This window comes from Copidosoma floridanum, unplaced genomic scaffold (genome assembly GCF_036245765.1).
Source record: "Copidosoma floridanum isolate Cflo_tuat_1 unplaced genomic scaffold, Cflo_Japanese_pri ptg000019l, whole genome shotgun sequence".
NCBI classification, from domain to species: Eukaryota; Metazoa; Arthropoda; class Insecta; order Hymenoptera; family Encyrtidae; genus Copidosoma; species Copidosoma floridanum.
Genome location: NW_028321896.1, coordinates 11,568,373 through 11,638,121, shown reverse-complemented (window position 1 = coordinate 11,638,121; position 69,749 = coordinate 11,568,373). Strand labels below are relative to the sequence as shown.

General features: G+C 42.3%; 6 protein-coding genes across 11 annotated transcripts; 3 read left to right on the top strand and 3 right to left on the bottom strand.

The window, feature by feature from the left end:
• Positions 1-43,887: 43,887 nt before the first annotated feature.
• LOC149374543 (uncharacterized) lies at positions 43,888-44,667 on the bottom strand. Its single transcript, XM_089593288.1, has 2 exons — positions 44,507-44,667; positions 43,888-44,442 (listed from the first exon to the last, which is right to left on the bottom strand). Exons 1-2 carry the CDS (start codon positions 44,546-44,548, stop codon positions 43,912-43,914), a joined length of 573 nt encoding a protein of 190 aa, XP_089449414.1. The 5' UTR covers positions 44,549-44,667; the 3' UTR covers positions 43,888-43,911.
• Positions 44,668-49,323: 4,656 nt separating this feature from the next.
• mRpL3 (mitochondrial ribosomal protein L3) lies at positions 49,324-51,815 on the top strand. 3 transcript variants are annotated; one of them, XM_089592735.1, is made up of 9 exons: positions 49,324-49,445; positions 49,882-49,961; positions 50,044-50,109; positions 50,186-50,282; positions 50,362-50,595; positions 50,748-50,879; positions 50,950-51,110; positions 51,188-51,377; positions 51,460-51,815. In XM_089592735.1, exons 3-9 carry the CDS (start codon positions 50,048-50,050, stop codon positions 51,703-51,705), a joined length of 1,122 nt encoding a protein of 373 aa, XP_089448861.1. In that variant the 5' UTR covers positions 49,324-49,445; positions 49,882-49,961; positions 50,044-50,047; the 3' UTR covers positions 51,706-51,815. The 3 variants fall into 3 exon arrangements, with proteins under 3 accessions (XP_089448861.1, XP_014213140.2, XP_023246224.2); XM_014357654.2 differs by lacking the exon at positions 49,324-49,445 and having other exon boundaries at positions 49,738-49,961; positions 50,047-50,109; XM_023390456.2 differs by lacking the exon at positions 49,324-49,445 and having other exon boundaries at positions 49,738-49,961.
• Positions 51,816-52,123: 308 nt separating this feature from the next.
• Positions 52,124-57,554, bottom strand: Kap-alpha3 (karyopherin alpha3). Of its 2 annotated transcripts, none has more exons than XM_089592733.1 (8): positions 56,984-57,554; positions 54,695-54,797; positions 54,420-54,624; positions 54,171-54,331; positions 53,858-54,084; positions 53,407-53,772; positions 52,996-53,322; positions 52,124-52,915 (listed from the first exon to the last, which is right to left on the bottom strand). In XM_089592733.1, the coding sequence occupies exons 1-8, from the start codon at positions 57,047-57,049 to the stop codon at positions 52,823-52,825; spliced, it is 1,548 nt and encodes a 515-aa protein (XP_089448859.1). In that variant the 5' UTR covers positions 57,050-57,554; the 3' UTR covers positions 52,124-52,822. The 2 variants fall into 2 exon arrangements, with proteins under 2 accessions (XP_089448859.1, XP_089448860.1); XM_089592734.1 differs by lacking the exon at positions 56,984-57,554 and adding an exon at positions 55,346-55,398.
• Positions 57,555-59,427: 1,873 nt separating this feature from the next.
• On the top strand, positions 59,428-61,555 carry Amacr (Alpha-methylacyl-CoA racemase). Of its 3 annotated transcripts, XM_014359037.2 has the most exons (6): positions 59,428-59,714; positions 59,800-60,054; positions 60,119-60,254; positions 60,322-60,465; positions 60,538-60,784; positions 60,908-61,552. In XM_014359037.2, the coding sequence occupies exons 2-6, from the start codon at positions 59,947-59,949 to the stop codon at positions 61,413-61,415; spliced, it is 1,143 nt and encodes a 380-aa protein (XP_014214523.2). In that variant the 5' UTR covers positions 59,428-59,714; positions 59,800-59,946; the 3' UTR covers positions 61,416-61,552. The 3 variants fall into 3 exon arrangements, with proteins under 3 accessions (XP_014214523.2, XP_089449059.1, XP_089449057.1); XM_089592933.1 differs by lacking the exon at positions 59,428-59,714 and having other exon boundaries at positions 59,730-60,058; positions 60,129-60,254; positions 60,908-61,555; XM_089592931.1 differs by lacking the exon at positions 59,428-59,714 and having other exon boundaries at positions 59,730-60,054.
• A 136-nt stretch (positions 61,556-61,691) lies between these two features.
• On the top strand, positions 61,692-63,407 carry JMJD4 (jumonji domain containing 4). The gene is made up of 5 exons (XM_014356812.2): positions 61,692-61,817; positions 61,889-62,124; positions 62,198-62,495; positions 62,553-62,808; positions 62,958-63,407. Coding segments are annotated over exons 1-5 (1,242 nt in total). The 5' UTR covers positions 61,692-61,815.
• Positions 63,408-63,553: 146 nt separating this feature from the next.
• On the bottom strand, positions 63,554-68,710 carry Pcif1 (Phosphorylated CTD-interacting factor 1). Its single transcript, XM_014358494.3, has 7 exons — positions 68,539-68,710; positions 67,726-68,040; positions 67,485-67,640; positions 67,247-67,395; positions 66,432-67,173; positions 65,734-66,356; positions 63,554-65,639 (listed from the first exon to the last, which is right to left on the bottom strand). Exons 2-7 carry the CDS (start codon positions 67,993-67,995, stop codon positions 65,252-65,254), a joined length of 2,328 nt encoding a protein of 775 aa, XP_014213980.2. The 5' UTR covers positions 67,996-68,040; positions 68,539-68,710; the 3' UTR covers positions 63,554-65,251.
• Between the last annotated feature and the right edge of the window lie 1,039 nt (positions 68,711-69,749).

Genomic DNA, 69,749 nt, shown 5'->3' with positions numbered 1-69,749 from the left:
CACGGAACACTCGGACTTGACGAGAGAGAGAGAGGAAAAAAACAACAACTCGCGCGGGGGGGATGAACGTTGCATTTATATTTTATGAAATATATATGTACATCAAAAAGATAATTTATACGCATCATGTTTTCGATTGTTCGGATTATTTCACTTGCGTCAGAGATCGCGGAAATCACAAGCGATGATGGCGAGTCTCGTTATACGCTGGTGGTGGAAAAAAAAAAAAAAAAAAAAAAAAAAAACAAAGAAAAATTGAAAACAAACGTTTTTACATGATAATATACAGCCACGTTATCGCTCCTACCAATTATTTATGGTCACGCGAGTAAGTACATACAGTGAGAACTCGGCCCTTCATTTGCGCTTGTACCGTTGCACGAGTGCGCCAGTAGAGCGTGGCGACTTGTCACATCGTATACATATTATATACGAGGGTCAACTATATTCTGTTGTTATTGTGTATACGTCTATTGTAATTTTAGTTGGAGTTTCGTAGTACCGACGATGATGGATTCAATGGTGATGAGACAATAAGGTGGACTAGCATTTTCGGTAATAACCATATACTTTTGTTTTATTCAAAACATAAGTGAGAATCGTAGACTCGTGATGTATATAGCCCATTTGATCACAAAGTATGACGGGTGAATAAACGATTGAGCAAACTTCCTGATCGAGCCTGACCGGGAAGCGTAAAGATACCAGCAACACCACCCTACGGGGAGTAACTTGAGCCTTTTTTTCTTCTACCGAGACCCAAAGTGTATAGGTACGTACACCTTGCGGATCGCGAACCGCTCAATTGACCAACCTGCAGGCTCGTATACGGTCCAACAGCACCATCTCGTCTCGTCAAAGGCAGACATCCTCGGCGATGCCTCTCATAATTAAATCAGAGTAGCAAGATACCCAAGGGGGAGGGAAAAAAAGAGCACGCTCGAGACATTAGAAGGGAAGAGTCTTTAACGGATCGGACGAGCCAGCGAGAGAGGAGTGGAGCCTCTGCAACCGAGCGGAATAAAAGGGAAATCTCTCTCTCTCTGTTGGCACGTGACCGCTGTTCCGAATCGGCCCTCGCGGTCGGCAACGGGAGGCGCGAAGCGCACAACCACCCGTGAGGGGAGGAAAAACGCGGAGCAGAAGAAGAAGAAAACTCGAGCTCGGACAGCCGAGACGTATATAGTAGACATAGGGGAGTGGAGAGAGAGAGAGAGAGAGAGAGAGAAGGGAGGAGAAACGCGAGAATGTATATAAGGTGGCCCGTTCTCCTCGGGGGAGGGATCGGTAAAGATGGCGCCGTACCCTCGGGAAGAGGGAGGGAAACCGCGCGTCGGTTATGATAAGGCGATGCTTTAATGACAGTGGCAGCGCGGCGTGGCCATGGCAACGACGGCCGCTCTCGGAAGGGGGGGGGGGGGGACCGGCGTTGGCGTCGCGGCGGCGGTCAGCGGAGGGTGGCCCGGACCAAGACAACCAGAGTTGTACCTACTGTACACACGCGGGGTTATAGAAAAGGGGAAGCGCTGCCACCATGCCAGTGGACACAGGCCGAGGGATGAATTCCTCCGGCTCCCCTTCTCCGCCGCCGGTCCACCCACCCGAGGGGGCTTCCTCCACTGCTGCATCGTACATACAGGATGTAGCCGGGGCTCGAGCGTCCAAGAAATATTATGGGCATCCTATGGGTTTGGTGATGGCATGTGTGCGAGTCGCCGACACGGAGCTTTACAACAATATGGGGTAAAACGTTAGGTCCGGCCGTCCTTCTGATATGTTCGGGGCTGTGTATCTGTATTCTCTCTGCGGAGGAGGATATATACTCTTCCACGCGCTGATACCTATATACGCATGTGTTGTATATAGGTGCGAGGGAGGGCGCACATCAGAGAGCGACGACGCGAGGCTATGTGTGTTTATGAGATTAAAATGTGCGCGCGCGTTACGTTTTATGGGGCTTCGCTGGGTTTTTTCCTTTTTTTTTTTTTTTTTTTTTTTTTCGTATTCGTTTTTACGGCGGGCCATATAAAAACGACGTGTAACGACGGTGCGACTGCTCCCTTGTACAAAAAAAAAAAAGAAAAGTGGACCCCGTCTCTTTTTTTGTACCCCCTGTCTGCATTTATGTTGCAGGTGTTCAAAGTTACAACGAGGTTTTTTTTATTATACATGTCTTATGGAAGTACGGTTATTCGAATGGATGGCAAAGTGAGAAAGAAAGTATTCAAGTGGATTTATATTAAACTACAGACTATTTTGATCCTTAATATAGCCTCCACAGTATTATTAATAATTATTATAGTTATCTTGAAACTAACAACTAATTTTCTTGTTCCTACAAATACCTGCCTAATTTCTATTTGGTCAACCTAAAGATTTTCTTAAGAAGATGCATCTTTAGAGTGCCGTTTTTTAGGCTTTTCCAACAATTAGAATTTTTTTAAACATTTAGATGATTCTTTTTTCCCAATTCATCTTGAGGCACGTCAATTTAAGATCACAAAAAGGTCACCTTACTCTATTTTACATCAAAAACAAATTGGAAGCAAGGTTTCCGTGATTCTAAGGATTAACAATGACTCACTAGTATATAAAAATAAATGCAAGAGCAAATCATTGAATCTATGACACGGGGGAAATGTTACTCCCGCCATCTCTGGTCGAGGCGTCGGCAACTCGGACGCATATCCAGTTGCCTGGTCCAGGGGCTCTTTACTCGATTATATTAGTTTATGCGAATTCATATTAAAATTTATAAGCGCAATGAATCATAAATAAGTTATAGGTATTGCTAATTTTGTAAATAATATAAATAAAACATGAGTAATGCTCGATAAGATCATTTAAACATAAATAAATTACTCACTCGTTAGATGGCAAACTGTCTCGAATTTGTGATTAGATTCTTGTTCCTTTCACGAATCGTTTCTAATCTGCAACAAATGTGTGTTTTTCTCGATGAGTTGACAATATTATTTAAATAATTTGATCATACCAATCAATCGTTACCAAAAATGTACGTGTAATAAAACTATCGTCTTATTTTTATGCATTTTATGTTTAAAATTTTTAACCACTTTGTAATATTAATTCCTCCCCTCATCACGATGTTGATAAGCAAATGTTTAATTTCTACAATAATAGACCTGGTGCAAAAAGCAAGTACCGTCAGTACTACCCAAGAGAAAAACTGGTGTCATCCGGGCAAGGAAATCGCGAAATTTGCCACTTTACCATTAAAAATACAAAACCCTTGGCGAAAAAAACAATGCAAAAGGATGAGCGACCGAGTACACGCACATATATATAAAAGAAGGGGGGGGGGTGAGAGGAGCAAAAGGGAAAAGCAACGTAGAAGGAGGTTCCGAATTCAAGGCGCGTTTGAAACAACACGGGCGCAAAGTCGCGGCAATCTCCTTTCGTGCGCAAAGATGAAAAAAGGCACGCCAGGAGCCTAGGCCGGGCCGTGAGTGTGGGTGTATGTACGGCACAGGTAGAAGCAAGCTTGAAAAAGAATGTAAGAAGACGAGCACAAGGGAAAAGGAGGAGCCGGTGGGCAACACACAATCTACGTCGATAAATAAAGGATTGGGGGTGGGTTGGGGAGGTAGTGCTGCTCCTCGGTCAATATTGATTTTTAAATTGACCGCCTAGCGTATTCGCGAGGAGCCCCCTTCTCTCGCCCTCTTTTCAGTCAGACAGTGGAAAAGCTCGGAAAGTAGTCCCGGAGACGAGAAATTGCCAGTGGAGCGAGAATCGCAGACACCCCCAACCGTTCTCCCACACACGCGCAAACAAACAACGAAATCTTGTTATAAATGAATGCGCGAGTAGAGGCTCCATGCCCGTAAAGTCCGGTGCGTTGTTGCATCCGTAATGCAACGCTATATATATACACAGCCAGCCAGCCTGGGATAAACAACGTTACACATATAGCACAGAGGAAGGATTTTCGTGTAGGTAGGTGTACGTGTACATATGTATACATACGTATGTAAAAGCGCTAATGCAGACCAGCCAACACTGATCGTTTCCGTTTGTGCAGGGGGTGTAAACACGGGGCCCTGTCTGTATGTGCATGCATAGGTTATATACGGGGATGCTCCTCAAAGGGGACCGAGGATTGTGTCTCTCTGCGCGCCGTACTCCAACGACCGAATGCACCCGCTTGCCCGCGCTTTGCGTACGTATATACATATATAGGGAGAGATGCTGTACGCTCTGTATGCTCTCGTTGTAGCGTTCAACAAAGGCTGGTACGTTCTGCTACGCTCATTTTTGCGATCGCCCTTACGTGTATATATTTTAATTAGAAGCACCTGCATCAGGTGGTTGAAAAAACAGAGTCATATATTATTATGTATACATGGATCCCTACAAGACAATATACGAAACTAGTGTGCCACGTGAAGGAGAGAAAAAAAAATCTCTCGTCTTCGCAGCCATCTTTTTATTTGTCCTTTGCTTCCTCTGGCCTCCCATAATCTCGCCATAATACATATATCCCTCGGACGCGGAGCACGTACGCTCTTTCCCGATCCAGAGCTGTGTAGAGCAGCTTGGTACAGGGGCAGGAGGGGGTTATTGGGGTAAGGGAAGCAACCGACCACTATCACCAGTACGCCATCGCACGCAGACTTTCGCAGAGCGGCGCCTCGGCACCCATTCGTCGAGGAGTCATCTCTGCCGCACCCTCTTATTCTTCCTTCCTCCTCGGTCCACTCCTTTTCTATCCAGCAATATCATTTTTCTTGATCGTCGTGCTAGCCATGGGGGGGGGGGGGGGCGAAGGAAGGAAAAAAGGAGACACGTTCGTTGGGAGTTACACGCGCCGCCTTTTGGGGGGGCCCTGCGACGACGACCTTCCCCCCCTCCTACAAGTGCTGACTCTCGCATCTTCCTCCGCTATCTCGTGGGAGGAGGTCCCCGTGTACGCGTTGCCTGCGATGCTCCGCTTGGCTGACCATCGTATGTATATAGGGACAGAGAGATCAGACCGGCAAAGACGACACGGAGGGCTATTATGAACAATCAATCCAAAATATTGACTGGTGGTGCTGTACCGCCACGAGTCGGTTATTTGTGTTTGTTGTACGCACGCTCGTCTTCTCGAATTTCTTGACGTGGGGTCGCTTGTTCTCCTTAAATATATTGGGGGAGGACCGAGGAGTTTTCCTTTTTTTTTTTTTTTTTTTTTTTTTTTTCTCTCTCTTTTACTCGTGAACAACGATCGAAAATATATACCTTTCCAATTTTTTTTTTTTTTTTTCTTTTTTGCCTTTTGTTTATTTTAAAGTAAATTTCATTATTTACATTTCATCCCTACGTTTCCTGAATCCATGCCCATCGTGTACTTAATGAAATTTGTATTACTCCAATGCTGTATGACTAATGTAATCTATAGTATTCAGTTAGAATGACACACACCTTTAATTGGACTTTTCCTAGCTTTCCTAGGCTGTAATTCCACGCGACAGGCTCTTGAAGCCAAGGACCACCGATGGTGGACAAAATGTTGAAATATTCTGATGCGTCTCAATCAAATACACATCGCATTAGAACCAGCACACATGGGACAGAGAAAATGATTAGTCACTCTGGTAAACAACGGCTCGTCCGGATCCATTATAAGTATACATATAAACAAGAATGTATATATAGCAGACGGGGAAAACTTTCTCATCAATCATAAACACGAGTAATGACAAGCTCATTTTCCGGCTCGTATACGCTCCTAGATCGGAATCTCGACACAATATATCTGGGAAAAACTCCAAGGGCTAACATAAACGTACGCTCGCACGGTACATTATATTTTGTTATCTCCCGGGAAGCTTGGCGGGGGAGGGGATACGAGAGAAGCATCACTCGAGCCACTCCTTTCCGTATAGCGCGTATAGTGCCAAAGTTCGTGTTTACCAAAGAGCTCCGGGTGCGGAGGATATAACTTCCCAAAGGTCCAGCGTGTGTTATTATTTGACGAAGGGGTGTCGGGTTGTCGAACCCTTTCGTCCACTCCGACGCGACTGGCCAAATATTTCGATGAGAATACACACATATATACACGCCCGCTGGGGTGTATAGCTCATGTCGTGTAAACGCGCGAGGTATTGATTGGTCGGGGCGGTGTGCTGCTGTGTCTATACTCGTTACATTCCCTCTGGCTCGCGCGTCTCCCGCTGCTTTCGGTTAATGCAATATAACGGTGGCCCCCACAGCTCTAATTTGCCAATTATCGTCGGAGCGGCGTATATGGTGTATACATATATAAATGGACGGATGGAGAAAGAGGAACGAGATTCACATTAGTTTTGACTCCCCCGCGCGGCCAGAGTCCATACATGCAAGCGAGCGCGTGTACATCCTCCCTCTCACCGTCCCTCATCCCGTCATTCTTGCAAATGAGCTGCGTGCGGTGGCTGGCTCGCTCATTACGCTCGCTACTGCAGCCCGATCGATCATATACACGCCAATCTGATTATTTCCACGGATGAAAGCCAGGGCTGATTGGATCGAATATTCTTTGCTATTTTTTTCGTCCCCTTTGTTCGTCCAAATTTATACTCGTTTGATGCGACACGAAATTAGGAGACGATTATAACTACGAAACGATGGTTTTTTTTTTTTTGTTTTTGTTTTTTTATTTGTACCGCTTTCGCTACAACAAATAGATCTGCCATCCCAACAAAAGTCCCTGATACCTTTACACGATCGCAAATACATATATTACCACGCAGCTTGCAATAAAAAAACAAAGCGTCGCGAAAAAGGAAAAAAAGCTCTCTACGGTATCAGCATCGCCAGAGAAGCTCAGCCATGGCGTATAGTATATGCAACAGGGCACAATATCGCGGCAACATAACTCTTGTACCCTATCGTTCGTTCTCTTTCCTCCAACTGGAGGCTATTTCGCAGTATCGCCGATATGGATGAGAATACACAACGTCCCCTCTTTCTCGCATCTTGGGTGTGTCCTACAACTCCTACAGAGTCAACGCAATGACTTCTATTTTTTTTTATTTTTTTTTTATTTTGACGAAAACCTCGAGAATCGGATGAATTAATTGTATGGCCGATCGATCGCGAGTGTAACTATCATGGATGGATTTTCAATTTCCTTGCTTCGACGTGAAATGAGAAAACTGTGTACTCTAATTCTCATGCACCCCAAACAACGAGAGCAAAACCCCCCTTTCCAACAACGAAAGGTATATTTATATAAATAAAAGTTCGAAAGGCTCAAAATCATACGCGCATAAAGGCAATGTATAGGTCTCGACGTATAAATATGTACACCTTCTCCGGTATGCCAGTACACAGTCCCCCGCTTTGTTTCAATAATACTGTTTATATTGGAACGCGGAGCATTGATCTGTTTGCGCGGCCTCGCCCCCACGCTCCCTCGCTTTCCATCACTTTCTTCGTCCCTTTCTCTCCATCGGCTCCATCGGCGTGCATCCTCCCGGTCTCGCGCTTCGCATACCGGCACCCCCCCCCCTCGTCTGTCCGTCCATCCGACTGTCTGACTATCGCTCGGTCGGTCCACCACTGACCAAAACTCCCCCCCCCCCACCGGCCCCCCTCGAAGATGGACATATTTGCTTTTGCCAGTATGGAGTTTGGACAAAGAGACGGACAGAGAGCTGTACGAGCGAGCGATATACGCGCCGCGTTTCATGATTTCCATGTTCCGCGTGCTATATAACTTTACGACAGGGTACACACGGACAAAAGCCACCCATCCAGCCGGTGCATCTCCTGCACCCCGCAACTTTGATCTATATCCGAATACGGGGTACGAGTGCAGGTTACGCCCATGCGCCGGCTATACATCAGTGCTCGACTATCTTGCCACTCTCGGGCGCTATACCTATACGCTACACGTATACATGTGGTGCCTATATACACCCCGGAAAGTGATTTAATATCGCTACTCGTGAGCTTGGCCACCGTACACAGCTGCGACCTCGCGCTCTGCTCCTCTTTTCCGTCCGCAGTGTATGCCTCGAATCGAAATCGAGTATCGTTTTGGGGGGGCTATTTTTTTTTTTTCTTCTCTATCTCTCGCTTCGATTCTGCCCCCTCCCTTTCGTCGACGCGGTCCGAAACTCACGTCATTCGGTCACGGGTATTTTTGCGTGTGGTGGGTATATTTTTTCGTCGCCGATTTATCGCGCTGCAATAAAGGGAGTTGGGAGAAAAAGCTCCTCTCATCGCAGTTCCGAGTAAACGATAGATCATTGCGCTGTTATTTACACGCTTCGTCGGATTCGATACTTCCCGCAGGTGAGCTACCGAAAAAAAAAGGGTACGGATTCACTGGATGGACAAAAAAAAACAGAACCACCCCTAAACAATTATCCATTTTTTGAGAGCTAAAGGAGGAGAGATCCAGAAGCGAGTGAAATAAATGTATCTGTACAGCAGTGGCAACAGCAACCCCTTGCCATACGAGGTACATGTATAAAATATAGACAAGGCAATGATAAAAAGACTGGTACGGACGAAGCACGAAAGGAACAAAAAAAAAAACCACGCAGGCACGGTTTACAGGGTGTGCGGGTGGTGGTGGATAGACACACCAGAACTGCACGCACCGTATATATTATGTGTCCAACATGTGTATGTGCCTATTGTAGCCCCGTACATGTATAACTATGTACATCGTCTCGTTCCGTCTCTGTCGCGCAGTCAGCTCGGTGTGAAATTAGCGCAGATGTCGCGGTGACGGCTCCTCTGTTCATTTTCCAGGAGATTGGCTCGCAGCCGGGGAAAGGGAGGAAAACGAGTAGGCGACCGAGCGGAGGGACACGGCTATACAACAGAGTTCGGTGTATACCTACGCTGTACCGGAGGATTTTCGGATCTCGGTGCATTAAGCGCCCCCCCCCTTCTCCTTCGGTGTCCTGCAATTAATCCGATTCGTCATCTGAAAAGTGATAGCAGCCCCCTCCCCGTAGTTGTAGCAGCGCCAGATGAACATCGGTGAGTTTCGCTTTCTTCTCCAACTTCTTCTGCCCTCGGAGTCACCCTCGTTTTCACACTTAAGTTGCGCTCTAAGCTGCTACACTTGCTTTTGCAGGGGGATGGATGTTTTCGATTTTAGCATTACCGATGCCATTGCTCATGATCAAGCCATTCGAGCCAGGATGTTTTTCACGATTATTCTGACTTTTCACATGTATACGTATCTTCCCCCCTCTTGTTGCTTATAGACTCGTATACATGTAGCTTTCTCATTTATCCAAGATTAGATACTTTAATTACTGGTTTCCTTTTTTTTTTTTTTTTTTTTTTTTTTCATTCTGTCGTGTAGTTCTTACATAGATGACTGTTCAATAACAATTTAGACGTGCTTTATCATTGCTTCTTGTATTCGTCCTTATGCTGTGATAACTTTCGAAAAATTCACCCCCCCCAAACTATGCTTCTTCTTTCGCTTTGTTCTATTTTCTATTTTTAATTTTTACTAAAACAAGTGGTATAGAGAAATACAGAATAAATACAGGAGTTGTAGGGATATATGGTAAAAGGTAAGAGGTGAAAAATGTTTTTCAACGTTCTCGAGCTGCAACCAATTCTTCGATGAAACACAAATAAACGTAAGAAAGTTGGGGGTCTTGTATTATTTGGAAATGGAGTTTGGTTCAAGCCTTTTGTCGAACAAAAAAGATAGAGCTCGAGAGAGAAAAAGGGATAGGATGGAGGGGGGAAAAAAAAGCAGAAGAAGCACGAAGCGATGATATGGATTTCAGCTTGCAGGTACGTGCAGAGGAGAGGCAGCGAACCAACTCGTAACACGTTGCATGTACATCTATACACAGAGAGAGAGAGAGCGAGTAGGGATTTTTCATTAGAAGCCGAGAGCAGTACACCGAGCGAGAGAGCAACAGAGAATCGGAAGTTTCCGGGCTCTGATAAAGGATTAATAGAAGTTATAAAGTAGAAGCTCCACGCGGAGGTCGGAGGAGGAGGAACATTACGTGACCTGACTCCGATCGCAGGCCTTTCTTCGGGTTATATTGCAGCTTGTGTGCCGTCGTTTCTCATCCGCCCTCCCCCATCTTTTTTTTTTTTTTTTTTCCACCCACTACCAGTTCACGCGCATACCCTATCTGACCAATCGAACACCCAAGTCCATCTTTTTTTTTTTTTTTTTTTCTCTCTTGTGTACACGTGCGCAAGACTTGACCAGCCTTTCCTGCAGACTCGTGCACCTCTTCCTCGCAAAAGAGAGAAAATCTATGTACACGTATATAGCTTGTATCAAGTATGTGCGGAGGGGAAAAAAAAGTCGGGGAAAGGGGGGGAGGAATCCTGAGTTCGTACACGGCTAACTGAACGAGTAAAAATGTTATTAGATCCTAAATAAAAGAGTATGGTCCTTTTGGTCCGGTAATTAAGGGTCCGAAGAAATGTCTCGAATCAATACAGGTTCGGGCGATTTTTGTGGCTCAGACACGTAAGTATAGGTGTGTGGGCACGTACGTGCTTAGGAATCTCTCGAGTCAAGACCCAGTAGTATTATTATTTCAACCACAGCTCCATACAATTGAAGGAGTTGAACGACTGAGATAAAAACTAAATCTTTCGTTGTTTAGATTTCGTAAATATACATTTCCGTGCAATTATATAGATGCATCGTATATTTGAAAAATATATTCGTAGTAGTATACATTTGTTTGTTCAATTGTAAACGTAACACACATTCCTAAATACACGTGACCCCAAAAGCTACAATAAACAAATTCATCAAATTTTACTCAAAACGCGTATTCGATATTTTCGTAAAAACAATATTGGACAGGATTTGTGTGTACGGTAAGACAAGTACCATCGATGCTGCATACAAGAGAATCGATTGTTTAAGATTGTATGACTTGATAAGATTTTTTCACTATATAATTAGGTGGCTGTCAGGTAGGACTTTTATAATTCACATCCATCCATTTAATGTATATACTTTGCCATCTAGAGATTTGTAGACACCAGTGGAATTTGCTTAAATTGTCCATATACATTTTTGAACAATGTAGTACGGGAAGAGAATGGAATCGAGGCGAGAGGGCGATAAATATAACTAATTATAGGGACAAACAGAGGAGAGTAAGTAGTTTCTTTGTCATTATTTCCAAACGGGCACCTTCGCCGTGGAGTTCGGGGGAGTTGACGGAAGGAAAAAGCAGGCGATAAATAAGCGGTAACGAATTGTACTTACTTACTTACTTTTTCGCCGAGTTGGCGAAACTTTGAGTTTGCCATAGTGTCGCGCGCGCTCACGCCCACCGACACGTGGACTGGGTCGGTAATACGAGAGTATACGAGCAAAAGAGAGAAAGAAAAAGAAAAAAAGAGGGACAGCGTGGGCCGTGGAAATATATGTATATAGTTGGTAAGAAAGAGAGAGAGAGAGATATATAAAACAGAGTAGCTGCCGACGAGGATTAGCCGGGTGGAATGTGTAATCAGGTGGGATTGCATTAGCGCGGCAAATTAGCCGGGCACAATGCTCTGATAATATTACAACCCCTCGCACCCCATGGCTCCTCCACCACGATTTTCATACCCCTCGGCCCGTGATCCTGAGCGGCAAAAAGACGCGGAAAATCGTGCCTGTCTACCTAACCCGTAGACAATACCAAGAGAGGGCCCCCCCCCACCGCTCGAAAAGTTAGGAGGCCAGGGGAGGGATATGTATATCCTGCTGCTCGGTTATTCACGTCGCAACCACCGGCATCTATGCTGTCGCGCCCGACGTAAGCAGGAGTCCTCCTCGTTGTTTTCCGTTCTATTCATCCAAACTAGTTCGCCGTCTCTTTTCGGGCAAATTTACTCCTCAAACGATGAAATTATGGAAAGTTTCGGCACGTGCGCGCGCGACGCGAATACGAACGAAACGAGCTTCCTTGGGCTCCGACTGATTGTGGCCTGATTACTCGGATGAAGTTTTGCCGCTGTTTGGCCTTTCATTCGACTGATGTGTGGCCTTTATCGATTCAAGGGTGGGAAAAAATCAATGATCGCCTAGTCGAGTCGTTTATGAATTTCCATCGAAATAGCCTGCGCACGAGTGATTCTCTAAATAAACTCTGCGATAGAAAAAAAAAAAAAAAAAAAAGAAAGAAAAAACAATTTATCTCCCGGCAAATACAGACGTCACCCTCCTCCCCGGTTGTCGTTCATCATGTATTTATCAAGTGAAATTTCACGCTCGTCATTAAAGTTGACACAAAAAACAGGTCGAGGGACGTAGAAAAAGAAGCTCCATCAATGACTCGCAAAAACACACATTATATAGGCGCACGGTCCATGTCCCTGTGCTGGAAAATTCTTGAAAAATCATTTATCGCCCCGGAGAGAAACGTGAAGCAAGGGTCCCCGCGTCCCGAAGGTCCCTCGAATAATAACAGCCAACTTTACAGAGCGCGACGAATCGATTCGCTCCCCGTGCGCTGGTACATCATCGCCTGTGTATCATCTTTCGTCGCGCGACTACGGCGAGTTATGTTTGCACAGCGTATAACGCACGAGAGCTATACGGTGCTCGAATATCGCTCTCCCCGTCCACATTAAAACTACCGATGCCCCCCAACCCCCCCTAATACTCGCGTGTGCCGTGCGTGTAACTGCAAGGGGGAGTAGAGATACGACACCACCGCTGCTATTACTACTATTACCATTGCCTGGTGCACACAGGAGGGTGGGGTGGGGAGCAATTTATCTATATTATACCCGCAGTTGGTCCTATACACCCGCGTGAGCACGCGCGCGCTCGACGCGTGTGTTTTGACAGGAACAGTATTATTAAATGCCCCGGATATCTGATCTACGCGACACCCTCAATTTACATATTATAAGCTTGCTGTGTAGGAGCGGAGGCTATGGTATAGAGCACGGGGATGCTCGGGGATCCCTCCCCCGAGACCTCGATTGAGGAGGTATGAGCCATAGATCGAGGACCTAGTTTTTTTTTTTTTTTGTTTGTTCTGCATCTTTATCGAATAATTTTGTTTCAATTATTTTTAAACTTTCAACCAATTTACTGTTTGACACGTATGGGTTTTTTTTTCGCAAAAAGCGGCTAAAAGCCGTGAGAATAATACTTTTAAAGAGTATCATTCTTTTCAAGGTCTCAAAAATAGCCCATTCAAGTGGGGTGTATTGAATTTTGCAGTTTTGGTAAACGGTATGAAATTTAACGAAAGCTCTTGCAATAGATAAAACTTAATATTGGTGAAAAAAAAGAGAAACAAAGGCACAAGAGACAAAGATAACAAGGTAATAGCTCGGCACCGATTCGTAAAGCGTCCGCATCGTCCACGCGATAAATCATTGGGTCGAATCGTCTTTTCGAGTGATCAAAAGGAAGAGAGAAAGAAAAAAGAAAAAAAAAAGATGGAAGGGGGGGGGCGAGACATTAGCCTCCTACAAGCCGGCTATACGCACCGAGCGGCAATCACAATAGAAATGACGATTGTCACGCGACTCATCCTATCTGTATACGTGTATTACCCTACCCAGAAATCGTGCGCTTCCTTCTTCCACGTCTAGTACAGGGTGGTGTACGTATACCTATACCCTCGTTAGGAAGACAGAGAGAGAAAGGGAGCTCCATTCAAAAGACTGCCAAAGGCGACACGCGACCACCGGCGCGACGCGCGAGAAACGTCGCTCTTCTTCCATATCCCACCCCCCTTGGACGTTGTCATAATACAGCCTTAATGATCTATCGCACGCACATCGTCGTCGCACTCGAGTATACCCTGTAATATTGCGTCCACCCTCACTCCCCCAGACCCTATGATCCCGTAATTCCCGGCACGCTTGCTCGACCAGTCTACGCGAGCTAGAATACGATTATGGTCTTTTTTTTTTCCAATGTGGCACACACGCGGGACTAATTTTTCTCATACCATATATTATGGTAAACACTGTAGTAGTGGTGATCATCCCCCGCTGTGGGTGTCATCGCGCATGGAATTACGACGTATGCTTTTGCCGATCAACGGGATTAGGCGTGTGAACACGACACAGCGCAAATCAGATCCGAGGAGTGCGTGTTTATATTGCGGCGATGGTACGTTTACAACAGAATCTTTGGAGGATTACACGTCACGTTTCGTGTCTCTTATACAGTGTACAGGATAAACATGATTTATCGCGCATGTATTTGCACCGAAAGGATGATCGAGCCTATATATATATTGTGCAACGTGATCCGATAACTGGCGAGTGGCCATACGAATTGTACCTACCGTCGGGGAAGAAGGTGGAATAATAATGATAATAATCGCAGTGCGCCCCTGGCTTGTTATTGCAATAAGTGGGAGGCCCGAGTCGAGTTGAATTTCAACAATGCCAAAGCGAGAAGGGTAGGTATATTATAATTAAGTAGCGCTTCCGAGGTAATGGCGGGCGTCACGTGACGATGGGGGAGAGAAAAAGAGGAGCTCCCCCCCCCTCATATCGCAGCGTCACGCGATCGACGCACCTCGTGCAATCACTTATTTACGCCGCTATACGCTCAACTTTTGCAGATGTGTATGTATATGGGCGAGTCTTGTCTCTGTAGCCGTTGAGTTGGTGGGGGGGGCAAAAGCTCGGCTAAAAATCCAATCGTCCCGCGAGCGGGGCGCCGACGTGTTTAATGGGATTTATTTGGAAAATTAGCCGGGAATCGAGGGCCGGTCGCTAACTTTCGCCCCGGCGCAGCCGAAAAGCGGAGGCGCCAAATTAATTTTGCGCCTCGCTCTCCGCGTGCAAAATTATTGGCTAAACTTTTGGAGCTTAACTTGAGTTTCCTCATTTTTTTTACCCCTCCCCCCCCCTCCTTTTGGGTAAGCGACGCGACGAGCCTCAAATGGCGTTTGAGGATTATCCGCGGGCCCGCGAGTAAATACCGTTAATTGAGAAAAGTCGTTGGAAATAACTCTATCGACGCGTATCGATTATCCATGGCTTTCTATTTTATTTCTTGTTACACCGATGCCCCTCGAATTGAATAAATTTCGCGCGAAATATCTCGAGCATCGGTCAAGTAGGATAACCAACAGCGCTACATGGTATAGGCATATATATACACTATACTTTAGCCCTCAACGCCAACAGGTCGGGGGGTGGGGGGGGGAGGGGCCAATGTACAAGCCGCAACCGGAAATTGGCTGCTAAGTTATCAAAGTTTTGCGGCTTGCGTGTCTGACGATTCGCGCTCGCAGCTCTCAATTTGGAATATCCATTAATACGCGAGTAAGAGGAAGCGTGCAAGTAAGTGCAGGGGCGGAAGAGTGGGTAAATATTAATTTGCCGCGGCGGTGCAGCCCGTCACGATCCGGTTAAAGGCTGGCGCTCCCGCCACCCGAAGGGAAGGGGGGGAGAAGGGGGTAGTACAGGCAACGCGTTTAAATAGGAAACGCGAGGCGCAACTCTCTCTCATCGCGCACCCGCCACCCACTGGTATATACGTAGTTGGCTCGTCGACCCCGCAGCCGCAAGTTTACACTAGCCTCCCGACGTTTCTGGAAAACAAATTTCAAACCCTTTCTGAAATTCAATTTGAGTGGGTAAATGTCAACTCGCTCGCGTGCTCGAGCCCCCCCCCCCCCTAGCCTTCCCTCACTGCGTGTGGGGGTGTGTTGGGCAAGGGCGGTAGTGGCATGCTCGAAATACGAATTTTTACCTCGCTTTTCTCTCAGTCTCTTTTTAAAGCATTTTCCCGTGAATCAAAAGATTTTTTCACTACATCATCATGGTGTTGGCGCAAAAAAAAAAAAAAAAAGTTTTTTAGTTGGCGTACAAACCCACTTGTACATATAAAATATCGCCAGGTAAGGTCGCATCATCAGCAACAGAGTCAGCCGATGCAGATAAACAAAAGCCCTACGCGCGTCTATGAAATAAAATTCAATTCGGATACTTTGCCAGGGGGTGGGTGAGAGCAACGTTTCAATTCGCGAACAAGAAAGTTTCTTTGAACTTTTGGGAGCGGCTCGGCGATTCGTATGCATCGGTTATATTCGCGGGGGTGTGTGTATACCAGCCTATAACAGCACAGTAGGAGAATCCCTTTTGGATTTCCAATAAAAGCCTTTTCCTCCAATCGACTTTCATCAACGCGAAACGATTATTCTCGTCAGAGGTATATGTATATATGTGTGTGTGTGTGTGCAAAGTAATATCAATTCAAAGTGCAGCCAGCCAGCGGCGCATCTCTTCGCCCCTTTTCTCCCGCGTCTCTCGAGCACCGCTACCCGGGCCCGGCGAGTTGAATAATAAACGACGCTGTTAGTTGAAACAATTAATTAATAATTCATGATAGGAGCAAGAAGAGCGAGAGGAAGGGGATAGGGCGCATTTGCCAGGTGGGCGGAGTCGCCCACCCTCCCCCCCTCTCCCTGCCCGGGGTCTACGGATGCTGCTCGCGAAAAGAGAGTATATAAGCGCAAAGACAGCAAAACCCGGCTACTGTAATTTGCGTTGCGACCAATGTTCCGTCATCTCCCCGCACCCACACTCCCCCCTCCCTCTTCCCGCCATCCTGAATATAATTTACTCGAACAAACTAAAACCCACCCCTTTTCCCCATCTATATACACATGTACATAGCCGTCTCTCTGGTGAGATATTCACGGCTCGTGTTCTGTTTGCCCGCTTCTCCCTGATGTTTGGTTCTTGTTTCTTGGGGCGACGGTGAGAGAAAACTTGGAAAACACGGGCTATACACTACTACATCCCAAGAGCCCTTTTGGCAGGCTACCGGTGTACATCAATATTTTGAAGGGTTGCTTCGCTTCTGCGACCGCGCTTTCCCAGCCCGTTGTGTTTTGGTTCCCACCCCACGACTCTTTGCTTGGGTTTTTTTTTGGGTTTTTCTGCAAACGCTGTTTACGAAAATACCGACGCGACGAGGGGGCCGTGATGTAACAACTTTACTACTGGAGAACAAATACTACAGGGTACAGCTTCGCGGGGAAAAATGGTCCCTCGACGATAATGTATATATAACAAACAAGCAAAAAATCCTCTCATCTCGATGGGCGAGAGAATCATCCAGTAGCTTCGTTTTTGCAGATAAGGCGGTGTCACATCGCGAGCTCGGAGAAATACACGGCAGAGAGAGGTGGGGGGGGGGAACAGATATAGTGCGAACAGTGGCGGCAACCGGTACACCGCGAGACTCGAAGAAAAAGATGGGCGACAAATCGAGACGAAGAGGATGAGGAGAGCGGCTCTCTGCTAAAGGGAGTCGGTGCTCATAAATCTCGGTGGATTGCTAAATCCCAGGTTTGACGGAAGCTAATACGTATAGAACCACTGTACTCACGCACACGTGAAACGCTCGTATACGTGGCTAGGTGTGTGTGTGTATGTGTGTGTACGCACACGTGTCCGAGCTCGTGTGGGTGTATCAGGCTAGCTCATCGAAAGCCGTAGCGCTGATAACATTATCATAAAACGGCAATATCGCGTGTTGGGTATGTTACGTACGTATATATTGCAAGACTCACACATATACACAAGTCGCAGGGTATACCTACTCCTGCATGTACGTGTTGCAGAGCTACTGAATTTACTGTAGGTTATATAATACAGGCGACGCTGATGTATGCTATACCCGCCGTACATAGTCATGTATTATATTCTCGGGTACGGGTTAGCTGCTCGCATGCGTAAATAAGCGAGCTTTCATATGCTAATGGGCAGGGAGCCTATGCGTGTGTATGCCATTATATATCTGCAAAGTGCTTGTACAGACACGCGCGCAAAGTCACTTTGAGAACCGCACCTGAGGCGAGAATTTTCCAGTGCCCGATGGCACCTCTTTTTTTGTCCCCCATTATCTTTGGTTCCTGCATGTCCGAAGGCATAAGCGTCCATATACATGTACACGCACTTGGGTCCGTATCTTTCCTTCGCCCGCGCTCTCTCTCTCTCTCTGTACACACAAGTGCTCATAGTCGTTGGAAAAATGTCCTCGCTCGAGGGCAGCTCCGGATCGAAGGCATCTGGAGAACTTCTCGATACAGCTCGGACAAATGAAAGGTATAGGGAGGGGCGAGCCTTAGCATCGAAAGTCCATTTGAGATTCGGGATCGGTATACAGTGTGAGTGGAAAAAAAAAAAGAGAACATTGTCTCTAGGAGACTCGATTCCCTTATTTAATTTCTTTTTTTTTCTTCTTCTTATTCTGACGCGGCCAATGCAGCTATGGCGAGATATCGAATCATTTTTGGATACACCAGTGGAAGAAGCTGCTTGAATTTAACTTAAAAGTGCTACAAACGATGTAGCGAATGCTCCGTTGGTCGAACCGAAGGATCCGCCAATTATTTATTTGTACGACCAAATGGTAAAAAACAATCGACTACAATCAGCAGTCGAGCCACGTCAAACTTTCCAGCGCTACTGTACTCAACAGCACCGTAATCGGATATCACAGGGCCACGAGGGCCGAAAGAGAGAGAGAGAGAGAAGGAGAAATGCCTGATTACGAAATTCATAGCAGAGTAAGAGTCCCCCATCCCGTTCTCCCGGGGAGGAGGGAAATAGGCTGATACCTAATACGAGGTATATATAGTATGGAGCAACGGGAGGAAGGATCGAGGCCTAGAGATGACGACGGGGACTACTTGGCCCCGCCTCGGTTCGGTTCGGCTCAGGTATTAGATTATGAATATTCATGGCAGCGCGTCTGCGAGCGGAGCCAGCCTCGGTGCTTCATTACAGCGCGGCCCTCTCTGCCCCTCCTGCACCCTCACTGTGTTATACATATATACCAACTCGCGGGAGAGGAGGCTCCGTCTCAGTTAACCGAGTGTCACACGAACCTCCATTCGTTTCTCCCTCTGCTCCGTACGTAGCACACACACACACACGGTATAATTCAACGTTTCTCCCTTTATCGCGCGCACGGATAGTGCTGTGTACTCGTATAGCAGCGGAAAACCGTCAATCGATATGCAACACACCGAGGCTCTGTCTACATCTTCTTCTTGTGCAGTTTGACATCAAGACCTTTGAGACATTGTACGTCGCGGAATGTAACGAAAAAAAAAGGCACCAAAGTGTAACAACAAACGTTTACTTTTTACTTTTTTTTTAATCGTCAAGTTCACCAGCTTTGCCGGGGTCCATTTACATGAAACTCGTCTCAGACATCAAGACTTGATGACGAGGCTTTCAGTTCACCAACTTGGCAACTCGTGAGCCTACGAACGAGGATGGTGTCGAACGCACAAGTTTCCAATTTATATACGTCGTTGAATGATATGCGTAAAAAATAAAAATCATTCAGTTAACTGAATGTACCGAAACACTGTTTCTAATCAACTCAATCTGAAATGCGTGTACTGCATGAATTCCGAGCTCGTAAGCTTCGAATGTTTGCCGAGAGCCATCAATCATCCCTCCCCTGCGATAAATTTCCATAATTTTCCGAAGAAAATAAAAGCCCGTACATTATCGATACACACCCCAACGACGGCCACCAGCATCATCCGCTGATTGTCCCACTCATATCCCTCATCGAACATTTGGCGCCCGACTCCTCCTACTCTTTGGCACGAGCAGGAAAAAAAAAAGACATCGCCGCCGGAACACAATATATATTATAGATAGCGCCCAACACGACGAGATTGCTACTTCAACGAGAAAAAAAAAAAAAAAAAAAATAGAGGAGGACAACGAGGACGACGACGACGACGATGATGATGATCAATAAGGTCGGGGGGTGAGAGAGATTTGCCAGGGGTCGGCAGCTCCCTCGAGATGGAATTAATAAAGCGCGCTCGATCGAACGAACAAGTGAGCGACGACGCAAAGGAGGAGCAATCTGCCACCGTACACCGACGACACAATGGCCCCAGAAGTTCATCCTCGCACACGAACAAAAAAAAAAAAAAAAAAGAAAGGACACAGCTATACAGGACGTCCCGCGGCGCTCTCGTACACTGGCGCGTGATTTGATTAGCCTCAGATTGACCCCGTGTATACACACATACGTGTTGGTGCAGCCATGCGGCGGCTAATCGCGCTAGCTCGTGCTCAATTTTTCCAAACACCTCCGCACCATTAGCCTCGGCGCTCGTCGGCTGCACTTTGCCATCTTTCCATTTAATAAATTGACGGGGACTCGTTGGAATACATTACACGGAGAGAAGAGCTGTTGGGGGGAGGGGGGAGGCGAAATCATGCAGGTGCATAACAAATTTTGTTCCGGCCTGCGCGCGCGTACCGCGTCACAATGGAAGGAGAGTTGAAAATGAAAACAACAAAGAAGAGGGGGGGGGAGATGGGATCGGAGCTGGAATTTATGTACATTTTTAACATTGGGGACGCAAAAGAGACAGAGGGAAGAAAAGTGTACGGTCTGAAATGCGCGGAGATGATTGAATCTGCGGATTAGCGCGAGGAGAGAGCTTCATTTTAATTTAACGAAGCAAAGTGTCGCCACGCAGTGGGAGGGGGTTAAAACAGTCGATCGAACGAGCTGCGCATAATTGGGAGCGACTGTTAATGTTGAACTCTGTTTGATAGGGTGATAAAAAGTGAGCGATGCCAGCATGTGCGGATGTATATATACAAATAAGCCTGCGCACACGCTTATGATACGCGTATATAATACTTCCACGCACTTATGGCGTCCCTAACGGTCGAGAGAGAGAGAGAGAGAGAGTTGTGTGCCATACGGCCTTCGACATTTCGCGCTCGCATTGTGATGGTAATGGGCAGTGGCACGCAGTTCATATTATATATTACCCGCCATCCCGAGGATATATATACCAGAGTGCGGTGCTCGGCCACCCTCGAGCTATGCGACCAACCAGCCATGCGTGTAACTCAATGTGTGTGTGTGTGTGTATAGAGTGTAGCATCGGGGCAGCAAAAGTCACGGGGTTAATTCGAGACGGCGCGAATAAATGTAGTTAATATCAAGGGGAGGATACGCACTAAGCACGCGATGGGGTCGTATTGTATGGGCGAAGAAGGGAACGCGTGTGTCGGTGGGTCCACCCCCGCGCGGACCTGCATCTGTCCCATGAGCGTGGCGATGCTCGCGCTTATTAGCCGGCTGGTAGCCGTTGAGCTTTACGAGATTCCGGCCATTAGCCGCTGCTGGACTGCTGGCCGGATATGACCTGCGTCCAATTGGATATGATTTGCGGGGAAAAAGACGGTTTTAGATTTCACGAGGATTTCGGGGTACCTCGTATTGTTATTATTATAAGTGGCACGTTGGGTTATTTTGGTAGGGGTGTTTTTTCACAATTGGTACAATTAGTGCAACATTAAATTAATAAATTAAGAATCGTCTTTTCTGATAATCGTAATAACAAAAAGAAAAACAGTCGAAGTATATAGTAACTATAAAAGATGTAAGGGAGTGACTGTCTGTGAGGTACTATTTGATTACATAGACTTTGGTGGAGCTGTGTAGCCAATGTATTTGGACAGAGAAAAAAAAAAGCAAAAATAACTTGTACGCAGGAAAGAGTAAAAAACAGTTCCTCGTCAAGCTTTATTATGCACAAACGAGCCAGTTATGATCATCCCGAATCAGAAGATGCAGAAATGCTGCTTAATATATGCCTCGTAAAAAATACCCCCTGAGCTATAGTAATTAAAAGCAATACAGTACGAGTTGACAGGCCTGAAAGCCAAGTAAGTCCGAAAGGCGCATTATTTTCCTCAACTGCGAAGAAAATATTTATGGCACAAGCGCTAACTTTTAGTTTTTGGCCGCGCTATCTCTCCCATTCCTCCCTCGCGCGTTTCCTTGATAAAAAGTTGCGCAAATGGCTTACTTTATTTTTCCAACTCCGACAGCCGGTAATGCTTACGAGTTAATTTTCTCGTTGCTAAAAATAAATTTAGATTTTTTTTCCTTATGAAATATATCCCAAGTTTTGGAATTTCGGACCTCCAAGGGCCATTGAGCAAATGCGTTACTCAAAAGAGCAATACAAAAGGTCATTAAAAGAGAGATGAAAATCAGTAATTGGAGAGGAGTCCGAATCTTAGCGTCGGATGCGGCATTAAACCCAGCCAGCCGGGGCTGCTTGCAAGAAGGAAAGGGAGCAGACGAGAGGGATGGAAAAAGAAGGACGAGCAAAGACGAGGACGGCCGCGCGAGAGCACAAAGGCAATTACACTGTATTGGGTTAATTGCTCCCCCAGACCTTTCTCCCTCTCCCCCGGCAAAAGCTCTCTGCTTGGCCTTGCTCCCCGCCTGTGCGCGTATAATATTGTATTCCTTTTTACGAGCATTAAATTTCAAAATTGTTTCGAGCGCTTTGCTCCCGACGCTCCTCTGCCTAGGGAAAAATCGCCTCCGCCTCCACATCGTAAATTACACTTTCAAGAAGCCGTGTGTACGTATACATAAGAGTATAGGTATACGCGGGGCGGTATGTATATACGGTACTTTCGAAAATACGGCTGTATGTAGGGAGGTAAAAGCAAACAAGAAATACACGGTATGGTAGACGCCGCCACTTGCTCCCTTTCTATACTCTTTCGGCGCTGGAATCGTGAAATTTATTTACGCCCGGGAGAAAGAGCTCGTGCCGCTGTTTCTGCTATTGCTCTCTCTCTCTCTCTCTGGCTCGCTCGGCTGAGTGCCTTCTTTTATGAAACCTTAACAAAAGAAGTGGAACGAAGAACAAAAAAATTTAATACAACTTTACGGCCTGAGCGCGAGATCAATTGTTTTGGCGTTGGGAGAGGCGCGTTTAATATTGAAAACGGTCGTTCGTAACGCTTGATTGGATCTGTACAAATAAGCCGATTTAACCAAGGTGCGGCAATTATTGCGAGCTTGGATTCTCTTTGTTCGCATTTCTTCGTATATACCAAAATCTCCAAAGAGAGCTGTGAAAAAACATATACATGTAAAATATTGCTAAGGGACTGTGAAACAATGTTTTTGGTGACTTTCGTCTTATCCCAAGAGTTCCCGTGGTACCGTAACAATTCTGGCGTTGGGCGAGTCATTAATTTCCCTGCTATGTGATTTTCAGTGATACAACCACCCGTTTAGTCAGACGAACGGCTCTCAAGTCAAAGCCACACGAGAGCCGTCCGACCTCAACGTCACGGAGCAATATATGATTTCTACAGCAAAAAGGGCACTCGCATACAGGGAGATCCTGAAAAAAAAAAAAAAATGTAAATATTCGGCCAACTAAGGCAGCAAGTGGTAAAACGCGACGATACGACACCCAGCAGAGAGATAGAGAGAGAGAGAGGAGTCAAAGCCACCGTCAGATGATTTGTCGAGTGATACGTATAGAGGGGTAGGGAGGGGGGAGTACATCAGAGGCGAGAGCGCCTGCGCAACCCCCTTTTCCGGCCAGCCACCCTCGTCGTGTATTGACGCGCGAGCGCTGGTCACCGGCGGACCACCAAGCTCTGGCTGACCGGGGAAGGGGGGGGCCCTCTGTTGCCCTCTCCCTTTCGCGAGAGGAGCGGCAGGAGAAGGCTATAAGTCTTAGGGAATGTCCGATGCCTTCCTTCGTGGCTGCCTCTCTCTGCCCCCTCCCCCCCCCCACTACATTCTCCTCCGGCTGTTCCTCTCCTCTGTGTAGCTCGCAAAAGCACTGACCCCTCGTGAACCTCGAGACTCTCGCGTGTACGTGGATTTATGTGATGGTGTATATATACGTGGCGATCGAGCGAGCGAGCGCGTACGTGTGGGCTGAGCTATGAAATTATTCGGGCCTTCGCTAAGCGCGGCAACGCTTTGCACTACATACTATGCCAAAGAGGCGGTTTCATCGGTGCTCTACCATTAAAATAAAATAACACGCAACGCGCAATTTATCCGAAAATGTAAAAAATTGACGAGCTCGGCAATCTTTTTTTTTTTTTTTTTTTTTCATAAATTACATAGATATCAATTATAGGATGCACAGTCCGTCCGAGCGAGATACTTGGAAGGACTCGAAGAGCCGAGGCAGTCATCCAATAACCCGCACCCGCCACCACTCGTTCGGTTAACTTACCTCCTCCTCTCTACCCTCGTCGCTTCTAGAGATGGTGGAAAAGGACAAGGCCGTTCTTCTTTATGGGTGTACAGTTTGGCCGTCTTTGCCTTTGGAAGGCAGTGTCCGATGGGTACAGGGAACACCCATACGAGCCTCAGACTGGTGATATTTTACCACAAGAGCTTCCTCGGGATACCTATATACTGTACGATATGGCATTCGTTGTGGACAATTTGTTCGGGATAAAGAGACGAAGGAAGTAACGCCAAGCAGGTGCAAGAGAGCATGCCCCAAGAGTTAATCTTGAGATAAGGGCTGTAGGTGCACGCGGGAGCGGTAGAGCGAATTATGTGCTCGAGGCATTGTTTCTCGAGTGATTGCTCGGATCTTGGAGAGGCGCGAGGGAAGGGCACAATAGAGACTCCCCGGACTCGGAGCTGCTGCGTTTTCAAGGTCGTAAATTAGATTACTTCCGAAAGTTCGTATCCGCTCGTATAGGTGCAAGAGGTAGGTATATATACGGGTGATTCGTTGCGTCGGAACTATAAAGACTCCGAACGCCCGGGCGGGCGGTAATTATATATATGCGCTCGGCTGCTGCGTTTGCCTTAGTTTATGGCTCCGGTCCAAGGTAAGAGGAGAATATTATGTCATTGGAAATCGCGGATACGCACAAGTCTTTGTCAAGATGTTTTCTCGAAACCTGTATCCATACGATGGATATACACGTGGAGAAATGACGCACACGCGCAACAAAAGCCACGTATCATCCATAGACTCTGCCCCTCACGTATATGCAGGGATGCGAAAAGCGGAGGGATGGAATACAGTATACCGTGCGATCGTGTGCCGGGCGAGGATGGTCCGAGTAGCGGTCGGTCCAGTGGCCGCAGCTGCGGGGATGGCCCGTCGATCGCCGGGGAAGAACGAGAGAGACGGAGCCAGACACGTGTAAAGCTATATACACATAGGTAGAGAGAGGAGGGTGGCGAGGCGTTGATCAATACGCGAAGATAGAATCCAATGCCGGCGTTGCCCATCGTCCGGCCGCTCTAGCCCCCCTTTCTCCTCCTTTGTTCGTATATACACCTACATCACTCCCTCTCTCGTTCGTCTTCCTCTTTTGTACAAACACACGTATATACACTCTCGTCCCGGTGTCTCGTAGTCAAGGAGGGATTGCGCTCGTACATATATAGTCACAGTGGCGGGGGTGTATCGAGCACGGCTCAATCGACTGATTTGTCACCCGCGCGTCATTTTTTCTTCCGGCAGCTATAGCCTCCGCCTCTCTTTGGCCCCCGGTCCCGCGCGTATATATTTTTGTATGATTCATGCGTGACAGTTATATATTTATCGAACTTCCAGAGAGACCCGGAGAAAATCTAAACTGCTCGACGTATCGTGGAGGTAAAAATGACTGGCTGCTTTTGTAATTCCTGCGCCGATGAGGGAAAACGAAAGTGAAAGGGTTAAAAAAAAAAAAAAAAAATGTAGAGACTGGAACGGAAAAAGCGAGTCCTGAAAATTAGATCAAAGAGGCGAGAGGGGGCATTTGCGCACATCAGATATCTTCGGGAATGGACTGTGTAGTCCGGCGATGCTCTTTGTTACACGTGTGGACTTTGGTAAGGGCGACGGGATGCGTCAAACGCGTTACTTCCGAGGTAACGATTCGGCGGATGGAATTAAACGCGAAATCGGAATGGCGCTCTCATATAGCACGTTGGGGGTTGGCGCATGTGGAATTTTCGAGTGGGACCCGGGGGAGGGGGAGGACCATTTGCGGCGAGACAGACAAACGAGAAAGACGCGGTATTGACGCGAGCGCGTGCAAAGTAACGGGAGAGAGATTCGTCGGATCAGTAAGAAATAGTGTACACTTTTAAAGAGTGACGAAAAAATAAATAAATAAATAAAAAGTGAGAGAAAAAAAAAAAAAAAAAAAAAAAAAAAAAAAAAAAAAAAAAAAGACCAGAAAGGGGGACAAACGGGTTTATGCAATATAACGCCGGGGTAAAATAGAGCTGAGGGCTGGAGGGAAAGGTCGGGCTGAAAGGAAAGTTAAATCCCTTTACAGTTTATGCGACAAGCAGGCAGGCAGCCGCGCTCGCAAGTTAGCCCCGGTTTAGGACCATAAACCTCCTCCTCCTCCTCCTTCTACTCGTTCTCTCAACACGGGGGGGTTAGAGTAAGCGTCCAAGAGGACTCGGAGGCTAAACGTGGTGTACGCGTATGGTATCCACACACGGGCGTTTGTATAACTGACGTGACTTAATGCACGGACCGCCATCACGACTAGGGCTTAAATAGCCGAAAGATACGAGCGCCCCTTCGCCTACACGTCTTCAACTGCCCGGTAATGTAACTTCTCCCTTCTCGTTAGCTGATGCGGTGTACTTTAGCGAGTGAAAATTATGACGCGGAGGGTTTTTTTTTTTTTTTATTTGCCTTTTGAAACGTTCAAGGTCTCGCTCTCGTTGGCACACACAGACACATCAGCTAGCGTCATCAGGACGGTCGCGAGAATTAACCCCCGAAGCGCGATATTAGCAGCTTGTTCGCGCATCCGAAGCTCCGCACAAAGCGGGACTAAACTTTATATTTATGTACATACTATAGGGAGGGATGATGTCGAGAGCGACCGCGGATACACACGCAGCATCGGTATAATATTACACGGAGGAAGTGGGAGGGATAGTGTCGGTGGTTGTTTCGGCTGCATCGGTAGCGATATAGGTGGTGCACTCCTGGCGTCGCACGATATGGTATTCCTATGTATGTGTGTGCAAGCTCGGGAAGGGAGGGAGAGGGACAACAACGGTGGCGACAGGCTTGGCAATCAATATGGGCCTCAACGCAAACACGCTACCGCTCCGTTGTACTAACATCAAATAGGCGTACAGAGAAAGAGAGAGTTAGTCCACGCTCGCTAGCTGGTATACATATAGGTATATGCATACAGGCTCGGTAATAATACATGTACAGGTAGCTCCTGCCGTGCATTCGACACGCTCTTTCTCTACACGAAGCGACGTACACCTGCACGTATACGCGTGTACGTATCTATAAACGTGCGCGTGTGCGTGTATTGGTGCTTATCTAGGCCGAGTTAGCTCGCTCGGGTCTGTTTGTCGTTCTAGTTTAGCGTAGGCGCGTCGCTTAATTTCTTTTTTCTCCCCGTTATGTAATTTGTACTGCTCTACTATCTCTCCCCTCCTCCGCGTGTGCGAGTGGGTTGTCGTCGTTATTTCATGCGCACAGTCGCCCATATATATGCTTTGTCCTCGTGTTGCGTCTGACTAAACGCGTGGTTTTACTACTTTCACGATTACTCTTCGTTAAACACGCCAAAAAAAAAACGCGAGCCACCGATTCATTAATCGAGGGTATCTTTATAACTATTTCAGATATCGCCATCAATGTGAGCTTATTTTTTGATGATCTCGTGACCATCAGGGAATAAAATATACTCGCAAGAAGCGAAAGAAAAAAAGATTTCACCACCGCGACCTTTTTACACAGGTAAGATAAACCCGAGGACCGTAGCTTTCAATCTTGTCAAAATTATGGATTCTCATTTTTTGAAGAGCTCTCGTTGTGTTGTTCTTCTCTTTGCCCGCTTCACCCACTGCCACGTATATATATATATATATATATATATATATGCGCGAGCGTAGGGGCGGCTCTTCGATCTCGTGATAAATTGCGCGCTTGCTCTTTGCCGGTGCGTCAATTTTCATTTTGAAAGGCCACCGGCCGTTACGCATCACTGGAATTACCTTTACCATCGTTGTTTTTCTTGATACGATTTTAAAACCGTAATTGAACGTGGTGTATTTTTTTTTTTTTTTTTAATTCATGCAAAAACTGCGTTATCGTCACAAATCGCGTACAAAAGAGTATATCCTTCACGTTTCAAGGGCACCTTGTCCCCCTCCCAAAGTCCAAAGTAAATTAAGAACCGCTCGAGAGTCAAGGCTCAGCCAACCTAGTCCAGAAAAAAAAAAAAAAGAGTACCTACCCGAGGAGATGCATAATTCGCGGCTGGCGCTCGCGACAGAGCGACAATGGAGAAATAAATTATGCGGGATCACAAAGGCGAGCGTCCCTTCTTCCTCTTGTCCTCGTCAACTGCAAGCTGCTGGCGCGTCTCCCTCGATTGCTTTTTCTTTTCCCTTATCATCGTCGTTCTAGCCCTCATTTTCTTCTCCATTTTTTTTTTTTTTTTTAATCCGGAGGACACTGGTAGCGCAATTACTCTCCCTCTTCCTCGAGTTTTTAAAGCAGCACAAGGGCGAGTCTGGTCCCCCTTTTGCGAAGGAAGTTGTCGCTGTTGGACGGAACAAGGGAGTGTGTTTCAGCAAGAAATTGATTCAACGTTAAATCAATAACCCCGAGATCGATTGGTTTGAAAACATCCAGGCGCTCCACCCCCCCGGTAAAAAGCGACTTTGCAAAAGGATTCGGCCGGTCCATCGGCCGATACTCGCCAGCGGCGGCACTTTGCTTCGCTCGATTCCTCCCTTGCTCTCGGGCACTTGGAAAGTAAGTACATGCACGCAAACGGTCACTGGTCCGAGAAGAAGAAGAAGAGAAGAGCCATCGCGTGTAAGTGTCATACAGCTCGTAGCTCCACTCCAAGAGAATGGGATGGACTTTTGTTTTTTTGTTTTTTTTTTCTGGATTGCAAAATGTATTTTTCATCTCGCAAGCTCCGCAAATGAAAGCATTCCATCCGGGGCGAATAATGAATAACAAACGCGCGTTACGCCAAGGAGATTTTAAATAATGCCCCGACAAGTTTCCCCGTGATAATCCTCCCTCGATTTACATAACAATACAGAGTGGCTGTCTTGAAAAAAAAAAAAAAGTCCGACGTTTCCCCCGGAGCTAAGGGAAGTAAAAAAAAAAGGAGGAGGAGGCCGGCGTTTTCTTCCCTCTTAATTCATAAAAATACCCGCTCGCCGGCAAAAACAGACAAGGCAGGCGCGACCCTCGTCGATTTCCATTCCCTCGCAGAGCTGACTCGGCTGCTTCCTTTCCCACCCCCCCCCCCCGACACGGCTAATTCGACGAGATTCTAAACAAGCGAGTCATCCTCTCGATTATTTTCACGATTAATTGCCCGTTTCCTACTCCAATGATGGTCGGGAAAACGCCAAGGATTATCTGCTTGCGACGGACGCTCTCGGCAGATCGTTTATCTTCGTTCTGTTTCGTTAACTTTTTCCCAAAGTAAAATTGATAAACCACCGATGGATGAAAAAAGAATAAATAAAAAAAAAAAATAGATAATGGATTCACACTCAAGCGAACAAAGTAAGCGCTCCGTTAGACGCCGTCTCGCGGTTTTCCACCGCAGCAGAGAACGACCTGGCGCGTCTACCGCGAAGACGCAAGATGTTAATGAGAGCGAAGGGTTGGCATTCCTCGAGGATTCCTTGGGCGCCCTCCTTTTCCTTTTCCCAAAACTCGGAGGAAAAGCTCCGCGTGTACACGCAGCGCCTCGAGCGAGGAGGTCTTGGAAATCTCGAGGCCCCCCCCCCTCCGAGGTTTCGTGGTCGCGAGCAAGTATTTCAAATATTTTATCGGGTTATTTAGGGAAAGGCCAAAGAAGATCCCGAACGGGTTATTTGGTTCATTTTGTTACCCATTGCCAAGGTGACGAGTAAAGCAAGGGAGTTTTTTTCTTTCTAATCGAAAAATGTCGAAAGGGAGCTCCGCTGCCTGCGATAAATCGTGAAAACCCAACGTCTCCCAGATAAGAGCGTTTGCTCTATACGGCCCACAAGATATGGAAGCGGGACCGAAGGAGGTATGGGTATACATATAGCCAATAAAATCACACACATCTAGGTACACCCTCCGTGAAAGCAGTACCCAAAAACGAATATACAATCCTCACCCCCTGAAATTCCCGAAACCCCATCGACTCCCTCTCTCCACCTCCAGAACGACGCAGTACACGTATCCCAACCCCTCTGTCTTTCGACGAGCGGTATACGTATGTATAGGTTTGGTAATAGCCGAGCAAAAAATGGCGTTTCGCAAGCGACGGCACACATCTATATATATATGAATCCCCCTCTGGAAATATTATCGTCGTCGTGGGGTGGAGCGGGCGAGGGCGTCGTCGGGATATAATACCCATAACAACCGTGAAGAGGGTCAGGGAGACGAGGCAGGGGTTGGACCGAGCAGTGGGCCGAGCCAATCGGGGCTCTCCTTTCCGCTCCTCTCCTCCCGAGCCGTGGCTTTTATAATCGCCGTCATAACGAAGCTGCACAAGACTACAACGGAACTTGCTGCTGCCCATCGGTTCTTATGGACTCTCGACTCGAGACCATGAGATTTCGTGGTTTACCATGTGGCAGGGGAACATCGATGGTGAGTCGTGAAAAGCAGAATCTTACAAGTGATGCTAAAAGTTATTGATAACTTATTGTGATGACAACACGTAAGCAACGGTCAATCGGCTTGTGACAAAAAAAAAAAAAAAGATGCAGGTTGCGCTAACATTTTCCATTATTATACACTGCCGAGTGAAATGCAACGACAAAACGATCAAGGAAAAAAAAAAATTTGTAAAATAAATAATTTAAAAACACTAGAGCATTAAACGAAAGATTCCCATCCCGTACCAACAGCTTTATAATTTCGCTCGTCGGCGAATCATTCGTCGCGGGAAAATTGCGGACGTCAGGTGCAAAGGCTCTCGACAATCGAGTCAAGGCACGGAGAAATAAGAAAAGGCACCGCTGGCAAAACGAAGCTGACGAGAGAAAGGGAGGAAGGGGGATACGTTTTGCGGCAAAGTCGAGCGTCGCCGTTGCGGCCGAGGAACGGGTGCCTTTGGATAGGGGAGGGGGGGGGAGGAAGCTGTCAGGAGCACACGCACGCGGGGCGCCCGTTACTTCTGCTCCGCCAAGTTTCTTCCGCTGCTGGGATGATCTTCCTGTTTGGCTGTCTGTTTTGCCACGCGAGAACGGCCTCCAACTCTCCGGCAAACGCGCATTTCATTTCACGGCACGAACCTTCCCTGTGTCTATAATATCGATCTCCTCGCGTCGCAATTACTTTTTCCTTTTTTTTTTTTTTTTTAAATTTAAAAATTATATTTTCTCCTTTTTACCTCGCTAAATTGTTCATTTACTCTCGGACCGAGTCTTGAGAAAGTTAGCAGGTCGACAACCCAACGCTACATATACACGCGCGGCAGACGGGATGATATCGAATTTACTTAAATCAATCCCAACTTTGCCCGGGAGATTGTTCGGCGAAATTCCACGTCAAAAGTTGTGTTAAAAACAGCCACCTACCACCAGGCGAGTGTAGGTAAACTTTTCCAACTACCTTCGTGTGTTGAAAAAAAAAAAAAAAAGAGAGAGAAAAAAGCAACGCCGAGAAGTAAAGCGAGAGACGCGCCCGAAAAATCGCCCGCCATTCGTCCGCGGGGAGAAAAATCACGACAGTCGGCGTCGATAAAAAGTCCCGCAGGCCTTGGAAGGAGAAAAAACGAGAAAGCTCCGTTTCTGCCGCTGGAAATGAAAAATCGAGCGCGTAACTTTGGACGAACCAAAGAGAGAAGGAGAGGAGGCACGGACAATTGGAAAGAAAAAAACGAAATTGTCATCCAAGTTTACTGTACATAAACTCACGCGCCAAAGTCTGTACGATATTATACAGTTTATATGTATGCACAGCCCACGGGGAGCATTCAGAAGTTCACGGCAGTTCAGCCGGCATATCAATTTAGGCTCGGCAGGGGCCAAGTCAAGGATAACACCACCAGAGGGAAAGTCAAATAGAGATATCGAGTCAGAGCCAGGGGACTCTAAACGGCCGCCTGTTTATACCAAACCCACGTACACGCCAGCTCCTTCTCTTTTTTCTTTTGTATTTATGTGCGTTTCGCCCGCGTAGCTGACGTATGTATATATGTACAGGGTAGAGGAAAAAAGGGAGCGGCGGTCTCCATACGAATCAAACTGCAATTGCCGTTTTTATTTCCACTTTTCCGCCACGCGGGCGACCCCCGTCGGGCCTCCTCTTTGCGCGTCATTTCCATACAACGCGCCCGAGTTCACCCTCGGCTCACGCTCCTCTCCGCCTTTCTCTCGCTTTTTCGCGGTGGTTTCCAGCCCCTCGCGCGACCGCTCGATTTTAATCCACATAAAGTAGAGATCGCGCGCTCGTGGATACATAAATACCTATACGCGTGCACGCGGGTGTGGGTGGGTGAAGAGGAAAGGGTCCGCGCGCACGCGAGATTCTCTTTTTTGCGTTGTGCGTTCGTCCGTTTCGTTCCGTGGAATTTATGACGCGGCTGTGGGTGCGCCAGTTTAAGCGTGTACCTACGTTTTCTATATATATATATATATATATATATATATATATATATATATATATATATATATATATATATCTGTCTGGCTTGTTTTGCGATGCATGGCTGATTAAATCTCATAAATCGATCACAGCTTTCAATTTTTTTGCGCTCCACCTCTTGCCGTGTACACACACGCAGGCTCTTTTTTTTCTCTGCCACCTGATACAACCTACCACTACGCTTTATTTTATTGTATCTTTGATTTTTTGAGTCTTTTTTTTTTTAATCTTTGTCCATGTGTCTCTATTTGTTGGCGATCTATACGCATCCGTACGTCTCTCGATCGATATTACTTATTTTTCTGGCTCTATAAGCCTCGTACAAAGTAATTCTCGGTCTCTCGTATTTAGTGGCCTTTATCATATTTTATTCAACTCGTATCTTTTTCAAGCAAGAGGTTTTATAATCAACTTGGTGGCCTGACTTCCACTCGAAGTCATCCATCAGAATTTGTTTAATGAAAAAATCACCGGACGACTTTATATAGAACTGCGCTCTCCACACGTCAAACAAAAGTACTTCTAAAGACTTTTGGATAGTATCAAAATGCCTCCAAAACTTTCATCGAGACTTAAAAGTGCCAAGACCTTTGTTTCGTCGCGTCGGTGAGATATCGGCGCTCACTACGGATGGAGAAAACAAAATTTCGAGAACATGCATACGCCCGTAGCAGGTGACTCGGCGCATCCATCTCAGTCCCCTGCGAACTACACCTCGCGTCAAAAGATAAAGCGCAGCGCGTGAAGACATGCACACCCCCCACCCAACCACCCACACCAAAGGCGACGAAAAAAAAAAAAAAAAAAACTCCATCTTATATACAATACCCAGTACAGGTATCTCCTCCGTTAAATAATAGCATTTCACTCCCACTGCCGTACATACATTTTCCATACACGTATACGTACGTATACATACCATTGTCGCAAAAGCTCCCCCCCCCCCCAACAGTATAAGCTATGTAGAAAGCAATCAACATAAAGAACTTATAAATCTCCCTGGCTGTCGATAAGAAGCTCCAGGGGGTTACGGGGGGGGGGGGCTTTGCTCAGCGCGAATATTTCGATATAAATAAATCGGCAGCGCGCGCGCGCCTCGAAAGACGAAGGGTCGCGGCGTGGTGGTGGCGAACGAACGACGCCTGTATACGTGTACAGCCCACGCGACACTCTGTGCCCTCCTATACTCCACTGCTGCGCGTTCATAGTAGGTACGTATACGTGGTGTACGTATATATATATATATATATATATATATATATATATATATATATGGTGTATAAGCTACAAAACGCGCACCTTAATGTCGCATAAATCTCGAGCTGGAAAATTACACCGCCGAGATAGAGGAGAGAGAGAGAGAGAGCAGGTGAAAGCGGCAGAGAGTAGAGGGGGCAGGTGAAAAAAAAAAAGAAAAAAAGAAAATGAAAGGGAGGATGGAAGCGTAGAGAGAGAGCAAAGGTTAGCCCGGGTACACGGTACGTATACACAGTATACCGAGAGATCGGTTTGGAGGAGAGTGGGTGGTGCTTATGGTGTAGAGGGAGACGCACTGCACTCGCACGAGGATGCATTCCTGAAGCAGCATCAGCCCTCCGTCTGTCCTCGTCGAGCGCGAGAACGGATGCCGAGGCGCGGGATTTTCCAAACTGCGAGGAAGAGAGAGAGAGAGAGAGTGCAGGCGCAGCTTTCCCCACTTCGGAAGAAAAGCACTTTCATAAATCTGCCAGCAGATGTATATATGTGTGCGCACAATTTCCGAGATCCGGCCATTAAAGGGCCGCTCCGCGCTTCTACCCCCACCCCCCTCTCTCTTTTGGCTTATTCGCCGTGTATGTATATACACCCGCTATAGCGCGAGATAGTGTAAGCTCGCTTCGTCTCCATCCATCGGCGAGTTTCTTTATCTATCCGTCTTCTCTCGGTATACGGTCCCTCTCTTTTGCTTCTGCCTATATAGTAAGTGTACGTATATGGCTTGCACGCGACGGAGCACAAAGTTGGCAGACTCGTGTAACTAATAACAAAGCACAACAAAAAGGACAGTGGGGGGGAAAAAAAAAGCTCATCTCCTGCTCTTTTTTGATGTGCCTGCGTATAACTGAACAATTCACGCACACCCGGAAGGGGGTGAAGAAAAAGGAATCAGGTTACACCCCACCCCCTTTCTCGCTCTTGTGTGTTGCGCTCTGCAACCTATATGCATTTTCAGCAGATAGGGCTGACTTATGCCTCCCTCGGCGGTAGGTGCGTGCCGTTTTCGAAAGATTTATCCGACCCAATACTTATCACGCCCGAGATTCCCTCCTGTATACATACACCTACATACACCTATGTTTCCCTATTGCTCGACCTGTACTACTTACTCCCTCGCTTGCAGTGTATATGTGTGTATACATTCTTACACGTTTTCTCCCAAGATTTTAGATACAAACAAGATTTTCCGCTTGCGCGTTCCACTTTGGGATAAATATAAATGTACCTACTTGGGACTTTTCCCGAATTACAGTACAGTTAAATTAGTGCATTTGGCTATTGATCGAAATGTGAAGCTCTCGTTTTTCCTGTATATATACTGCCTTGTATACAGTTTTGTTTGTGGAGGACCGTTGTTTGTGACACCGAAACGAAAATGTGAATCAAATGGTTGTTTCGAGTTTTAAAGGAATCCCACGTGTAGAAAAAAAAAAAAAAGAAAGTTGGTTTATTCCGAGATGAACGAGCTTTTGTTGCGTTAAAAATGAGCGGCGGTGCAAGTAAACAACAAAAAAAAAAAAAAAAAGAGAGACAGAGAGTTCTCACGGAAGGGGGGGGACGAGGTAAATAATATGTCCAAGTCATTGACGAAGGCGAAGGAGGGAGTGGGGGTGTGAGGGTCGGGTAATTAATTCGTATAATATGCCGCAGTTAAGCCGGCTATCCGTAACGCGACCCTCCGCTGCCAAGTCGTTTGCTCACGGCGTCCCTTCTCTTCTCCTCTACCACCACCAAGTCGTGTGTCCCGCTCGCCTTTTCAAGCGAGCCTTTTAATACCCCTACTTCAGCTGAATTATCAGCCTTGAATGATAATGCCATTACCTCGGACTCTCGTGTTATCGTTCTCTTTTCCCTTGTAAAAAATTTTCCAATGGAAAACTTTATTTTCGTTGATGCCGTCCCTTTGCTCGCACAGATACTCGCGGTGCAATGAATCAAAGCAACAACGTGTCCACACCAGCAGAGACTCCCTCAAACGCTCGGATGGGGACTGTCCCTCGCATCGAGAGCAGCAAAAGAAACCAATGCCTCCCTCTTGCGTGTGCCCACACTCTTCGCTGTGGCAACAATCGTACCCCAGCGGCCAACGGGAAAAAAATAAAAAGTTCGCTTCAAACCGTAAGAGAAGATAATGAAAAGGGGTGTCTTCTCTGGGTCTTTTTGTTGGAGGAGGTGGAGAAACAAAGGAGGAAAAATAAAATATAAGGGTCGCGACGTCTTCTTCGTCAAGATGAAAGAGGAAGAAAAGCGGGAGGGGGGAGGGGACACCCGCTTCTGATGCTGCTGACCATCGTTCGGGTTCGGTGTACACACGACAAAGGGAGCGCGTGGTGGTGCACATACGTCTACCGAGGAGCATGGTGTGGGAGAAAAAAAAAGTTTTTCAAGTCGCGTGATTTACTTTGGCCGGGGAAAGAAATTTCAAGGGTCTTTTCCGTTTCCTCTGTTCTCGGCCTTTTTTCGTTTTTTTCAGTTAGATTTGGGGTGGTTGGACACAAAAAACAGCCAATGAGATTTTTGTGCTCTCGGAAAGACCAACTGGTTGAGCCGAACTTGCATGGAAAATAGTTTTATGTTTTTTAAAACTAATGTAACGATTTCCCTCCCAAATACTTGTCATCCCCGAAGGGACGAAAAAAATCAAGGATGCGGGCTCAAAGCACCCCCCGACCCATATGAAATCGTGTCATACGTGTACAAGTAACGCACAGCCCGAGCATAAAACTTATGCCCAAGTGTAGGTATACGCGGTGAGATAAGGTTTGTCTGTACAGCTCCCGATCGAGATACGAGTACACAGACCATCACCAGCGCTGCTATGGTATTACGGTATTGTTGCTACGATAGCCAGATGACTTAATCCGCATCGGAAGACGAGAATTATCGTCGGCTGTAATTCCGGTGGACCCCCTAATACAGCGAACGGGGGGGGGGTGGAGAGAGAAAGAAAGGGGAGCGACAAAGGCACGCGGACGCTCCGCGCTGCAAGATTTCCTTTATGGAGGTAATTTATTTTTATAGAGAAATGGGGGAGGGCTTGATTTATTCGATATTGTTTAGCGAGGAGGAGCGCCCCCCCGGAAACAACAGCTGCTGACAAAGATATTTGGATCGGCCCATGTATTATTTGCGCCAAGCCCGATCACTGAAACCGCGAAACGCGAGGAATCAAAGATAAAGCGGGAGAGGGCATCGATGGTGAAAATAAAAGAGGAAAAGATAGAGCACCTATGCGTCTCATATACTTTCTACCCCTTGTATCGGTGTATCCGCGAGTGCCCAGCGAGCGGCCAACAGAGACGGCGAGGTCCTCCGTATACCTTCCCAAGGAGGAGGAGGAGGACAAGATAAGCCTGGAGAGGGCAAGCACTCGCAAAGGAGGAGAAGGCACTCCCACCCTCCTACGTCGTCTTCTCTTCTCCGAGAGGAGGAAGCCCCCCCGAAGAAGGGGCTCGCCCGCGGGAGGTGCGCGCGCGCTCCGCCCGTCATATTCCGGCTGCGCCAATCGCCGGCGCGTCCTTTATTAGATCCATAAATCCATCATGCATCATCTGCGCTTCGCGAAGCCTCCCCCCCCCCTGTGGTCGGGGCTAGCCGCGCCCAGCACTCATTGGCCGACCGGTGTGTTGCACCCCGAGGGAGGAAACTCACTGTCCGTCTGATATGGCGCATTGCGGCTGGTGCACACGCGCGCCAATTCGCCTCTCCCAATGGGATATATACGTATTACATCAAATATTGAAGCTTTCCTCGCTTTCCTGGTTCCACGGCAATGTTTACCATTATCAAGTATGGGCTACCGTGGAAACTAAAAAAAAAAAAACAACAGAATAATACGCTATCCCTGAATCTGTCAACCGAGAACAAAGAGAAAATTTTGGGTAAGAAAAAAAAAAAAAAGGAAAAAGGAAAAATTCAATCCACTCCATAAAAATCATCTCCAATCGCACACGCGTGTTTAAGGTACCTAAAATATTATGTACGTATCCGCAAGGAAGCGGTGTCAATGTCTATGAGGACGGAGGAGCTGGGCTGCGCGCGCACTACGAACCCTTCTCTCCTCGTCCCTGCAGTCTTCTGATCGGAGAGACCATACATGCGTGTATCCTGTACTCCTTGCCTTATAGTTCAGACGGAGCGAGAAAAGACAGAGAGATGGAATACGGGCGCGCGCCACCTCTCCTCGGCAGACCGCTGTCCACTACCTACACCCTCTCCTCCGAGCGGCTGCTGCTCGTGTCTTCTCCCTCTCTCTACATGGATGTATGTACAACCCCTGGAAGCGCGTGTGTGTGTATTGTATATATATATGTCTCTGGGGGGTGTGCGACATCCGCTGGACTGACTCGGGGAGAATGGGGACTCGATTCAGCGGAATTGGCTTCGCAGGCGCGCCAAAAGTACACCCCTGTGGGTGGTTGTTATCGGCCAATGAGGAATTTTTTTTTTCGCCATTTTTCTTTTTTCATTTATTATCATTTGGTTCGAGACTTTTTTTGTTGCCCTCCTCGGCGATCGAACGACAATCAAGAAGAAAAAGAAAAGTATTGTTATTACTTGTAGCGTAAATACAATAAGTAATCATGGAAAAAGTTTGCGGGATCGTGATGAGCATCTGGATATCGCGGAGGAGAAAAATATAGCTCCCTAGATAAAAGTTTGTCGGATCAGTGGTGGAGGCAACGGGGGAGGGGAGGGGGGGGGTTATCCCGTATAGATCGGAAAGAAAAGATATACGAAAGATGAAGGCAGAGGGGCTGGCGAACGAACGAGAAAAGATAGAGAGAGGAGGGTGTGAGACTAGCTGGAAGACCAGCGGCTCCTTGACAGGATCAATATTCTCCGATACCGTGTGTATATATATATATATATGTATTTATTCGGGACAAAGCTGTACACGTATGTGCGTGGATAGACTTTTTTTTTTGTTTAATCGTTGGAGCGAAGTAGACGAAAACAGTAAAACAAAGAAGGTTGAAGAACAAAAGTAAGGGGCTTTGATATTCCCGAAATTTATGAATTGGAAGAATAAAAAAATGTTCGCTTTTCATGAAACATATGTCCCAATACTTGATTTAAAAATAAAATAAAGATACGCGTGGGTGTGCTAACCTGTAGATAAAACACTAGAAACGCTGAAAAATAAAAATGGCGCAATAACACACGGTCCCTGGAAAAGTATCACAAGCAACATCGCCACCTCCATATTTCTCGAGCCATGTTATACTTATACCCACCCAAGAGATATACACATGTATGAATATGGCAAGCATAAGAATAATATACGGCGCCAGTTGGGTTTTTCTCATCTCCGATTGGCCACCCCGATCGTCCAATGATAAAGCCATCCCGTTCCATAACCCAGCCGCCCTATGGATATGATATTATCATAACGCGCGCGCTTTATTATTGGTTGAGACCCCTCCAAGCTTCCCACCCCCTTTTCTCGCCCCGTGCGATGCACACACGTAGAGTAGGGGTGCGCGCAGCCACCACCGGCACTGCCCCTACACGCACCCCCGCCGTGCACAAGCGGGTCCGCGAGAGTCGTCGAATACTCTCGCCCCCTCCCCCTCCCCCTGTCCCGGAATTATGAGGATCAATACGCGCCGCCGGCAGCGCTCACTTGGCCTTCTTGCAGCGCGCATCTCTCCCCTGACTCCCCTCGGGTTGCGCGCACGCTTGTGTGTGATATCTCCCTCACGGTTGCGCGACAGTGGCGTTTCTCGCCCTCTCCTCCTACGTGCACTTGGAGCTCCCTATCCCTACCCCCGATCCCTCCTCTCTCTTTCTCTCTTGTATGGTTGTTGTTTTTTTTTTTTCTCCTAAAAAAAGGAAGAGATCCCCGTTTCTTTCTCTCCCTCTTTCTCTAGATTTCTCCGCACGTGAACTTACGTGGACATTTTTATGGACCCCTTTTATGCTTTCGTTTGTTTTTACGGTGCTTTTGTCCTTTTCCCTCTGGTATACCCCCCCTCGGTATAAGTCACGTTTGCACATACGTGCACGCGTATACGTATACGGTGTGCGCGAAATCTCAAATTCGGGAGTATTTTACGATTATTGTACGGTAAGATGCAGCAATGCTCGCGATGTGCCGCACAACCGCAAGATCCGGCCGTGGGTTTGTCTTTGATCTCCAGTGTGTTACACTGAGAGGAAAAAAAAATAATAGTAAAAATCATAGAGATATTCCAGCACAAATTTTAATTGTCAAAACAACAATTATACTACTGTTAAAATTAATAATTTCTTCCTTTTACCCACCTTGCATCCGATTTACTGTGCAGAATGGTAATTTTTAATGGTACTTCTCTATTATTTTTTTTTTCTCTCAGTGTATGTATGTATACACGATTCACTTTGCACAACCGAAATCTCAAAGCAATTTTGCCCTCGAGGAAGGCGAAATACCATGTTACCCCTTTGACCCCTTTCGCCACGATCGTGCGGTACTTGATTTTTTCAGTGCACATTATTCGCGCGAATTTGAAGTACGATCGTCAAGTCAAGATTATTTTGAGAAAAAAAGTGCTATTTATTTTACTACCCAGATTTCTCGGCATTAATTTTCAAGGTTGAAAATCGTTTAACTTTTATCGGGAAATTGCAAAAAAAAAAAAAAAAAAAAAAAAAAAAATTAATTTTACTAAAATATATAATCTAAATACGGCTGTTAAAAAATATAAACAATGTTTGTGCTCATATGGCTGATTGCTTCGAAATAAATATCAAACGTACGCAACGATCGTGACTTGGGTGCAATGTGACACAGTTCATTTCATAAATCGATCAATCATATAGTTTTTCGAATGGATTAAAGGTAAAAACAAGCAGTCCCAAGCCGATGGAAAACGAGCCCTAAATAATGGAGCAATTTCGAATAAAAAAAAAAAGATGGGGGGGGGACGATCGTCGCACCCCCCAAGCTACAGCAGTGTAGCCGATGTATATGTATAAAGTATCGCTTCCACACACCATACAAGAAAGTGTTTTAGGTTCAAGCACTCACGCAGTATAGGCACCTACACCCCTCCCCCCCAACTCTTTTTCCCGTATACGGACCTTAAAATTCCCCATAGTCCAGCACACGTACACACATACAACGTGTAGACTGTTCGGGGGGGAGGGGAGGGAAAATCGCGGAGAAGCTCGAGTGTAAGGACACGCGGGGTGCCGGACCAAGGGGACGAAACGGAAAATGGGGGAAACGGGTAGACTAAACCGGAGGAGGGACACAGATAGAGGGTATGGGGAGTAAATTTTTTATCGGTAAAAACTCCATTAGGGAGAAAAAACAGGGGGGGGAGGGAGGGTGTTTGTTATTGGTCATCCCACGGACGCGCCTTTTCCCTTTTATTTTTCTCCCCGTGCGCCCCAGTGTCCATTGATCTCAGAGGGTGCAGGATTGGGGGGTGTCTCTCCCCCCCCACACCCACCCACATCTCGGCCCTGTTCACTCTTTCTCTCCGCGCCACGCGTCGTGCGATACGCTTATATACCTCCGCGCGCCCCTCGCCGCCGTCACCCTTTCCCATCTTTGCTTCCTTCCCTCGTCGTTCTTTATCCGCCGCTCTTTTTCCCTCCGGAGTGCTCCCCCTTTTCCGAGCTCTCGATTTCTTTTTTTTTTTTCATCTCCGATACTCCCTCCCTCTCCATTGTCCTTGTTTTTCTTTTTTCATTCGATTGCGTGAGTTACACCCATTATTCCCTTGCTCACAGCCGAATTCAAGAGCTCGTAACGCGCGTGGACGTCGAGTACGTCGGCGACTGTGTACCTACAGATGCGTGTGTGGATGGATATACGCATACTCGTTTTACGATGATTTGTCTGTAGATTTTTTGTAGATGTCTTTTAGGCGGCGAATGTCCACCTGAGTCCAGAATACATCTACAACAAATCTTTGTATAAAGTGTTTGGGGGGTAAGCGCAGGTGGAGGTAATGAAATATAATGAAGGAGCCATCGTATGTGTACAGTAGGTTGAGTAGACAATATTTTGAAATGTAATAATTTACATGGAGTCATAGTTGTGGAGGACGACCTATAGTTTACTCGGTAGTAAAAAGTAGGACTTGATGAAACAAAACCTCATTTGACGAGCAACCGAGGGACAGGTCGTTTTCATCGTTTTCGTCATAAAGTAAAAATACACGGGGAGAACGAACGAGCGTGAAAAAATAGGTATACACTGCACAGGGGAGTTGGAAGGCCGTGGGCAAAAGGGAGTTAACGCGTACACTCGTCCACTTTTAAGCTGGAATATTTATTTTACACAAAGGGCCTGGGCGTCTCTTTTACAAGGACTTACGCGGCTGGGCCAAAAAAGAAAAAATTTTCACGGGTACATTTTTTTTACTCCCCGATGCCAACGTGCCAAAACGTTGGCGTACAAGCTTTGTTCGGCTTTGTTGGTCGACTCGAGCGGGAAAATTCATCGAGTTCCTCATATTTTTAACCCCCTTTTTTCTTTTGTTTTCTTTCAAGCGCGAGATTGGCGTTTACCTTTGTTACACAGAGTAGAGTAAACGTTTAAAACGACACTGACACGAGAGTGAGACATAGGTACAGTAAACGTATTTTCCGAATTTGGTTATATACCAAAATAATAATTTTTGGTTGACAGTTATCGAACTTGAATAATCAGCAAAAAAGCTGCTGCGTCGCAAAAACGTAAGAGGAGATGCATACAAGTAATGTAATGACAAGCGGAAACTTGTTTGCTTGTAAAGACAACCAATTAGTGTTGGACCTCATTTAGCTCTCAATCTATTGTTTTTTTTTAACATGTAATGATTGTTTTTAATAATTGCTCATCTGGCTAAAGCTTATCGAGGACAAAGAGAAAATTGCATGCCTCCAAAAATATTATACATACAATAATTAAGCACTCTCTTAACATTACGAGTGTTACCAAAAAAAGACAATAATTTATTTTTGGAATTCTTTGAAAACATAATGCAAAAATTTGATATAAGGATATGTAAAGGAGATCTTAAATTTTACATAGCTACAAACGTTTTTTCAGCCAGCCTCACTCAGCTTAGCTCATTAATGTAATTTGGCACTTACAGAATATACTGAAAAAAACTTGAGATGTACAGCAGTGGTCATACTGTTTTAGAACAGTATTTGCTTCAAACAAGAAGAGGGCTGTCAACAAACGTATATTATCTAGAAAACTAGATTCATAAGCTGTACAGAGGCAGCTCTAGCTTCAAGTCAAAACTCAGTTTAGGATGAGAAACATTAAAAACAATTTTAGCGTTTATGCTTATTACACATATACTTACTACGCTATAAAACTAAATTTTCTAACATATACTTAGTAAAATCTCGGTTGATTGATGGGATGCTACTTATGCGAGAATGCTAAAGTTATAGTAACGCTAGAAACCCTGTATTATGCTCATAATTCGAATGAAAGTTGTAGCTCACCTTTGGTGCATGAAACTGTAGGTATGCAACACGTTTCTTAATTGTGTACGTGAATCCTGATGATATGCAGCTTAAAATGTTAGTTTTTACTTGATTTTCTTCAGCTCACTGTATTCTGTGTAATTACTATGTTTATCCACCGAACACCTGAAAAAATACAAAATTAATATTAAAAGCTCCTGTGTTGCATATGTTATGAAATTTGATAAATAATTAGTCCTACTATAATGCACCTTAAGCAACTTAAAATAAACTTGAAAATTTGATTACATTTGAAAAATTTCACAAAACTGGATTCACGGATTCAAGTTCCTCATTGGGATGGTCCAGGACTTTCCTGAAACAACATATATATAGACACATAATAAATCTTATTGCAAAATCAGAACAAGGGTGAAAAAGATAGGCAACAGTGTGTATATGTATGAGGTGGCCCAGGGTGGCAGCTGAACTGGCCTGTTGTTATTATAGTTGTCATTTTAAGTATTTTCTTCGTCGACTGTAGCCACGGGCTTTCCACACCACCATTGAGGTACCCGGTTCGGCGCGTTAGGTTTTTTTTTAACGTGGACCTTCGCCATGCAATAGCCCTATTTTACCACGTCCATTCCCCCCACCCTTGCCTCCAGCCTCCTTTTTTTCCCTTCCCCCCACCCGTCCCTCCGTCCTCCTTTATAATTTTTTTTTGTTTTTGATCATTTTTTTATTTTTTTTTTCAAGATTTTTTGTTTTGTTTTTTTTTTTGGTTCTATTTTTGTTTTTTTTTTCCAAGTTTTTATTTTCATTTTTTTTTAAAGTTTCATATCAAACCCCGTATGAATTCATTCCCCTTTTATTATCCCCGTTAAGTAAGGTGCCAAGGCCTTCGGCTTCTACGATTTCTAGGGCGACGGCCTCCTCGATCGCCCCCCATTGGCGCTGGTGGCAATGTGGCAATCGCCCTAATTTTGTCGGCGCCCTGTTGGTCGGTGTATAGCCTTAAAAACCTTTCGTCCATGGACGGCATCCGCACGACCGTCATTACCCGGGCCCAGGCGTCGTTGCGGTTCGGTATCCGGCCTCCGCTAGAGGCTACCATTGCATCCCTCGTCGGTTGTCGTTTAATTAATGACGCGTTGTCTCCTGTTGCAAGGAATGCAATTATAGCCTCAACAGTCGCCTTCCCGGTGTCGTCGTAGGGGATGACTAATCTTTTAAAACATTGCCGCTTGTACTCCTCTAATTCTTCGTCTATGCCGTCTTCATTTCCAGCCACCTCTTCGGTAACTTCCATCTGCTCCTCCTCTGCGGCAACTTCCTTTTGTGCCTCCTCTGCTGCAATCTCTGGTTCGGCACCTAGCTCCGCATAAACACTGTCCTCCTCCACGGATCGATCCTGTATATATAACGTATAATAACGTCGAGAAGGGAAACACCGCTAGACCAATACCTATACCCACACTTTTATACATAGCTCGGGAAAATAATGGGATTCCCATCATGAAGTCGATTTCCCCCGGGAGAGCTGCAGGACTGGACACGACACACCATTGCACCCGCGTCCTCGCACGAATTACGCGATGTCCAGGACACAGTTTTTCCTACCGCTCTTTTGCGCCCTATTAATGTGTTCGGTATACATGTATATACATTCGTACACCGTGCCCGGGCCGCGTCCATCAAGAGCATCGCCGAAGCTATTGTGTGATGATAAAGCTGCTCAGCGAACTAACTCATAACTTATTAATTTTAACCTTCCTATTCTAGTGCAACGAATGGTCTTTCTTACGATTAGTTGCGGCTGGTTTATAATCGATTACATGGCTCTACTGTAAATAGCAATAATTATTTGGATCAGCGCCATCTAGCGGTCTTGATTTTTTGGCCAAAAGTGGCTCCTAAAATTCTCAATCAGAGCATTCAGGATTAGAGCCATTAAGTCAATTATAAACCAGCCGCAACTTATGATAAAGCTATAAAATAAAAAAATAACGATACGTGTGTTTTTGGCGGCAAGTTAACAATCTATCTTATGCTTAAAAATTTATCTTCAAAAGTACAAACACATGGGAGGTCGATTTTTTGGTAGAAAATAGACTGTTAACTTGCCGCCTAAAACACATGTATCGTTATTTTTTTATTTTATAGCTTCATCATAAGTTGCGGCTGGTTTATAATTAACTAAATGGCTCTAATTCTGAATGCTCTGATAGAGAATTTTAGGAGCCACTTTTGGCCAAAAAATTAAGACCGCTAGATGGCGCTGATCCAAATAACTATTGCTATTTACAGCAAAGTCACTTTGATAATTATAAACCAGCCGCAACTAATCTTGTTAATAGATAATAGATAGTTGACATTTTTTGTGCTACTTGCGGCAAGTTTACAATATGTCTTTTACCTGTAAATGGACCCTGAAAAGTACAAATATTCCATTTATCTTATACGGCTTATAAAATCTACCATATTTACAAAATTACAATACTTTAGACCTTTTACCATTAACTCGCGGAAGCACAGCCCTTTAAATTTCTAGTTTAAATAAACAGCTAACTTATATAATATGTACATGCCAAGATTTGTGTTACAGAAATCTTGAACAATGATTAAATAGATACGTTAAGTAATAAGTCCAAAAGAGACAACTAAAGAAAAAAAGTTTAAAAAAGAAGTTTAGTCACACAGGAAGAGTCTCCGAAAAATGGAGCATTGGATCTCACTTAATCAGAGAAGGTTGGGTTCTTTGTTTATTTATAATACTTAAAATTTACTTCTTTGTAGTAAATGTATTTTTTATTCAGTGAGATCCAATGCTCTATTTTTAGGAGACTCTTTGTGTGACTGTGCTTCTTTTTTAGGCTTTTTTTTCTTTAGTTGTCTCTTTTAGACTGATTAATTCACGTATATATTCTACTATTTACGATGCTAGTTGAGACTTTTAACTTGTACATTGTCAAATTATTGTACTATTAAACCTCACAACATGAATGTGTGATATAATATGTACATAAGAAAAAAAATATTACAGATTTCAGCGACTCAAAGTTTTTCAATCCAACATGGACCACTACAACATTTTTCAGGATTATTCAAAATGAATTTTTCATATAAAACAACTTGCTGCTTGTATAATCATCATCAATTATTTGTTAAATGTAGAACAAATAAAGCTGTATGTTTGATTAACAAATTTTCTTTATTATCCAAATAAACACAAATCCTTAGCATAAAATTATGAATTTTCACATTCTGTATATCTGAAACAACTCTCATTAGGTGAGATCCAATGCTCTATTATTAGAAGACTCTTCCTGTGTGACTAAACTTCTTTTTTAAACTTTTTTTCTTCAGTTGTCTCTTTTCGACTTATTACTTTACGTATCTATTTAATCATTGTTCAAGATTTCTGTAACACAAATCTTGGTATGTACGTATTATATAAATTAATTGTTTATTTAAACTATAAAGTTAAAGGGCTGAACTTCCATGAGTTAATGGTAAAAGGTCCAAAGTATTGTAATTTTGTAAATATGGTAGATTTTATAAGCTGTATAAGATAAGTAGAATATTTGTTTACTTGTAGAGGTTAATTTTTGGATAGAAGATAAATTGTAAACTTGCCGCAAGTAGCATGAAAAATGTCAACTATTTATTGTATATTTATAAAATTATTTGCGGCTGGTTTATAATTAATAAAGTGACTTTACTGTGAATAGCAATAATTATTTGGATCAGCGCCATCTAGCGGTCTTAATTTTTTGGCCAAAAGTGGCTCCTAAAATTCTCAATCAGAGCATTCAGGATTAGAGCCATTTAGTCAATTATAAACCAGCCGCAACTCATGATAAAGCTATAGAATAAAAAAATAACGATATGTGTGTTTTTGGCGGCAAGTTAACAATCTATCTTATGCTTGAAAATTTATCTTCAAAAGGACAATTACATAGAAGGTCGATTTTTGGTAGAAAATAAATTGTTAACTTGCCGCCTAAAACACATGTATCGTTATTTTTTTATTTTATAGCTTCATCATAAGTTGCGGCTGGTTTATAATTAACTAAATGGCTCTAATCCTGAATGCTCTGATTGAGAATTTTAGGAGCCACTTTTGGCCAAAAAATAAAGACCGCTAGATGGCGCTGATCCAAAATAATTATTGCTAGTAGCAATTTGCTACTTACAGTAAAGTCACTTTATTAGTTATAAACCAGCCGCAAATAATCTTATAAATAGAAGATAAATAGTTGACATTTTTTATGCTACTTGCGGCAAGTTTCTACATCAATATTCTACATATCTTATATGGCTCATAAAATCGTCAATATTTACAAAATTACAATACTCTTGACCTTTTACCATTATAACTCATGTAAGCACAAATTAATCAGTCCATTAAAGAGACAACCGAAGAAAAAAGGCCTGAAAAAGAAGCACAGTCACACGAAAAGTTTCATATAAGAATGGAGCATTGGATCTCACTTGATCAGAGAAGGTTGGGTTCTTTGTTTACTTATAACACTTAAAATTTACATCTCTGTACCTACTAAATGTATTTTTCAATTAGTGAGATCCGATGCTCCATTCCTAGGAGACTCTTCGTGAGGCTGCTTCTTTTTAAGACCTTTTTTCTTCAGTTGTCTCTTTTCGACTGATCAATTTACGCGTATATTTGATCGTTATTTACCTTTTCTGTAACACAAATTTTGTTATGTACATATTATATAAGTTAACTGTTTATTGGAAATCTAAAGTTGAAGGGCTGTTCTTTCATTAGTTAATGGTAAAAGGTCTAAGGTATTGTAATTTTATAAATATTGTCGATTTTATGAGCCATATAAGATAAGTAGAATATTGATAGTTTTGGAGGTCGATTTTTAGGTAAAAGATGAATTGTAAAGCAATTTAAATTAAGTGAGATCCAATGCTCCATTTTTAGGAGACTCTTCCTATGTAACTGAACTTCTTTTTTAAACTTTTTTTCATTAGTTGTCTCTTTTGGACTTATTACTTTACGTATCTATTTAATCATTGTTCAAGATTTCTGTAACGCAAATCTTGGTATGTACATATTATATGAGTTAGCTGTTTATTTAAACTAGAAAGTTAAAGGGCTGTGCTTCCGCGAGTTAATGATAAAAGGTCTAATTGTCTAAAGTATTTTAATTTTGTAAATATAGTAGATTTTATAAGCCGTATAAGATAAGTGGAATATTTATACTTTTCAGGGTCCATTTACAGGTAAAAGACATATTGTAAACTTGCCGCAAGTAACACTTAAAATGTCAACTATCTATTATTTATTAACAAGATTAGTTGCGGCTGGTTTATAATTATCAAAGTGACTTTGCTGTAAATAGCAATAGTTATTTGGATCAGCGCCATCTAGCGGTCTTAATTTTTTGGCCAAAAGTGGCTCCTAAAATTCTCAATCAGAGCAATCAGGATTAGAGCCATTTAATCAATCATAAACCAGCCGCAACTCATGATGAAGCTATAGAATGAAAAAATAACAATATATGGGTTTTAGGCGGCAAGTTAACAATTCATCTTATGCTTGAAAATTTATCTTCAAAAGTACAAACACATAGGAGGTCGATTTTTTAATAGAAAATAGATTGTTAACTTGCCGCCAAAAACACACGTATCGTTATTTTTGTATTTTATAGCTTCATCGTAAGTTGCGGCTGGGTTATAATTGATTAAATGGCTCTCATCTTGATTGCTCTGATTGAGAATTTTAGGAGCCACTTTTGGCCAAAAAATTAAGACCGCTAGATGGCGCTGATCCAAATAATTATTACTATTTACAGTAGAGCCATGTAATCGATTATAAACCAGCCGCAAATAATTATATACATGAACAATAAAAACTTATCGTTATTCATGCTGTTTGCGGCAAGTTTAAAATATATTTTTTACTTAAAAATCAACCTCCGAAAGTATAAGTATACTTATAGGGGGTCGATTTTCAAGTAAAAGTGTAGCTTACAAAAAGGGTTGAAAATAATTATTTGAGCTTTTCAAAACGTTTAGTTTATTCAAAAAAACTTAATGAAAAAGAAACACGTCTTTAACCTTTAATAGCTGAAAGGGTTCTGCCGAAAAAATTGTGCAAACAACGCGTTGCTATGACAAGACGAGCATGACAACCCAAAAAACAAAAGAGAAAGGAAAATTCCGCATATTCGCTCCAAAATGGCTATACACCCATGTTCGAAACCGTAATCGAACATTGCGTAGCCCCTTTATTTTCCTAAGAAGACGGGGAGAAAAACGGCCACGGAGATAGCACTATCAACTAGTAACTACCCCCGTGCTTCGTACCTGTGACCGAGAAACCCTCAGTGTTCCTCGGTCGATTGGAACGTATACACGGAAATGATTAAGATAAATAAAAAGGTAAAACTTAAAACGAACTGTCAAAGATATTAAAAGACAGAAATATATAGTAACAAAAAGATAAATTGTACTAACTTTAAAAGCTTCCATTTTATTTTTTTTTTCTTTTTTTTAATCGAACGAGAAACGTGGGTTTCAAATTTTATCGGATTCCGTATTAAATCAATTACCAACATTCACTAATTGCTAGAGACAAGAGACTATACAGAGTGTGCTACTAATGGTAAAGTAGAGACTTATTTATCCTACACTCAAATACTTCCAAATATATGTGCACATGTGTACAGCCTCTGCCGCTATAGACACTTCGGCAGAGTATATTCGTGACACTCTTTCTGCTATTCTATCTAAATAATAATAACTTTTTTTAAAGCAAATTGTAGCTAACGTAATTAATAATGATAATGAGTAATAAGAGTTTAATTTGTTAATCAAGAAAGGATTCTGAACTAATTTGTGAACTCTACAAGAAAAAATTTGCTGTACACGCGCTATCAGTATTTTTTAATAAACCAGGTACTGAAATACAGTTTAGTACAGTTAATGGCATGCTTTTCTTTTTCAAGAAAAAAAAAAAAAATTTATTATCATGTTTCAGAAGAATGACAACTCTCTTCAAAGCACGTACAGGATTACAAGTTCTGAAAAACTTTCTTCAACCAAAGTAGGTCAATTTGTTTTGCTGAACATTACTATTTATTAAAGTAAGTATTTTAAATCATTTATTAATTTCATTGCAGACCAGAAGTGATTACCATACCTGATCGAGAAAGCCACAAAAGACGTCAAACTGCGAAAAAAAGGTTTCCACCATGGTTCATTAAGCAGACCAGAGCGGTAAGTGTCTGACTAGTTAACAGTAGATTTGAAAACAATCAGCCAGGCAGTTTTATCAAATTTATAAAACATGTCACAGCTTGGTGACGATGAGCTGACCAAAGAAAACAAAGAATTTGTTCAACAAGTAATAAAAGACAGATACCCTCATCCTGATGTTTATGGATCACCTTCTCCACTAAAGTTACACACGATCGAGCCAAATATTGAATGGAAACCAAATTACCAACGTACAGGTTTGATTGCCCAAAAAATTGGTATCTATCCAATGTGGGACAAAAACGGCAATAAATTTCTTACAACCTTGTTTCACGTAAGTACATCAATTTAATAAAATACTCTTCCATTAATTAACAATGATATTTTTATTTTTTATTTATTTCATACTCCGTCCCTTTCGGGTTTGGAGGGCTTCCGTTACATTTCTTATCGATTAACAATGATATATTTTCCTGTTATTTTCAGGTTTATGATAATCATGTTATAAAATACATACCTCCAGAAGAAGCTAATCCTATGATAACTAATAAAAAAAATACCAAACCTTTTACTAAAGGCAGCCTTATAGTGGGTGCTATTGGAGCAGATCCTCAATTGGTAACAAAAATGTTTTGTAACTTAATCACACGTGACTCATTTAATTTGTACATTACGTTATTCATTCTAGTTTACAAAACAATATTGTGGAATGTTCAATGAATCTGGGGTTCTACCAAAAAAAATGATATCTAGATTTATTATATCACCAGAAGCTGCGCTACAGCCCGGTACACCCTTATTTGCTTCACATTTTCAAGTTGGTCAATATGTGGATATCATAGGGAAGACGTGAGCTTTATTTATAATTTAAATATCATACCTCTTGTTAAATAATAGTCATACAATCATGGTGTTCTTTGTTTCAGAATCGGTCGAGGGTTTCAAGGTGTTATGAAGAGATGGGGTTTTCATGGTATGCCCGCGTCTCACGGTGTCACAAAGACGCACAGAAGACCAGGTAACATTGGTTCAGGAGGTACCAAAGCGCGTGTTATGCCAGGAACAAAAATGCCTGGAATGATGGGGAATAATTATCGCTATTTGAGAGCGCAGGAAGTATGTGACTTTTCATATTTTAGAAATTTCAAAGTACTTCAAATAGTTGATTTATTAATACAACTATCAATTATTGTTATAGATAGTTCGAATAAATACTAAATACAATATCATTTGGGTCCGTGGACAAGCCTCAGCTGGCGAGACGAATAGTTTGGTCAAAATTTTTGACACCCTGGTACCACTTAAAAGTTCAAGGGTATTAAACAAACCTCCACATTTCCCAACTTATTTCCCCGACCCTGATAATGATCCATTACCAGAAGAAATGTGTGGAGAAAATATTCATCAATTTAATGATCCAACCATTATGTACAAAGAAGATTAATGAATCTATTTAGAGTTTATTGTATACATACTGTCAAGTACTTTAATAAAGTTTTGTTACAAAAAATGTTTCATGTAGTCCGTTACATTTTTAAAATTATTAAATGAAAAAAAAAATACGCTTTAATTTAATTCGTCAATGTATTTGAAGAAAAACTATACATTGTTAATTTCAAATAGAATAAGAAACTTGATCTTTACAGCTACGGCATCTAATGTACGCTACATTTTTATTTTTGCCGTCTTACAGAACGCTCGCAGTTATTACTTACACTAAAGAAGAGTAATGTTTTTTCTTAGAAATCACACTATTATAAATTTTACATGCCTAAAATATATATAAATTGAATAGTAAGTGTTGCGTTGATTGATCGAAGACACGATGTCCTTAGCTAGCTGAATAAAAAACAAATTAATGATTTCATTAAAAAAAATAGCTACGTGCTATTTTTGTCCTTATTTCTGTTCAGACGAAAAACGACACAAAAAATTCTATAATAATCACGCGTATTCTGCTGCATGTACAAACAGTGATCAACTTTCTTGATGAAATAAAGCCCGGACAAAAGAATTAAATCCATAAATTTCTGAATAGCTAACTCAGCATCTTGATTAGACTTGTAGTAATGTATCGTAAAAGAATAAAGAGTATAAGAATGCAGTCAATTTGTGGGAGTCATCGTTGACTTAATTCTCGGTTTTTCCGGCTTCAGTTCTGTTTGTCAAAAATTGAGCGGCCTTTTTTTTATATTTAATTTCATGTTTCATGTTCAAGGCCATCGCAAAGACCGCTTTCAATTACATTATTTCGTCTTCAATGCACCCACGATCCATGTGTACGTGTATGTCAAAGAAACACATGTACAAATACATGCGAATGTTTGTAGGTATGTCTTTGGGCCCGTCATGTTTTTTTTTTTTTTTTTTTCGTTTTTTATTTTCATAAAATTTCTTGGTTGAGCTGATCAGCGCATCCTCACGTCTAAGCTGCTGCTGCACGTCGACTGGAGCAATAAAGAGATGTGGAAATAAGAGAGGATGAAGGAAAGCAGAATTGCTCCAGATTGGAGTTTATTTTTGGGGGACGGCACAATCGAGTGTGATGAGCCAAGGACTACTCAAAATTTGAAGCCATCATGTGGAACAGACGTCGTCGAATCGAAGGCGAAGCCTGCTTCTACGATTGGTGGTGATATATTAACATCGTCAGTCTGTAAGTAAAGACAGATACTGGTTAGTCATTATTTTATGGTTAAACTGTAAACTAACAGGTAGGTGAATATCAACTAACCTCGTCTGAAAAGTATTGCTCAATGATATCATAAGCTAATTTGTAAATGTCTGCATTTTCGTGAGTCTGCAATGCCTCGATCTTGTCAAGCCCGCCACACTCTTCAATCATGTTGGCCAAAAATTCCACTTGTGATCCAGCTAATTTCAGCATATTGTTGATGCCGTCCAATACTACTTGCACTACTTGGGTATCTTTACAAGCAAGTAAATTACAGAATGGAGGAACAACTCCCTGCTTAATAAGTTCCGCGACTTGGTCCTTGTTTCCGCTTATCGTTAGATTGCTGATCGCCCAAGCGGCCTCTTTTTGTGTTTGGAATTCTCCCTATAACAAAAATTACCAAAAAATTTTAACTCATTATCGTTCAAATTTTAGTTTAGTTTGAATTTTTTTTTTTTTTTTTCGTACCTTTGCTAAATTGCTTATAATGAGCGGTAACAATTTTGCATCAATGACTTGCTGAACTTGCTGCTGGTTACCAGCTGTGATGTTTGAAAGGAACCACACGGCTTCCTTGCATATTTTTTCTTTTGGATGTGTGAGCAAGTTTTCAAAGTGAGACAGTGCTTCGCAATTAAGGACGACTTGTGTTTGCTCATCGGTGCCTGTAACGATATTACCGACCGCTCGGAGAGCAGCGGTTTGCACCTTGACTTCTTTGTGTGAAAGAAGAGGGACCAAACGGGGTACAACACCACTTTCGATAACCATTTCGATCTGATCGTTGCCACCATCTGTCAAGTAACTTAATGCCCATACTGTGTCTACAAGAATCTGCAAAAAATCCAATAATTAGCATTATCTTAATGTTACTTACTATGTTTTCAAAGTATAATGTACTATACAACGAGAAATATACATTTATATCAGCGTGATGAATCAAAATATTGAGAGCAGGTAAAATTTCTTGAATTGTATGAACCGGTGGGGGTGGATCCTTGTTTCTGCACAAATTTACGATCACCCACGTTACATTTCGCAGAAACGTGAGAGGGATATCGGGCTTGATAAAGGATAACAATGGTTGAACAACACCAAGTTGTATCACATAGTCCCTGAGTGCTGGACCATCACCAATTATGTTTCCTGCAAAAATTCATTTATATAAATAACTTTTTCTTTGAATCGTAGTAAAGAGCATTCTTTTGTTAGTATTCAAAATTGAAATTTACCTAGTGCCCAAACTGCCTGTTCACAAACGTTTTGTTGACTTGAAAGTAGCAATTGAAGGAAAAGTGGGACAGCACCTGCTTGAACAACAGCATTTGTCTGGGCAGATGTTCCGCTGGCAATGTTTGTGAGCGCCCAAGCTGCTTCAAACTGCAGAGATGGACTGTACCAAAGGACAGTTTTTTTATCAGTAAGATGAAGTCACTTTGATAAGATAATTGATTTATAATGAATAGATGAATGATAATTACTTGTTGTGCTGTTCTAAACACCTAACTAAAATTGGTAAAATGCCACTGTTAATCAGCAGATCAATAGGTGGATTTCGGTCCGATGAGAGTAATTTTCTAGCAGACTGTACAGCATTCAATTGTTCAAGAGGATCAGTACTGCCAGCTTTCATTACCAATTCTTGTAGATTAGTTTTTGCCAGTTGCTTATCAATATCATCTTCGTCTGGAAAGAATATGCATGATTAATCCAACATAAAATGCAAGAAAATATATATTTTGAAAATCACACGAACCAGTTGAGTCTGTGATAGGAACATTCCTCTTTTTCTGCAGAGTTTCTTCTCTCTTATTTTTCCTCAATTCCACTGTCACTTCATTTCTTCTCCTTCTCATTTCCTAGAAAATGTACACATCCAAATTTAATTTAGTGCAATTATAATTTAAAAATTGTTTGCACAAAAGTTGAGTAGGTAAAGTACTTCTGGAGGCACATGTTTGTAATGGAGGTTAAAAGAGTATGTTGCAAAAATTATACATAGTACTCTGAATTGTTATGTACTTGAAACTGTACCATAATGATTGTATACAAGTAAAAAAAATTGATAAAAGAACGAATTTTTTTTTTTTATTATGTATTGGAATAGTTTTTTTAGCCTCGTGACTGCTACTAAATGACTGAGGAGTATGTTAGCACCTGTAAGAAATATTGTGAAATTCGATGAACTACAACTTTCTCATGATTTGAAAAAAATTGATAATAATTTTTTATGATAAATTACCACGATAACTGTGTGCAAAATCATTTTAAAGTCACTTAATGACAGTCAAAAGGTAGAATTAACCTTTGTGTCTCAAGATACAAGTTTTTTCAAAGAAAGTGGAATATGATGTAGACATTGATGATGCTTTGTGAAAGTAAAGATATTGATTGAAATCAAGCTGACCTTTTTTTAAGACCGAACATCTTTAACACCTTGGGTGTGGGAGCAAAATTAGCTACGTGGGCTGAAAATGAGTAGAAAATCTTGTTCAATAGAACTCTTTTAAACCATGTATTCATATCCACATTTTAAGCTCATTTGCTCATGACGATGTACACGCCATCCACACTCAAGGAGTTAATTCACTCAATCCAAAAAATCATAAAAAATTTTCAACATTAATCCAGTAGCATTCAGCTTTAATTCAGACCCATGTTTACCAACATTTGTCCTCTCCTTACGTTTAAATCAGTCTCACCATGAATCAGGGTAAAAATTAAGAAATACAGTAATTCTGAAATATGTAAATTTTTAAACAATATTGTTCCTCACACTTCCATTCTCAAGAGAGTCCATTCATTAATAACACATTACCAATGCTGTTTTTATCAGTATTTGAATTATTAGACTCTCAATTCCATTATTATCATTATAATCATTAGAACACAAGATACAACAGACTAAGTACAACTGCCAGGCAATCACTCAAGAACCTGCGCAATCAGTGATAGGTAAAAGTAAGTACGAGGTAATGCAACCAGTGTCGATAATTAGCATGTAATCTATCTGAATCATATTATGTGTCGTGGACAGCATGGACTCGAGGATGACGTGGGTATAAGAAATACTGTGCACATGGGAGAAAGTGCAGAGAGCAAAGGAATTATAGTTGTAACGAAGAAGAGGTGCAAATGTATAAATTTAGGGCAGCAGATAAGTATCATAAAACGAAGGATGCACGCAACTCCAAACATCCGTGAGTGCTGAAGTTTCCCTCGCTCTCTTGCTCTTAAGCTCGTCTGCATCCATAAAGATATATACGTAAATAATATTATGTGTACAAGGAAAAAAAAAAAAAAAAAAAAAAAAAAAAAAAAAAAAAAAAAAAAAAAGAAAACACCAAGCGAGTGTTGAGCATTGCACGCACACCTGCAGCTCCCACGCTCGCAATATTTATTTCTTTCTCTCTTCCTCTCGCACATCCGAGTCAGCAGTCAACCATGCAGCCATCAGGACTTAGATCTACCAGCACATGTATACGCATAAAAAAAATGAATAACTTAATTGTAAAAGTATCATGTATACATATATAATTATATTAATATCGGCTGTTCAGAGCCGCTGCTGCACATAAATGTTCCTGAAGGGGCTCAGGGCCATCATAATGTTGCATGGCTGTGGCACACTAGTCACTCGAATATCGGAGCATATAAAACGCGCGCTCGTCGCGCCTCTTCGACAACGGCCAAAAGCCAAGTACTTAATATGCCCAATAGGTACAAGACCCTCGCGATTCTTGCATCTTGCAATCATATCAATTTGAGCCAGTGCAGCAGAGCAACAGCAGCGGCTCTCAAATAACATGTATGTATAGGTTGTAACCTATACACACCAGTAATAAACATGTCGTGCAAGCCGAACTCCGTGTATAAATCCACAATGGAACTATGATGCACGAGCCCCAATCTCAAGTGTGTATAGGTATCTCTAGGTGTTACTTATACACATGATAGATTGATATGTACAGGGAACAGCGAGCAAACGACACGATTACGGGTAGAGTAAAAGGGATAAGGGTGTATATGATGTACAGATACTCACATCCTGGTCTTTGCCTTTGTTCTTGAAGACCGAGATGCGGCTCTTGTTCGCCGCCTCGGTTGCCATCTTCGTGTTGGGCTCCAGCGTGACTACGGCAGGTGAGCGAGGCTAAGCTCACGGCTCTTGCAGGTAATGGGGGTGTGTAACTGTTGAATAAAAATGACGATGACGACGACGACGACGACGACGTGGTTGTTTCTACTTGGGAAGACGATATCTTCTGTTGAGCACACGAGCCCACGAGAAAAAGAGCTAGCTCGATAAGCCCGATTTCGTCGACGTTTCAGCTCTCTCTAGTGATGACAATGTGCACTACCTATCGTGCAACTGAGAAAGAGAGCAAAAAGCACACCGTAGCAGCGTAGCTACACGACAACACGACTACTTATACTTTTACAACACAACACACTTTTATGATGTGATGATTGCACACTGCACAGTGCACACACGAGCCAGTATACCTATATACTTCAAGTAATGTCCGTATTGTCTGTTGTATACCGTACAACTTGTACGAAACAACGAGATCTACAATCTACTTACATGCAAATATAAATGGGCAAGGATGGAGTCGATAGTCGATAGGCAGGAGACGTTCGGTAGAGATAGCGGGGGGGGGAACCACTTGCGGGGCAAGGGGAAAGTAGCGATGAGTGAAGATGTGAAGACTTGGCATCGCCGCACGGGTCTCCAATGTGTGAGTGTTCATGTACACACATTATACACACAGGTGGTGTGCGTGTCTGCATTGTCTGCTGCGGTTACGGCAGCGTATGTGTATATTTGTAATGTATTTGTGCTAAAGATGTAAGTATTTGATTTTTATTCGTTACAACAATGTAATAAAAATGAGTAAATAATTAAAAAGACTTGTGACAGATATATGTACGTACAATTATATTCGTAGCTAATGTAAATAAAATTCTTGAATTTTCATGTGACTTGAAAAGTCTCATTGAAAGTGATATGTTAAATAATTAGGACAGAGTCTGTCCGACAGACTCTAGTCTCTGCGATTACTACAAGCATGTGATTTTGTTATACACTCACACACATATTATATAAGCTTATGTTTTATACAGAAATACATAAATATCTATACTACTTATAATATTCAAATGTTTACTGATTTACGTCCTGGAACATTTTGAATTTCCCGCTTCTTGCGACGTTGCCGTTGTGTTTTTGTCGAACCATTATTTAATTTTTTTATTCATAAATTAATCAGACGATCGTCGTGAAACTTTTTATACATATAGTTGATAACATTATCTGTGACATATAAAAAAATTGGAGACATTCATCACGCCAATTTTTTTAAAACTGAGTTTTTATAAGTTTCCCCATAAGCGACCGTGTTAAAATGACTGAATTTTGAAATTCAATATCTCGGAAACGAAACAGACGAACCTCTTGAAATTTTAACAGCTTCATTGTAACAACAATAAAAACGTCTGTTTAAATTTCAAAAAGATTCATCACAGGGTTCTATCTAGGCCCTACTGATCGCCTACTTACAATTTCCGTTCGGGCACGCACGCAAAACACTGTTATATATTTAAAATTTAAAAAGCTATATGATTCGTCCGATTATACTTAAGTATAAAAGTATAGGGTATAGGTCATGCTAAGTGAGTACTCTACGTCGTAGGGTTTGAAAATTATTAAAATCGGATGACATAAAGATGCTTGGAAGTGATGTACAATAGTACGTAATATACATATAATAAAATACACTGTTTTACGTGTGATTATTACGCATATATATCAATGGTCGAGTATTCGGTCATTTCTTGATCCATTGGTAAAATTGCACGAAAGTAGATACTTGAATTAAAATCTTAAGAAAGAAAAATCATAAAGTATAGAAATAGTGGACAACTATATTTCTGGACAATTAGGAACGTTATTTTCATTTAATTGTAGAGTGCCTACAACACAATTATTGAATTCAACGAAAAAAATCCTAATTATTAACTAAAGGAAATTTTCATTGGTTGATTGCGCTAAGTACGTGTCAGTTAGTGGATGTACTTGAAAACGTATTCATCAGAATTTAATTCTATTATAATGAAAAGAAATGTCAAAATACATTTGTTTCTGATTTCTGAGTGACACGTTCATTGGCTTATTTGTCCCACTCGTTTCTCAGTCGTAGACGATAAATTAACGTTTCCCTGGAAACATACATACTTTTCGAAATTTCATGTTTTCATGAAACTTGAGATAACAGAGCTTAATTAAGTTTATCTTCACAGAATGAAATCTAAATCGGTCGATTGAGTAAGCAACGAGGCTTGTACTGTACGATTTCAAATATAAAACCCGATAGAGCGTAATTTTTCTACAAAAAATGAAAAAAGATAGACGTTAAAATTTTACTAAGTAATACATATTGTTTGAGCATCGATTGGTATTTCAGAATGTACCGATCGGGTGCGCCAAAAGATCTTAAAGCTTACCGATTCTGATTCGTCGATCAAATTCGCCTGTCAGCCAATCTGAATCATACAATGCGCGCAAATGCATTTAGTATTACTGTATACATGTGAATTGCTGGAAGAACAATAATTAAAATGCACAGAGTGTACTTAGAAAACTGCATAAAGTAAAAATGCGTGCAGGAATAAAAAAAGTCGGGCAAAACGAAACGCTCGGAGTGGGAGATATCGAAGAATATGGACTGGAAAGTTGATTATTGGTGAGAATCGTTAATTTAAAACGATCATCGGTGAGCATACTTACGCATTGTATACTATGTTGAAATCGATCCGTGACTTTGCATTATTATAAAGAAATATTTGTTTTGTTTCTAGGATATTTAAAAATTGCAAAAAAAAAAAAAAAAATACAGAGTTACTGGAAAATTTTGGGTTTGTTATAACCATATATAAATACGTGTAACGATAAAAGATACAAAGTACGCGACTTGATTGAAAGTCGTAGTTATAATTTTTAAAGTTATGGCTTTGAGAGGAATTAAAGTTGTTGAGTTAGCTGGATTGGCTCCAGCTCCGTTTTGTGGTATGGTCTTGGCTGATTTTGGAGCATCTGTTATTAGAATTGACAGAGTGAGTTCATTATATGTTAAACCATGTTTACTTTTAATTAAACACAATTCTTTGATGATTTCAGCCTGATGCAGCCAACTTAGATTCTCTTGGTCATGGAAAAAGATCGATTTCGTTGAATTTGAAGTCAGAAAAGGGGATAAATATCTTCAAAAAATTAAGTAATCAGTGTGATGTGTTGATTGATCCCTACAGAAAAGGTATACCCAACATTAATCGAAGCTCATTGGAATGTAGCCTTTAATTAGCGATTTATTTTTTCCTCAGGAGTAATGGAAAAATTGAAACTGGGTCCCTCAGATCTCATGAGGACTAATGAGAAATTAATTTATGCAAGATTAACCGGATTTGGTCAAAGTGGCCCTTATGCTGAAATGGCTGGCCATGACATAAATTATGTTAGCTTATCAGGTATAGATCTTTTTTTATTTTATTTTTTTCTAAAACAATTACATATTTGATAAAATATACTTATTTTAATAGGTCTCTTGTCTCTGTTTGGTCGTTACAATCAAAAGCCAACACCACCATTAAACTTGGCTGCAGATTTTGGTGGTGGAGGATTAATGTGTGCGTTTGGCATAGTCATGGCTTTGTATGAACGTAACAGGAGTCAACTGGGCCAAGTTATTGATACATCAATGGTTGAAGGAGCTGCGTATTTGGGAAGTTGGTTTTACAAATCGCTCAAAATTCCAGGACTTTGGGATCAACCCAGAGGAAAGAATTTGTAAGGATACTTATGAATTGTGTTAATTTAGAAACAAACAAAAATAAAAGCTAACAATAGCTTTTAACAAAATTATTCATGAGTGTCTAAATATATGTATTTAATTAATATAAAAAATTTCAGACTAGATACAGGCGCACATTTTTACGAGACTTATGAAACAAAAGATGGCCAGTACATGGCAGTTGGCGCGTTGGAACCGCAATTCTATGCTGTGCTTTTGGAAAAGCTTGGCTTGACCGAAGACGAATGTCCACAATTCGACGACTTTGAAAAAAATCGCGAAAAATTTGAAAGAATATTTAAAACCCAAACTCAAGCTCACTGGTGCGATGTGTTTGATGGAAGCGATGCCTGTGTCACTCCTGTTTTGACATTTGACAGCGTCTCCTCCCACAAACACAACAGATCGCTCGGTAGTTTTGGCAAAACGAAAGATAATTTAATTGCTCCAAATCCAGCCCCACGATTAACTAGGACACCTGGAGAGTCCTGCTCTAAAAGAAGTAGTAATATAAATCCTGGTGAACACACATTCGAAATTCTCAACGAACTGAAATTCACAGCTGATGAAATAAAAAACTTTGTAGACGACCAGGTGGTCACACAATTTAAAAAGTCCAAAATTTAAATTGAAAAATGAAATTTATTTGTTTAATTTGTTAAGTTTTTAATATATATATATGAACATGTTTTGGTGGGATTTTTTTATGTGAAAACGATTTTTTGTGAAAGTGCAAAAATCATATAATATAAACATTTTTGTAATAAAATTTTTTTTACCAAAGTTCATGCAAAATACTAAAATGATTAATCACAAATTTAAAATGTTACCCATCCCACCACCACTCACGAGCGCCCCAAAACACTGATTGGTGGGGACAGAGAAATGTGTGTGTAATCTGTAGTCATGTGTTTGTACAGTAACTTCTAAATTAAATTTATTTAAGCATTCTTATTGTACGTCATTATGTTAAATATACATCATAATTTTGTAGATAGGAAAGTAGTGAGACAGTTTTAGCAGTGAAATGTAAGTTTTACGACTAATGATACAATTTAATTACTTTTAACATGTCACGCAATGTAACCTAAATGTTGTAGGACATCTGTCATTGAAATAAATAATGCCAATATCAGACCTAAATATAACAATGACGAAAAGACCGAAAAAATTTTCGAAGCAAACCATGCTATGGCTTACAATGAATTTTTTGAAAGTTTTTTAATAGAAAATAAACCTTGTATTTTTGAGAGAGAAGCCACTGCAAATTGGCCAAGCAGACGAATTTGGAACGTTTGCAATGCGCCAAATTTCGAATTGTTAAAAAAGTGTTTTGGTAAAGACAAAAAAAAAATTTTGATGCAACAATCTACAAATATTAAAAATTGTCTAGTTTTTTTTTTTTTTAGGTGACTGCAAAGTTCCTGTAGCTAACTGTAATGAAAAATATTTCAATAGCCACCATAGGGAAGATATGTTTATTGAAAGTTACATTAATTATTGGACCGAGTACCGCAAAAGCGATTACTCAAACAAGCTGCCTTTGCTATATTTAAAAGACTGGCATTGCGTCAAGTCACACTCAAATAATGCAATTTACAATGTGCCTAAATATTTTGCTTCTGACTGGTTGAATGAATATTACACTGCTCATCAAAATTTGAATGATGACTACATGTTTATTTACATGGGACCAAAAGGATCATGGTAGGAGCAAAAATTTCAATGTAATGTAGTTTTTTACAATTTTAATTTATATTTTAGGACACCCTTTCATGTCGATGTATTTACATCGTATAGTTGGTCAGCTAATATTGTTGGAAGAAAACGCTGGTTACTATTTCCACCTGGACAAGAAAATCACTTGAGAACCAAAAAAGGAGAATTACCTTACAATATTACATCAGAAGAGCTTAATAATGCATCTAAACATAAATCTCTAAAGTGTTACGATATTATACAAGAAAGTGGTCAAATTATTTTTGTACCTTCGGGATGGCATCATCAAGTTTGGAATCTGGTAAGTTTGGAAAATTTTTTTTGTTTGAACAATTAAAAGATAGTAAAAATTTTATTTTTGCTTAAAATTAAAATTTTTAACGCTTATTTTACATGTTATTTTGACCACCGACTATTTTTAGAATAAAATTGAGTTTATTAACGTTTCAGGAAGATACTATATCTATAAATCACAATTGGTTGAATGGTTGCAACATATTGAATATTTGGAAATCTCTGAAAAAAGCGCTAAATGCTGTGATAAAAGAAATAAGAGATATCAAGAGTTTGGATGGTTGGACAATGGATTGTCAACGGGTGTTGAAGGCTGATTTCGGGATGAACTATTTTCAATTTTATGAATTTTTATCGTTCATAGCTGAAAAACGCCTAAATTCTGTGATAAATAATGTGCCTATAAAGAGCTTCAAACAGTGGAATCTGGGGAGAAAGCATTGCTTGTTTGATCTTAGACAAATTGAAATTATCCTTGAAAATTTTATAGAAGATTCTAGTGAGAAGGAAATAAGTACTATGCTTTGGAAGAATAATGAAGCCCAGTTATTAGATAACAGAATAAAATCAGTGATAGATCAATATGGAACAAAATGTCAAAAATAAAGCAAATATATTTTCTTATTTAAAGTGTTTTCATATGAATTTTGTTGAAAAATATAGATTATCTTTAAAATGAAATGTAAAGAAAAAATAAATGCAATTTTTCTATAAATAATTGTAATGGTGCTATTGGTTTATTTTTTTTTTTATTATTCTTTTAATATAAAATACGAATAAAATTCCAACAACTTCAATCATACACACTTACGAGAAATTTATTTACCAAACAGATATAATTTTTAAACACTTTTATAGTAAAAAATTTTCCAATTAATTAAGATATTGAAATATTTTCTCATAATTAATACATCATTTGAGATCACTCTGATAAATTTTTTTAATGAATGATGCTCATTCATAACCAAGTTTATCAAAATATTAATATAATTTATTGCTTTGAAAATCTTTTTTATCGTAACTTTTATCTGTTTATTCTATTACATAAAAGTTTTCTTGGTAAATTAAAAAATCTACGTGATATGAAAATTGAACAATGCAAAGTAAATTGTAGTCTTCAATTTCGTTTCACGAAAAATATCAAAATGAAAAATCATAAGTATTGCGGAAAAAAATATGATTTTGGTACAATGCATATATTTCATATGTACACTAAATTTTTTTCTTATTTACATGTTATTCAATTAAAAATGTACAAAATCAGAAATTTTCACCTATAAGTTTCAATATAAATCCTCTTTTTTTTTTTTTTTTTTTTAAACCTACAGATAAAATATTCTTAAAAAATTCAATTTTGCTTTTAAAGCAACGTTTTGACACGTCTAATCTTGATAAAATTAATACATTAAATAAGTAAAAGCTCTTATCTAAATGTAATTCTGCACTATTTACACATGTGTTACTTTGAGACTACCTAAAAGTTTTGTGCTAGTATGTATATAGAACAGTCCACGTTAAACAACTGAATTAATTTTCATTTTTTGTGTTTTATATAAAAAACAATGAGCCATTGTTAGAATATCGCCATAAAGTTATTTTATGTTTGAGCTCACTAATCTTCCTAAAGAAATAAAATAATTTTAACATTAATAATTCATACCATAAATAGATTAATCTGCTTAATTTCTCTATGCCAGTTACGTTAAAAAAATGCATTCACTCTTTAAAAATACGAGAGTAAAGAAATATAATTTCTCAACTTCTTTTAAAATATTGAGTTTGACTTATTTTGTAATGAAACTTAACGTACTTGTCCAAAAATTTTGGTTCATTATTACGAATATTCTTCAACAATTATTTATAGACGATTTTTTAATTACAACATTTTATTGTAATTTAATATCAAATGTACACAATCATTATTTGTAATAGAAAGGTATTTTTGTCGTTTCCATTCATTAATAAAACAATATAATTTTACAATAATAAAAGTTCCATGATTATTTCGAGTAGATAACGAGAATAATGATCAAAATATTTCATTTTTCATTTATCGTTGATGACTTCATTTATTAAATATCGAAAGAAAGGTTGTACCGTTAAATCGGGCATCATTAAAAATATTAAACTCTCGCAAAAACTATCGTTCCGAAAACTATCTAAAGTGGTCACACTTACAATAGTTTGGAAAGTTCATCCAGCACAATATGTTGGAGAAAAATTAATAAAAATTAAAAAAGCCTCACGAGCGCCTTTAACTGAAACTAAGTCGATCATTTACTGAAATAAACATCAATCTCAGTCATCAAAAGCCAATTTCCGCTCGTACGTGAAACTAAAAATAGTGCCTTACATATAATAGTCCAGTGTAAATCATCGCGGGACCTTTAGGCATTTTTATTCAGAGAAGTCGTCGTCAACGGCTTGGAGCACGTCAACAAGTTCTCGTCTCAAATGGTATGCGAACTGACGATCGTCGGCGGCGTTGTTATCGTCGTGGTGACGTTGTTGGGCGTCGCAGGAGTGATGGTAGATACCACTGGATTGGTGCTGGTCGTAGGCACTGGTAAGCTAGGTGTCATCGGTAGCACCGCTGCGGTCAAAGGTGGTACTGTGGCCATAGCCGAGGCTGGCTGTTGAACTGGCGTCTGCAGAGGTACGGATTGTCTTGGAGGAGACAACAGCTCCTGACGATCACGTTCGCGCTCGCGACCTGGGCGCCAAGCTTCTAGGAGAGCTTCTACACGCTCTTCGGTTGGCCCCCAGCGTGCAAAACCTGCTGGATTTTGCATCCAGACGATGAGAGTGCCATAAATTGCCCTGATATTCACCTCACCTCTGCAATAATGATACAAATTTTCATTTGATCGATTAAAAAACCAAAAAAATAAACTTTTTTGATGATGAAAGACAGAAGAAAAAAAAAGCTTACTTTGGAAGAACGTGTTGAAAGCCATGCCTGTACTCGTGCTCCATAGCTGGTACAACGACTTGTTTTCGCTTAAAGTGACTACCTTCTAGTTTAATTAGCGCATTTGGGGCTGGATCTCTCCATTCAGGCAAAAATATGACAAACGATAATGGTTCAGTTGAATCAGCAAGGAGTCTTTCAAACTGATTAACCATTGCTTCCATTAATTCTTCGCAATAAGGTGGGTTAGCCTGAAAACTTCCGCTGATTGGCCTAAAGTCCAAGAATGGACCTCTCGAGCCGAAGTACGAATCAGTATCAGCAAAGGCTGAGCAATACTGTCGGAAGTAACAGTTAAGCGGCGACGCGAAACACTCGAAGCTCACCCCAAAGGACCGCTGAAGGCACTCAAACACCGTCACGGGAAGTGCCATCTGCGTTGATAGGCTCTCCGTGCTGCCTAAATACGTCTGATAGCGTTTAAGCATGCACCAAACACGCGGCAGAAACATCTCAAATTTGCGGTCGTCGAAACAATTATGTCTGTAAAGATGCTCGAGTTTGGCCAAGTGTGTATTGTTGATACATACTGTGTCACCGTGGAAGCGTAGCATCGTCTGTTCTCTCTCTGGCAAATATTCAATCTAAGATCAAAACAAGTTAATCAATGAAACACTCTGGTCCAAGATATTTAACGATTACAAAATAATTAAATTTACCTGTGGAAGTCTTGGGGTTGGAAGAGAGAATTGTATTGGGTAGCACCATACTTTTCTTTGCGTACTAGCTGGTCCACCTGCGGGAATGGCATCCGCCAGATTGTTGTCTTTAAGTAACTGAGCATTCTTGTCTTTTACTTTTTTCGCGTATTCCGCCGACAAGTTGTATATTTTCAAACATATTCCCTCAACGCTAGCTTTGACAGTTTCTGTCAAATGTGGCTGACACTGTCGTTTCAGATGCGCGAGTCTATCTTGAAAATCGTCAAACGTCGCACCAACGGTTTTCCTCAACCACTGAAACGTGTCCTCTGCGTTCCATTTAACGACCTTTCTACTGTCTGGCGAGGCGTCCCTCGACTCTATCACTTTTTTTGCAGCTTCCGCGTACCGGGACAACTGTTTACGCGCGTCACCCGTAAATTTGGGCCTTATGAGTTTAATTGGTATGTCGTTCATGATTTCGCGATACATCGATTGGGATATTTCGGGGAAACATTGACTAGGGAGTAGAGGATCCGATCCACAATCGATCACTTTACGTTCCATAAGCCAACGATTGAAAGAGTCTTTTGGAGCATCGATGGATTCTCTAGTGTGGCAAAGTTCTTGATAACATTGCCGCAATTTGGCGAGCAAGCCGCATCGGAGTGCTTCAACATCCGGATGTACGTGAAAAAGCGTGGTAGGTGCTCTTTCGTAAATTATAACATTTGTAGGTATCTCTATGTCCCATGGTCCCCTACAATTGAAACAAGATACTGTTGAGTAATGAAACTTGGGAAAAAGAATGTCTTGCAAATTATTAAACTCACGCCAAGATAAATTTTTTCTGTGGAGGTAATACATTTCCATCTTCTGATGCTCTGCGTTTGAGTGGACCTCCCGGTGTCCCAGGAGGGACTAGTCCATTTCCAGGTACCGAAGGTACACCAATACCCAAAGGATCCGTAATAGGATCAAACTGGAGAAAAATCACAAGCAATGAAGTAACAAAGGATCCTTCACCTTGCGAGTAAGCAACAGTGAGATGGAAAACCCATTTATCATTACCTGTGGTTTTAGAGGCGGCATTACCCACAACGACTCTCCGGTCAACTTGTTCCAAAAGTACGGTCTGTTTTCTCTCTTGCTCCAAAACTTTTTCCAGCCCTGCTGCTGCAATTCAACGGGCAAATCTGGTTCTACGAAACCGGGTGGTGCAGGACCCTGCAAAGATAAAACGATTCATTAAATTTCCCAAAAACGTATATAGCCACTGTTAGAGATAATTGTAATAATGACGAATGATGACCTGGACAATGATGGGCTGTTGCACGTGTGGTATAACATTGAGATGTTCCCCGACGATGGGCGGTGAAGGGAGCACCATAGGTGGCTGCAGCTTCACGGGCGTAGGCACAATAACTTGCGTAATCGTAGCCGCGGGAATCGTCTCCTGGCTCTGATGGGGTACCGGGTTCAGATGATGCATCGTCGGCAACGTACTCACCGGTGGGTTCATCATATTGTCCCAGGCCGACGTGCTGGCGATCTCCTGTTTACCGCCACTCACTTCGTTCATGGTTGTTCCTGATCATTAATGTTCTATCTCCCAACTCTACGTGCACTGCGGCATGAAAACAAACGGGCGTGAGAATCATCATCAATGATGCACCTGCCGGCGATTCGAGCAGACGCGATCAGTTTTATGTAACGAATATGCACACATCCTCTCGGAGCACCGAGTTTCCGGCACTAAACTATGAGCAAGTGTACAGAGAAACCCGCCAGTCGAACCGAACAACCGCGCCGTCGTACAAAAACACCACATCATGCGCCTAAAAAGTGCTGTACCAGTATATTGTTGTGTTTGTAAACACACAGGTAATAGATATAAATATACGCGTACGGAGGATCAGGTAATAGGTATATAAGCCGTCAAAATTTCTATCGGGCGCAACAACGGAGCAGTCGTGTTTATTTACGTTTATACACGCAGCGTATACAGGCAATGTAAGCGCGCGTCCACCCGATAGCTGTAGATCGCAGGGTAAGCAAGATGGGTTTGCGAAAGGGTAAAAAAGAGCTGGAAAATCAGATATGCCCGCGTGCAGTGCATACTCACCGGTCTTTTCGAAGTCTGGCTCGTTTCGCGGCTAAATCTTCGCTCGAGGTAGCAGCCTTCATTCATGATTAGCGTGCTGACGGGCGAACGGGCTCCACCTCCGCCATTTGCTTGCACAACTGATGCGACACCACGACGTTTCTTACCCTTCTTTTGGAGCGACGAGCCACGAACGACGCAATCGCCACGAGATGAGCCGCGGCGGCTAAAAAAGTCGGCTGCTGTTCTCTACTACACTAGCGCCCGCGATCGCGTAGCGGCACTCCCCAGAAGGTGGGACGCGCGAAATTCGAATTTCGACTCTGCCGGATATCTTTTATTAGCTTGTAGGTAGATACTCTTTTTCCTTCGTATATGGACACGAAGAATCCGTATCATTGACAATCACTCGAAATAACGATTTTTTGATCAATCAATAGTTTCTTTGTTCGTTCTTCTCCCCCAACACCTGTTATCGCGCAAAGAAATATTAAACTTTTGGCAAACGATGTTCTCGTTTTCATCCATTGTTTTACGCAGTGCATACAACAGCTGCATACAATATATTATGCGTAACATCCACCGGTCATCGAACACTTTATAATGCAATCGTCAAAAATCTGCCCCACGTTCCCTTTGACCGTATACTACGCACGCGCACTTGCATACACTTTTAATAATTATTACATGAGAGTGCAACCTGCCAATCGGTGGATATTTTAATTGATCAACCGCTTGATGAATTTACGCGCGCGCAGTTGCGGCTTATCTGTTTTTTTTCCTCCCGTCTTCGATACGCGTGGGTATGAGCGCGATGCCGCGAATCGATGTCTAATTTTAAAGTTACTGCAATGACTCGGCAAAAAATCATTTGGCATACTTTTTTTTTTCGAGAAGATGAGGTTTTCCCGGGGACTTGACCACACTGCTCGCACCTCTGGTTCTGCATCGATACTCGTGGGGAACACGCAGTTGGGAAACACGCGACTATTATTTTTTATGTACGTAGTAGTGTGCGGGTAAACAAACATTTTACCAAAGCCAACCACATTTAAGAGTTACGCAAACGATTCGAGATAACGATAGAAAGCGGTCCCTCTCTCTCTAGTTTGTATCATCTCCTACATTATACCGATAACGATCAAGAATCACGAATTAAAATCGGTAACGATTCACGAGCAACGTTGTGGAAGTTTCACTCGAAAAATTGGTTCTTCCTCGTCCATCTGATA

What these genes read in the sequence shown, in the direction of transcription:
- LOC149374543 (XM_089593288.1), bottom strand. Translation starts at nt 44,548, where the DNA reads ATGATGGGAATCCCATTATTTTCCCGAGCTATGTATAAAAGT. An exon ending in CCCGAGCTATGTATAAAAGT is followed by an intron (nt 44,443 to 44,506) that starts GTGGGTATAGGT and finishes TTATATATACAG; the next exon opens with GATCGATCCGTGGAGGAGGA.
- mRpL3 (XM_089592735.1), top strand. Translation starts at nt 50,048, where the DNA reads ATGACAACTCTCTTCAAAGCACGTACAGGATTACAAGTTCTGAAAAAC. An exon ending in AAAAACTTTCTTCAACCAAA is followed by an intron (nt 50,110 to 50,185) that starts GTAGGTCAATTT and finishes ATTTCATTGCAG; the next exon opens with ACCAGAAGTGATTACCATAC. An exon ending in GCTATTTGAGAGCGCAGGAA is followed by an intron (nt 51,378 to 51,459) that starts GTATGTGACTTT and finishes TTATTGTTATAG; the next exon opens with ATAGTTCGAATAAATACTAA.
- Kap-alpha3 (XM_089592733.1), bottom strand. Translation starts at nt 57,049, where the DNA reads ATGGCAACCGAGGCGGCGAACAAGAGCCGCATCTCGGTCTTCAAGAAC. An exon ending in TCCTATCACAGACTCAACTG is followed by an intron (nt 54,625 to 54,694) that starts GTTCGTGTGATT and finishes TATTCTTTCCAG; the next exon opens with ACGAAGATGATATTGATAAG. An exon ending in ACAGGCAGTTTGGGCACTAG is followed by an intron (nt 54,085 to 54,170) that starts GTAAATTTCAAT and finishes GAATTTTTGCAG; the next exon opens with GAAACATAATTGGTGATGGT.
- Amacr (XM_014359037.2), top strand. Translation starts at nt 59,947, where the DNA reads ATGGCTTTGAGAGGAATTAAAGTTGTTGAGTTAGCTGGATTGGCTCCA. An exon ending in CTGTTATTAGAATTGACAGA is followed by an intron (nt 60,055 to 60,118) that starts GTGAGTTCATTA and finishes TGATGATTTCAG; the next exon opens with CCTGATGCAGCCAACTTAGA. An exon ending in CAACCCAGAGGAAAGAATTT is followed by an intron (nt 60,785 to 60,907) that starts GTAAGGATACTT and finishes AAAAAATTTCAG; the next exon opens with ACTAGATACAGGCGCACATT.
- JMJD4 (XM_014356812.2), top strand. An exon ending in ATTGTTAAAAAAGTGTTTTG is followed by an intron (nt 62,125 to 62,197) that starts GTAAAGACAAAA and finishes TTTTTTTTTTAG; the next exon opens with GTGACTGCAAAGTTCCTGTA. An exon ending in ATGGGACCAAAAGGATCATG is followed by an intron (nt 62,496 to 62,552) that starts GTAGGAGCAAAA and finishes TTTATATTTTAG; the next exon opens with GACACCCTTTCATGTCGATG.
- Pcif1 (XM_014358494.3), bottom strand. Translation starts at nt 67,995, where the DNA reads ATGAACGAAGTGAGTGGCGGTAAACAGGAGATCGCCAGCACGTCGGCC. An exon ending in AACAGCCCATCATTGTCCAG is followed by an intron (nt 67,641 to 67,725) that starts GTCATCATTCGT and finishes TTATCTTTGCAG; the next exon opens with GGTCCTGCACCACCCGGTTT. An exon ending in CAACCCCAAGACTTCCACAG is followed by an intron (nt 66,357 to 66,431) that starts GTAAATTTAATT and finishes TTTTGATCTTAG; the next exon opens with ATTGAATATTTGCCAGAGAG.